At 34.8% G+C, this 72,089-nt stretch overlaps 3 protein-coding genes across 6 annotated transcripts; 1 reads left to right on the top strand and 2 right to left on the bottom strand.

Moving 5' to 3' along the window:
* The first annotated feature begins 4,139 nt into the window (after positions 1 to 4,139).
* On the top strand, positions 4,140 to 16,891 carry LOC114757242 (protein PLANT CADMIUM RESISTANCE 10). The gene is made up of 5 exons (XM_028946237.1): positions 4,140 to 4,210; positions 4,336 to 4,472; positions 5,513 to 5,700; positions 15,072 to 15,298; positions 16,580 to 16,891. Exons 3-5 carry the CDS (start codon positions 5,520 to 5,522, stop codon positions 16,742 to 16,744), a joined length of 573 nt encoding a protein of 190 aa, XP_028802070.1. The 5' UTR covers positions 4,140 to 4,210; positions 4,336 to 4,472; positions 5,513 to 5,519; the 3' UTR covers positions 16,745 to 16,891.
* A 5,316-nt stretch (positions 16,892 to 22,207) lies between these two features.
* On the bottom strand, positions 22,208 to 40,418 carry LOC114757239 (pentatricopeptide repeat-containing protein At5g42310, chloroplastic). 4 transcript variants are annotated; one of them, XM_028946231.1, is made up of 6 exons: positions 40,225 to 40,418; positions 38,133 to 39,564; positions 26,197 to 26,349; positions 26,021 to 26,092; positions 25,575 to 25,817; positions 22,208 to 22,688 (listed from the first exon to the last, which is right to left on the bottom strand). In XM_028946231.1, the coding sequence occupies exons 2-5, from the start codon at positions 39,354 to 39,356 to the stop codon at positions 25,704 to 25,706; spliced, it is 1,563 nt and encodes a 520-aa protein (XP_028802064.1). In that variant the 5' UTR covers positions 39,357 to 39,564; positions 40,225 to 40,418; the 3' UTR covers positions 22,208 to 22,688; positions 25,575 to 25,703. The 4 variants fall into 4 exon arrangements, with proteins under 4 accessions (XP_028802064.1, XP_028802065.1, XP_028802067.1 ...); XM_028946232.1 differs by having other exon boundaries at positions 39,726 to 40,418; XM_028946233.1 differs by lacking the exon at positions 22,208 to 22,688 and adding an exon at positions 25,032 to 25,095.
* On the bottom strand, positions 23,001 to 24,245 carry LOC114757241 (uncharacterized). The gene is made up of 2 exons (XM_028946235.1): positions 23,949 to 24,245; positions 23,001 to 23,920 (listed from the first exon to the last, which is right to left on the bottom strand). Exons 1-2 carry the CDS (start codon positions 24,221 to 24,223, stop codon positions 23,491 to 23,493), a joined length of 705 nt encoding a protein of 234 aa, XP_028802068.1. The 5' UTR covers positions 24,224 to 24,245; the 3' UTR covers positions 23,001 to 23,490.
* Positions 40,419 to 72,089: the final 31,671 nt, after the last annotated feature.

Genomic DNA, 72,089 nt, shown 5'->3' on the forward strand with positions numbered 1-72,089 from the left:
AAACGTACAGGAGTATAATTAAGCGCTGCCTGTGGATGCCACGATTTTAACCATAGCATAACATAGACTCCACAGTCCTTGCTGCACACAGCATGTCATGACGTGTTAACAATTTTGCCCAATAACATCCAGCCAACCAATCAATTTAAAGAACAAAAAAGTTAATCACACTCACATGTTGTTTTGTTTTGCAACATCAGGATAAATTATATCAGGCTTTGGCTTCTTCCCAATCAACTTTGGCTGAACCAATTCTATAATATCGTGAAACCGGTCCCGCTGGATAAAACAATAGCAATCAATGAAATAAAAATGGAACAGATTAATTATAAACAATAATTGGTACATACACAAATGTTGTGGAACTTTTCCATATCGTCAACAATTGTTCCCTTCTGCTTGTTCTTTTTCTTTGGCTGCCCGCTAACATATACGTTCAGTGAATCCAGCACGTAGAAGTTCATGACCTTCGGCTCCAGCACAAAGCAGAACCAGTGTTGGTCTACAAGTGCTGGTCCCAAAATCAAGTCACAATCCCCAATGTTGTAACCAACATGTTCCTCTTGTAGTTCCTTCTTGCTCACTGCAACACTCTACCCTAGACTACAAAGTTTGGACTGCAAAATATGACACTATAAGCATATTGACATAAACTATTGCTGAAATTAAGTAATATTACAGCAATCTTACCATAAAGTAGGCATCAAATATGTGTCGTCTAACTTGTCTACCCCCCTCTTTTATTTCTCCCATCAGCATGTGGCACACCATTGACATGACCTGTTTGACACATGAGAAAATTTTTAAGTTTCAGCTTGCACAGCATCTGTTATACACAATAGCTAATCAGGTGGAGATTTCATTACATGGTTACTAACTCTATGCATTCCACCCAATGACCTTAGATCATCACGAGTTACATGGAAGTCATACAACTCAACCAACCTCCTGCAGATCAAGTACTCATTTTGCTTAGACAGGCCACAAAAAGTTTCATTCACATTTATTTAATAGCAATAAAAGGCTTACTTGTCACCATCAGCTGAACTGCACATTTTGGAGACAGTGATGAAAAATTTTTCCTTGTCATCCATCTTTCGGTTTGTTCTCTTCACAACCTTTGGCACAACCCAGGGAGACTGTAGTTTTGGGGCGGGCTTCATCGGCCTTTTTGATCTTCTTACTTGTTCTGCCTTGTCCAGTACTTCCTCTTCATCCGATGCTCCTCCTTCAGCATCTGGGTGAATGATGGTGATAGGAGATAATTGCAATGATACTTGTTCAATATCTTCCTCTTCACCTTCTTCTTCCTCAATATCATGTTCAGAATCTTCATTTTCTCCATCACCATCCCTGTCCTTCTCACCATCATCTTCTGCATCACCATCCCTGTCCTTCTCACCATCATCTTCTGCATCACCATCCTTGTCCTTCTCGCCATCATCTTCTCCATCAGCTTCACCTTCAAGTTGTTCTTCCTCATGGGGCCGTACATGCCTTTTATTGTTAGATTTCGGCCTGTACTCCCTTCCCAGCTGTACCTTCATCAGCTCATTGTCAACAATAGCCACAAGTTTGTTGCTATTTTCTCTAATAATCCCCACCAACCTCTCACGCAAATCTTTCAACTCCTATAGGAAACCAAAAAAATTTTCAGTATGTATTGTTATTTCAAAAATATTTGAGAAGGTTACATAAGTTTGTAAACATGACATATTACTAAATAATATAAACAAAATCACTATTTAACAAGGTTGCCTTTACCGGGTCTAGATAAGGTACAGATTCGCTTCCTCCCTTATTATCAGGCACTCCAGCACGCCCTTCTGAATAGAGAAGTCCAATACGGCTCTTTCTTTCTTTATTACTCATTTCGTTGACCCTCTTATCCGTCCAGAATGATATGGCCTCAGTGTGGTCATGCTTTGCACTTTCAGTTATAGGAAAATACTCAAGCAAATATAGCTGTATCACCAATTAAATGACATTAACACTGTTACAGTGGCAAAACAATAACTAATAAAAAAAATGCATACCAGTAATAGGTATATGCATCTACCAACATTGCAGCTGCCATCCTGCTTCCTCACAACCCTCAAATAATCTTCCATCTCCTTCGACAGCTCTTGCACCACAAACGTAGCCCAATCATATTCCACAAATGAATCCTTTGTTGCAGCCACCACCTTTATCAGTCGCTCACTTACTCTTCCACTAGAAGTGGGGCATAACAGAGTTCCAAGTGTGTGGAGCATAAACAACATTTTAAATTCATCACCCTTCTTTTGTCCAGATGTTATCACCTTCAAAATATCTGTATAAGACTTCTGGAAATAATTAAGCCTAAGGCTTATAAATGCAGGGTCGTCCTTAGTAACTTCAGATGTCACCTCCCTTCTCCCAACATGGGGTATGCCTAAGAGCATTTGCACATCTACTGCATCCAGTTTTCTAGACATTCCCCTAATGAGAAATTGCTGCGTTGGTGGATCATATGAACGCATCATAGCAGCACAAATGTCTTGAGGGAGTCTACGAAGTCTCAACTCTAGCAACCTTGACAACCCCATTGCTTGAACCTCGTCTTTCAGATCCTTGTTGTCCTTAACATACACTGCCAAGGAAATGAACTGTCCTAGTGCACTACGACAATGAAAAGGAAGCTGGTAGTTGCTCGTTGTTGCCTTTGGTGGCCTTGTTTTCTTTGCCTCATCTTTATATCTTTGTCTCTCTGATTCAGGCAGTTCTTTCCATGCCTTTGTCACTGCTTTAGTGCATTGGGTCACATTCTTGAACTTCTTCTTACACTTATTCATAAACTCAGTTCTAAACAAAAGCAACCCGCTCCTCACAGGTTTAGATGGACCTTGTTCATCAGCTGACATATTTGTTATCCTGCAATAGCCATCAATTTTCATCAACAACCATCATCACCTAATCCGTTCAAACATTTCTATAACAAGAGAACAAACCGAACGTCTCCAGTTGTAGACATGCAGGAAACCAGTTCAATTTCAATGACGTTTGCTCCAGATACAAAAATAAATCCTTAACAATTCAAATACATGATCTACGATGACTTAATAAGGAGCAGACCCAATTAGCAATCTTTTTGCTTGAACTGATTGTTTTTACAACATGCATAGAAATAGTGGACTCTAATAATCAAGGATACATTATTTCCCTCCACCCTCACTCAGCAGCCATGCTTGACATAGAAGAATGACCTTAGATACTCTGTTCTATGGGTCTGTCTACTTCCAAAATAGTGATGCCCAAGCAAAATGATGCAATTGAACAATTATATATATTCATGTCAAACGAAATAGTTCAACCTTTAACAGAAAAAATTATACCCACAAGACAATGCAAATTAGAACTCATTCATAATGATCAAAACACTTTAAGAGTGAGTTCATCAACAATAGCCAGAAAAAGTTCGGAATCCCCACAACATCAGTTCTGCAATCTCTATATTCAAATTACTTCCTCTGTAACAACCTCGCCACCTTGCCGCTAAAAGAACTTAGTGTCATTTTCTCAGATTTTTTCAGGAACAAAATTTTTTCCAACCGAATCAACAAACGCTCGCGATAACAGTATACGCAGAAAAACAGATTAATTACAAATGAAATGAAACAATGTTATTTAAGCCGAGAAAGAAATGAATGGAGAGAACCTGAATAAATTCTTTCACAACCACTGAATGAAGGAAAGAAATGAGCGCCAATGCCCTAATTTCCCTTCTTCTTCTACCACCGGATTTGCTTCTTCTACCACATGCGACTGGCAGCCCTTTTCTCCCTTCCCGAAATCTGCCTTCTTCACAGACAAAAATCGCTTCCTCCACGGTCTCGTTGCTTCCCGCCTCTTGCTCTGTTTCTATCTTCACTCAGCCGTCGCAAATTTGTCCTTGTTTAAAATTGAAATAAGGGCAAATTTGTCCATTTGCCCTCATTATGTAAATGACAGATTGGGTCAATGACCCAATCTGTCATTTCTACGATTCCAGGACCCAAACTGGAATTGTATATATTGGAGTGGCTTTATCTGTCATTTTCCCTTATTTTTTTGTAATTAGCAAATAAATATAGCAAGTTCGATGAACAGGCTTCGTTCTCCTCCAGGTGAGAGTATAACGGGATCCATTGCCATACCCCTCTGTTCTCTTTTCTTCCTAACCTCTTCTAGACCACAGAGAACCCACCCGGTATTTTGCACTTTCGTATAATCGAGGCAGTTTTCTTACCGGGTTCTTCGATTTTTAGCTCTCATTCATATTCTGATCCTTCAAGTTTCTCTTTGCTTTTCTTCTTGAACCTGCATCTTATCCAGTGGCAGCAGAAGCTTCATGCTTTTGATCTTGTTTATCGCTTCTCATTTGTTTGAAGTTTCAAAAATCATCCGAGGGTCTCTTTCCTCTGTGATAAAAGCTTAAGTCGTCTCAATCGCTGCCCTTGAAGTTTTCGAAGGTAAATATCACCGCACTTTCGGTTCAGCCGTGCAAAAAGATGATTTTTTTGGCTTAATTTTTGGTTCATGCGTTCTCTGGCTAGGGATTATCATTATGTTAGACTAAATCTAGCTCGGAATTGTTATTATAGATGAGATTGGTTATGTGTAGGTTTCGTATTTAAGTTTGACACATTGTAAGCTTTATTTCATGCTCTTGTTTGAATGAAGCTCATATCCGTGAAATTTCTTTCTTTCTTTCTTTCATAATTTTGTGAACAGAATCTCTGTCTCAACGTTTTGGGTTTCGATTAGCTTCTTATTATGAGCACTGTTTTGTGACTTCTGGTTCTTTGAACTTTTTGCCACCTTCACAAGATTTGAGTTTATGGTGAAATTTCAACATGTATTGTTTGCCTCGATATGGCAATGATGTTTGTGCTGTCAAGTTGTGGGAGGGTTATGTTTGATTTTTCATAGATACAAGTGCTGAAGTTTCATATGGGGGTTCTATTGTTCTAATCAGTCCATGGGTCAGATGGATTGACAACTGGAACCCGATGACTTACTTGATGAAGTTCAACTTATTTTATGGTAAAATCATGTTTTATGCGAATATGGACCAGGGCACAAAGATGAAATGGAGCTAGATGGCTTTATTGATTGCAGGAGCTTATCATTTTGGATTTGTCCAACTTAGGTTTATTAAATGTTTTTACGCTGTTCATTGAATGGGTATTATCCATCCCGAATTGAACAAATACAATCACACACACACACACACAAAAAATGTTCCAAATTTGAAATTTTATATATAGGTTGAATCCTGAATGGTTCTAGTTCTGAACTCAAATTGAAGGGAATGATTAAAAAGGAAACAAGCATTTATGTTACAGTGGATTGTAATCCAATTCTATTATTTGTTTTTCTTATTATTTCTATGGTATTCAATCTAGAAATTATTCTTTCCACTATTTGTTTTTTCGGTGATAATGGAGACTGGAGTGCCATGCGGAGGAAGTAATTTGAGTGAGTTTTTTTTTTTTTTTTAAAATTGCAGAAGCAATATGACAAACCAACGTGGTTATGTGCCACCAGCTTACATTCCTTTGGGACAGTCAGATTCAGTGGATGCACTAGCTTCTCAGCATCAGCTCAATGAAGAAAATCCTAGTAAAAATGGATCAAATCAGATGCAGACTCAGTGGTCTTCTGGGATCTGTGCTTGCTGTGATGATATGCAGAGCTGTATGCTACTTCCTTACCCTGTGATCCTCATTTAGTAGAAGCGATTATTAAAAAGGTGCAACTGAAGTATGCTTAAGAAATTTTGGTCATGCGTTTGTTCTTTGTTTCTTAATGTGCATTAGGTCTTTTGTTTTCTAATTTTAACCGGTTCATTAGGAGGAGACTGTGATTCACTTGATGAAATTAGATCTTACTTATAATAAGGCTTTTATCTTCAGAAAATTTCAGTTGCTCATTATGTTGTGGGATGGTAAAACCTATCCATTACCCATCCAGCTCATTCATTGAAATAGCCCATCTTAATAATTTGTTTATATGGATGGGTTTTCCAGAAATTATCATTAATATTTATTGAATTCATCTAAATTTAACCATTAAAAAAAAAAATCAGAGCCATTGACGAAAGGGACACTGTTGTTGATTTCACAAGGCATCTGGTTCCAAATGAAGCAAATGCTCATTTAAACAGAACGGTATTTAAATCATTATTGTTGACTCAGAATCAATAGGAGAGAATTACTCTGTTACTCACTGGTGCGACTAGTGTACATATATAAGGAATTGAGGACAATCTGTAATACCAAGAAATCAGGAAAAGATAATGTGAATAATAACAAGAGAATAATTACTAAATCTGACTTATTCTAATTAGGTCTAAGCTAGGTTTACTTAAACCTATTGGGCTTAAGTAGATGGCCCAACGCGTCTTCCAACAATCATCTTACTAGCAATCATTGGTCCATTTCCCTATGTTGTTTTTTAGATGCATACAAAAATGTTTTAAATAGGCACAATATGCACTTGTTACGTGGCAAAAGGAAATAACAAGTGTAACTGATTCAAGTATAGTAGTTAGCTTTCTAACAAAGTGTGTAGGATTATAAATAACCCCACGTGTAATACTGTTGGCAGCGAATAAAGAACTAGTCTCTCTCTCTCTCTCTTCTCGCTATCCTGTACCAATTTGGTATCAGGCCATCAATTCGGCGCCATGCCGGAGACGCGATCAATGGACCAATTCTCAACTATTGAGCAGCGACTTGAGCACCTTCGATTAAATCAAAATGCAGCTAACATCATGGCTCTCAAGGGCTCCATTGCTCGAATTGAAGCTTGCATTGGGGATTTGGCGACTAAGCTCACAGGGATGGCTTTGACCGGTCACGACTAGGCTGGCAGTTCTTCGGTTACTCCCAATCGTTCCCAAACCCTCTTGTTTTCGGCACCTTTGGATCACCATCGGCATTGACATATGTTCCTCCAACAAGAAATAGCCGGATGGAATTACCTCGTTTTGATTATACGGATTTTAGGGTTGGGCATATTGCTGCCAACAATTCTTTGCCGTTGACGATACACTGATGGAGCATAGAATCCGATTGCTTAGCATCCATTTGGAGAAGAAGGCTCTGAAATGGCACTTGAACTTCATCAAGAAGAAGTCGGAGGCAAAATTATCCTGGAATGAGTATTTTCAAGAGATGGAAGCACAATTCTCGAATGTGTGTAGCATTAATGCCGTGGTCAAAATCAAGAAACTTTGTGTGACTGGATCTGCTGATGATTACATTGAAGAATTCAATGATTTGCTTGCTGAGGTAGACATTCCTGAGTCAGTGGCCATGGATTGTTTCTTGGGAGGATTGTGGTCAGATATTTAATCTTTGGTTGATGCCTTCAAGCCGACCACACTAGCAAGCATGATGCAAACGGCGTGAATTCAAGCTCGTACTTTGGAAGCTTTGTATCTCCATGCGCCTTCATCTAGTTTTGCTAATCGATGATCTTCGTTTGTCACTTCTTCGTCTTCGTTGGTCACTGGTACGTCCTCTGCCAAGAATTTTAATTCCACTTCATCCCTAAAAACTTCGTTTGCTTCTTCTACTTATTCTGGTACTTCTATCCCCAAGAAAGCAGCCATGCCTTTAAGTAAGAAGGAAATGGAAGATCGAAGAAAAAAGGGCTTGTGTTATTGGTGCAATGACAAGTATTATACGGGGCATAAGTGTAAGGAATCCCAGGTTATGATGGTCATAGTATCGGAGGATACTGAGGATGATTTTTTGGATGCTTCAGACAACTTAGACACCCTTATGGGGTTAGATAAGGTTGATGGGACCATTAACGCTGTGGAAGGTCACGAAGAGTGCTCTACCTTGAAGATTCATGGGTTCATTAAGAAACAAAATGTCATCATCCTCATTGACACAGGTAGTACTCATAATGTAGTAGATGCTACTTTGGCAAGGAGGTTACACCTTCCTATTCAAGAGCGCCCTGGCATGAGAGTTGTTGTGGCAGGGGGGGCGACGCTTAACTATCAAGCATTTTTTGTCAATCGTTAACATGGTCCATGGTTGATCATGACTTCTCTGATGAATTTTTAGTAATGGATTTGGTAGGATTTGATGTTATTCTTGGCGTTCAATGGCTTTAGAAATTAGGCTGGATTATTTTAGACTTGTACAAGGGCTATATGGCTTTCTCCTTCGATGATAAATTCTTTGAGATAACAGGAACAGCAATTACTCCTTTAAACTCAGCCTTGTCTGAGGTCTTGTTACAAGAAGCGGATGTCATTAGCTAAGCACATTTTCCTGGTGTGTAATTCTTTTGAAGCTGATGGCAAGCTAATGAGTGTTTCAGAAAATTCTAAGTTGACAGAGGAACAGAACGACTAGTTGTAGAATATTTTGGTTAAGTTTAGCAATGTTTTTGAGGAGCCGCAGTCACTTTCTCCTTCTCGCCCTTGTGATCATCAAATACACCTCCACCCTGAAGCCCCTATTAGCTGTAAACCATACCGCTACGGCCCTGTTCAGAAGGGTGAAATTGAGCGTCAAGTACAACAAATGCTCTTTAATTGGATTATCTGGCAAAGTCATAGCCTTTTTGCTGCTCCTTTTGTGTTGGTCCAAAAGAAAGATGGCTCCTGGCGGTTTTGTGTAGATTATCGCCAGTTAAATGACCATACTATTAAGAATAAATTTCCTATTCCATTAATAGAGGAACTGTTGTATGAACTACAGGGTGCTACTTATTTTTCCAAACTTGATTTGAGGGCTTGCTATCATCAAGTGCGTATGTATGATGCTGATGTTCATAAGACAACTTTTCGCACTGATGAAGGGTTATACGAGTTTTTAGTCATGCCCTTTGGACTTACTAACGCCCCAGCCATGTTTCAAGCTTTAACGAATAGTGTTTTTAAGCCCTTCCTACGAAAATTTATACTTGTATTTTTTGATGACATCTTGGTCTATAGCAGTTCTTGGGACTCTTGTCTAGACCATCTTTCTTAGACTCTGCAGCTTCTTAGCGATAATAAATTATTTGTTAAGGCCAGTAAATGCACCTTTGCTGCTGCCCAGGTGGAATATTTGGGCCATTTAATCTCAGTCAAGGGAGTTTCAGTTGATCCTAAAAAGATTACAGCAGTATCATCCTGGCCTACCCCTACAAATGTGCGAGCTGTTAGAGGATTTTTGGGTCTTATTGGTTACTATAGACGTTTTGTGAAGAATTATGGTAACATATATCAACCTTTGACTGCCTTACTCAAAAAAGGTGAACCTTTTCTATGGTCTGCTGAAGCTAATGAAGCTTTTCTTACTTTGAAAAATGCTCTTGTTTCTGCCCCAGTTTTGGCACTTCCTAATTTCCAAGAGAGATTCATTGTTAAGGTTGATGCCTCTAATACAGGAATGGGGGCAGTGCTATCACAGAAGAACCACCTGATTGCCTTTGCTAGCAAACCATTAAGTAAGAGGAAGCAAGTTCTGTTAGCATATGAACGAGGAACTTATGGCGATCATCTTTGCAGTTAAACAATGGTGTTCATATTTAGTGGGTCAGCCTTTCACTATTAAGATTGACCATTTGCCATTGAAAGTTGGAGCAGAAATCGATTTCCCCAGATCAACTGAAATGGCTTAACAAACTTTGGGGTCTTACCTATGAGATTATCTATACTAAGGGCAAAGATAACCTAGCAGCTGATGCATTATTTGGGAAGTTTGAAGGTTCTTTGTCAGCCATTACACGTTGCTATTGACTTGCATGAAAAAGTCCAACAATCATGGCTTATAGATGATCAACTATAGCAACTCATTGAGGATCTCAAAAAAGATCCTTTATCTCATTCTAAATTTACCTGGCAACATGATTTGCTCAAGCACTGTGGCCGATTGGTAGTAGGTGCCAATAGAAGATTAAGGGATGAACTTCTGCAATTCTTTCATTTAGTCTTGTTAGTGGCCATTTTGGAGTGACACCTACTTACAAAAGGCTCTCTTCTGTTTTTTATTGGAAGGGTATGGAACTTGATGTCAGGGAATTTATTAGAGCCTGTACAATATGTCAGAGGTTTAAATCTGAAACTATTGCTTCCCCTGGATTGTTGCAGCCTTTACCTATCCCAAAACATATTGGGACTGATTTATCCATGGATTTTATGAGTGGGTTACCTAAGTCCTATTCTAACTCAACTATCTTAGTTGTTGTCGACAGATTTAGCAAGGCTGCTCACTTTATGGCATTGAAACATCCTTATACTGCTCTGATGTAGCTCTTCTCTTTATGGATAATGTGGTGAAATTACATGGCTTCCCTAAATCTGTAGTAACTGATCGTGATCCCATTTTCTGTGGGAAGTTTTGGAAGGAACTTTTTCGCTTATATGGCGTTAATCTAAAGTATTCTTCTGCCTATCACCCTCAGTCAGATTGCCAAACCGAGGTGCTTAATCGATGCTTGGAGTGCTATCTTCGTTGTATGACAGGAGACTTCCCTAAGTAATGGGGAAAATGGCTTTCTTTAGCAGAATTATGGTACAGTACCAACTACCATTCTGCAATAGGTATGACACCTTTTGAAGCAGTATACGGTATCCCTCCTCCCACTCATTTGCCTTACATTGCTGGAGATTCTAATAATGAGCTTGTGGACCGAAGTTGTCTTTCGAGAGAGCTCACTATTCAGCTACTTAAGAGTCACCTTCATAAAGCCCAACATAGAATGCTGCAGCAAGCAAATAAACACAGATATGAGAGGGTTTTTAATGTTGGTGATCTAGTGTACCTCAAGCTTCATCCCTTTAGGAGGAACTTATTGACCAACTCGGCTCTACACAAACTAGTTGCACGTTACTTTGGACCCTTTAAGGTGCTCAAAGGAGTGGGTCAAGTGGCTTATGAACTTCAATTGCTGGCTTCCACTCGCATGCATCCGGTATTGCATGTATCTCTCTAAAAAAAATATGTTGGCAAAGACGCTCGTGACTACTAGCTTGCCTTTGCAAGACGATGAAGGGCAGTTTATCTTAGAACCTCAAGCTATTTTGGGACGAAGAATTGTGAAGCGATCCAATTTACTTGTTACCCAGGTTCTCATTCAGTGGAAGCATGCTACTCCTGAAGGTGCTACCTGGGAAGACCTTACCTTTATAACAGCAGCATTTTCCTGATTTTTCTACAGTCACGTCTCCAACCAATACAATCCTTGTGGATAATGATAATTCTTTTTTTGGGGGGGGGGGTATTGTTACGTGGCAAAAGGAAATAACAAGTGTAACTGATTCAAGTATAGTAGTTAGCTTCCTAACAAAGTGTGGAGGATTATAAATAACCCCACGTGTAATACTGTTGGCGGTGAATAAAGAACCAGTCTCTTCTCTCTCTCTCTCTCTCTTCTTGCTATTCCCGTACCAGCACTTACCTTTATCCTTTTGGTAAGGTTGTTGGATTTTATTAATAACTTTCTATTTAATTTGTGTGAAAATTAATCATTTTTTATGCTCATAATCAGGGTTGAGAACATTCAAGTGATCCAATTCCAATTAAAGTGAATTTATTCAATATGACCACAACTGACTTTAAGATTGGGATTAATTAGAGTAGGTTTAGCGATAACCAATTAAATTGGTTCTATTTCTGAATGTCTCTGTCAGGAATCCAATACTCACTGAACTAACTGATTAAAAATGAAGTGGTATTTAAATTTTGTATGTTTCCTATTAAATATAACGTATCTTCATTAAAAGATAAAAATAACAAATATCTAAATGTCTAAAAGAACAATATCTTGTAACTTTGAAAGATCCATATCTAATATGTAATATAATGTTTTTGAATTTTGATGAAGAAATTTTAAGGCTGAATTTTTGAAATATTAGATGACTTTTTTGCCTACTCAAAATTAACTAATCTAATCTAATCCAAGTATTAAAACTAACTATGCCAAAGAAGTGTTCTATTTACATTGAGTGTATCCATTTTTCTCCGATTATTTTATTTTGGCTCTTCACTATTGATAATAAAGAAGGTAAATGGCCAGAAGCCCTTTAGAAGAACGAAAACTGAGAGTTTTCCAACCGGAAATTTTAAAGAGAACCAAAAAGGAGATGATTTATCTCAAGGATTTTTTAATAACAAACTAGAGAGGCCATCTTAGCATTGGGAGTTGAAGAAAAGTTCATTCTGAGATGAAGAGTGAATAGGGAAGCTAGAAGGTTGATATCTGTGTGGTAAAATCTATCTAATGAGCGGAAGGACAAAACTGGAGAGAGAGAGAGAGAGATGAATAAACTTTCTTTTGCATTTGGACATCTGGAAGATTAGATTAATATATTACTCTTTCCCCTTTCATCTCTACCATTAAATTTATTGATAAAGGAGACGTAGAATTCAAACTTTTGTTGTTAGATTTCTTCTTTTATGTGGTATTCTTTATCCAATTTCTGGAAAAAAAAAAAAAAAAAAGAATTTAAAGCTTTGGCGTTTGCCTTCCCCCCCCCTTCGCTCATTAGGTGAATTGAGATACTTTATTTATGAAACCTTTTTTTATAATTGCTATGATTTTTCTTGATTTGAATTTTATATTCTAGCCATTTATTTACAACTCTTGATATGTATGCACTTCTATTCTTGACGATAAGATGATTATTTACTTTGTGATGATCAATATGAAGCAATTCTACGTGGTTATCTTCCTTCTGTTGTGCATTTTATACGTGTTTCTGAATATGCCTAGAGGCATGGTTGCTTTTGTGCATCATATTTTAGCCATTCTTTGAGTCCTTGGGTTTTATTGTTGCTTTAGCTTCTACCAATGCTGGTGCTCTGGCTGGTGGATGAAGGAGGAAATGTCATTGTCTGATTTTATCACATTTAACTATTGCATCTTGAGCAAATTTATTGTCATAATTTATAATATGATTTTCACCAGAGACAAGACGATAAGCAAGCAAGCTAAATGGTTGTCACTATTGAGCTCCTTAATTAGCTAAGTAACTTTTTCAGTGTTAAGCTTTTTGTTTCCAACATTATTCATGAGTGCACCGATTGTTTTAAAGTAGTAAAGGGACCTAGTAGGATGTGGTATCTTCTCTTGAGCTTAATGTGAGCTCTATTAGTTGCCAAGTTAAGGTGAATTCTCCACTGACAATGTGTAGCTTGATTCTTATGGTGGTAACACTCAATCAATTTGTTATACTGCTCTAGCTGTAATCTCTCTCGTCAACTTAAGTTGAAGAAACCCTAAAATGTGTCAATAATAAGAGATTCTTAAGGCTTATTAAGTTAAAGCGTCTCAGTAGATGCATTTAATCAACCTAGGTTGCATTTTGTCAAGCACCTAGTGGTTGATTGACTCAATGGTCTCTATTACATCTTTAATTATTCTAATGTAAAACCGCTAAATCTACTGTTTAAATTTTATGATTTGGGTGCATCTTGCCTTAATTTCACCAGGAACTAATTGAAATTAAAGTTTCCTATTGGATATGACTTCAATCAAAGATAATCACAAAAGCAATGAACTCTTAACATGGACTTCATGAGTTACAGGAAAAATAAAACATCCTACTGTTGCATGAGATTTATGTTGCTCACTTAGACATGAAAATCAAGAATGGTTGACCAAGCTAGGAAAGAAATGTTCAGCACCATGGCTCCAAACTTGCGGGAGTTAGTACGGTTGCTCTGATGCACCATCACTGTGACTCCAGACTTAGATGTCCATGGCTTGGAATTTCGGCAATGTAGCTCTTGACCTGCTGCAAAGATATATGATGCAGTCTTTGACTTCAAGCTCTGGAAACTCGTTGATTGGGCTCCTAATGATCCTATCTCAATTTTTTCTCTTCCCTTCTTTCTCGTTTGCCTTCGTTTAAAACTCATTCTTGGGGACTTAATCTCCTTGCATGTTCCAACCTCCAAAAAACTCAAGACCTGATTTTTCTCATTTTGGTTTGGGGAGGAGGTTTATACAATAACTTGAAGCTATCTATTTATTTAACTCAACTTCAATAGCAATTTAATTTCAAAATAGGTTTAAGTTGAGTGATGTTAACTCAAAATAGATGATAAGGCCTTAGAAATATATTTGAAAATATAAATACAAATTGGATCTTTCAACTAATAATATATCCAATTCAAGGAAAGAAAAAAAAAAAACTAATAATATATTTGAAAATATAAATACAAATTGGTCTTGGATAGAGCTCAATGGTATCATCCATGTAACTGATCCCACTTAGTAGAATAAGGCTTTGATGTTGTTATAGAAGTGTAGATTGGACTTATCAAATTCTGATAATTTGTACATTGATGTTGTAATGTGTTTATCTTCTTGTGGAATAAATTGTTTGAGATCTTCGGAGAATTGGGCATGTCTGCAGGATTAGATCAATTTAATCTTGTATGTTTCAAGTGTTTCGGCCCTAAAAAACAATGGTGGAACTTGGCGGCAATATGTGGTTTATGCAGTAATTAGGTGTGGGCCATGTGCATTGTATGGAGTCTGACAAGTCCCAATGTTCATGACTTATAATGATGTGGAATGGATGACTATAGTGGAATGCCCGCATTTTAGTCGTGTTTAGTTGTCTCTAGATGTCAGAGAAGGATTTTGTTAACGGCAACCTTGGGTTCAGCTCAAGGATTTTTAAGGAAGTGTCTCTTGGATATGTAGATGGCCTAACTAGCATGCTGCATGTCTTATCTTCTCTTCCCTTGTATTATCTGCTTTATTTTTATTTGCTATTGCTTCTTGGAGAAAACATAATCCTCCTCTCGTATCTTTGTCTATATTGATAAAATCTCTTTAATATTTAAAAAAATTACTGTGTAAATGAGGGAATATATGTTAATATATTATACCTTTCCCATGGTTATATAAAGCTCATATTTTGCTGTTATTCCCCATAGAACAGCAGCATTTGCCTGGTCTTCAATTCATGGAGTACTGCTGACTGGGGATTCTATTCCCCTCCTCTCCTGCTTCAAACCTTGGAAAAAGAGAACTTTTTGTTCTATGGAAGATCTAGTTTATCAACTGCAAATGTTGACTGCCAACTTCTGTTATCATTGCAGGTTGTGTAGGTCTCTTTTGTCCCTGTATTCTCTTTGGAAAGAATGCAGAATTTCTGGGGTCTGGAACTTTCATGGGGTCATGTCTAACCCATTTTATATTGTGGGCTTTTGTTAATACCACCTGCTGCTTATTAACCGATGGCTTGGTTTTGGGATTACCTGGATGCCTTGTTGCCTCATATGCTTGTGGCTACCGCAGGACTTTAAGGTCAAAGTATAATTTGCCGGTATATGTTCTCCATATATAATCTCATTACTTGATATTTTGCTCTATTTGACATTCTTTTAGGAGTCCATACTTCTTCATTTAGGTTTCTAATCTAAAAGCATTTGATTTTAGTAATATTTGGTTCTTTTTATGAGACTAACTGCTAAGATTTGAATAGTGAAAAATATTGGTCAGTAAATGCTGCATGCTGTTCCCTGATTGTGAATTTGATTTTGATCCGATAAAGTTCTTAGCTGGGGCCTTATGGCTAAACTCTTCTGAAAATGTTGATTGAATCCACCACTTGGACAACAAATGTAAGAGACCTTTTGAGAATTTGAATGCCATGTCTCCTTGCACCAAAGTTCCATGACTGTTGGACCTTGGTGATATGTCCTTGTGTGCCCAGAGTCTTATTGCATGTTCTGCTTTCGTACCATCTCAAGTTTTTCATATTTCAAACTTTTCCCTGCAACCTTGAAGCATTCTATCAATCTCCCAGAACTCCTTAAGCATTTTATCAATCTCCCAGAAACCCTTAAGCTTGGCTGCATCTAATTACTGAGAGCTTTGTCTTTTGAACTCTCAATATTTGAGGCACACTCTTACAAAGGAACTTAAGTCAGAAATAAGTGAGATTTGAGGAAATTTTACAAAAGAAGTTAAGATTGAGTCGGAATTAAGTCTTCCTGTGTTGCTTAGTGGTTTGCCTTAGCGCCCCAATGACTGTATCTTTCAATTGCTTTTTACCTCCAGTTTGTATCCCTCATATAACTCAGTTGAAGGGGCTATATGCGTACCAAAAACAAAGTTTAAAGGAATATAAAATTGATAGTTTGACGTTATTTACATAGACTAAACAGTTTAGGGCTTTATTATTAAGCTCTAAAAGTTGAGGAGGCTGTGTGCATGGTTCTAAGTTCAGGGGAATCTTATACTCCTCCGGTCCTTAATAAAAGACCTATTTAACTAATTTGATTAAATTAAGAAAGTTAAATAAGTTAGTTAATTATAAAAAATGATAGGTTTTTTCTAAAACACCATAATCATCTTCCTTAATATCTCATTTCCTTCTTCTACTTGTTATGGTTGAGGGAGTATCCATAAGGGTAATTTAGGAAAAATTGATAAATATGAGAAATAGATCTTATATTTAGAATCAAAATCAACTCAACAATTAGATTTTATATTAAGGACCGGAGGAATATAATTGAAACTTTTTAAAATTAGCTTGACTACTAAAGTTCGATTGTGATGTTTCAATGCTATACTAATGTTTCTTGTTTCCACTTTTCCAAAGGAGGCACCCTGTGGAGATTTTGTTACCCATTTTTTCTGCCACATGTGTGCCGTTTGTCAAGAGTACAGAGAGATTTGTGAGAAATCTGGCGATTCTGAAGCCATGAAGCTGACTGTAGTCACAGCTCCTCCAATCCAGGCAATGCAGTCAGATTCAACGCAGTAATGTTACTCCCTACTCTGTATCCTTCTATCCACTCTTTACAATCTATGCATTATAATTTATCTGACATAAGAACTTTACTGGGTTCTGTAATTACAAAATAATTAACCATTACTAATTTACTATAATGTTGCTGACATTGTTTTCTCAGTTTTTTCTTTCCCTTTATTTGACAAAATTTGGAAACTTTATATAATAATTTTCCTAGTTATGTAAAAATGTCAAGTTAGGGGAAGTACCTAGATGCGAAAGTATGTCTAATACATAAAATGAAAAGAAAGAAAAATAAAATGAAAATGTAAATATAAATATTCTGTATCTGATATATTGATTGATACTAAGAGACATAATGCTGGCCCCAAAAAGAAAAAAAAACAAAAAGATAATAATAGACATAATAAATATTAATTCATATGTCACTATTTATGTGTTGTCTTCTAGAAATTTGTTTCTACTTGTGTCTTTTTGTAAAATTTACAAAGCAATTAGTATTGTTTTATAATGTCTTTGGTGTGGATGTTATTATTATGGTGGAGATATGAGTATCCATGATACCTGTACGCAACAAAAAAAGTTATATTTGATTGCATTGAAATGAAAGTATCTTCAAAACCGTAAGATAAGTTTTAAAAGTATTACCATTCTAAATGTACGAGCTAGTTGTAAGGTTTATTTTGGTTTTAAATATAAAATATTAATGTATCATGTCTCTCGAATTTATAATTTTTTAAAATTATTTTTACTAATTGTGTGTGTATTAAAAGGTAGTGTTGATGCAAATAAGTGGAAAGGGTATTTTCAGAAAATCAATATACTCCTCTGGTATTTAATATAGGACCTAATTATTGAGTTGGTTTTGGTCTTAAATATAAGATTAATTTTTCATATTTATTAATTTTTTCTAAATTACCACTATAAATATTCCCTCAACCATAATCAAGTAGGAGAGGAAGATAGGATATTAAGAAAGATGATTATGGTGTTTCAGCAAAACATGTCACATTTTTTATAATTAACTACCTTACCTAACTTTCTTAATCTAATTAAATTAGTTAAATGGGTTTTATATTAAGGGCCGGAAGAGTAATATTTTTTACAAATAACTATTCTGATTATTTTTTTAATCACTGTGAATTGGTTAATTCCTATATTTGTTTGAACAAAAAGTTAGTTTCTGAAGAAAGTAGCTTATTTTAACGTGTGAATTAGTTGAAAATAATAGAATTGATCGTTTTGTTCATATATTTAGGATTGAAGGAAGTAGCTGATTTTAATGTGTGAATTAGTTGAAAATAATAGAATTGAACGTTGGGGGGAAAATGGTATTTGATGTATCTATATGTTTTTTTTTTTAATTTTTAATTTGGTACCTTTGTGTATTTTCCTCTCAATTAACTCGTTTAATTTTATCTTTTTAGTAACATTAGCTCTTGTGATTTTGTTCTATTAGTATTTTTAAAGGGTTAACAATATTAATACAGCAAAATTAAAGATTTAATTAAGAGAATATATATATAAGTACCAAATTAAATATTGAAAAAAATTTTAAACCTCCAAAATAGTTCACTTTTTGTCATCGAAAACCAAATGGTTGTATAGGATTAAGACAGTAACAATGCCTTTTTCATGTCTGATATTTCTTTCATAAGAACGTGATCAAGTGCATTTTGACGCAGCTTAATGCCAAATTAATTGGAAGTCACGAGTACCAATTTTTTTTTTTTTTTTTCATATGCTGGTTGTATATTGGTAATGTCCCAGCCTCCTACTATCTAGAGCCGATACAAGTCGGTCTTAAAAGAAGAACTGTCTGTTGGTCAGTTGACATTCAACCAACCAGAGCTTGTCAGGAGTGGGTTGACAACTTGGCCTAGCTAACCCTATTTATTTTTTATAAAAATCTTTTTATACTTTTTACATGTATATTTTTAAATTTTCAAATGCAATTACAAACCTTTATACTTATTTACATATTTTTATGTAATAATATAATTAAACTAACCTCAACTTGCAAACATAAGCATATAATTTATTTTTAATAGTTTTTTATTAATATATAAATAATAAAAAATGAGAAATTAAATTTAGAATCAAAGTGTCTTACAAAATACAAAGCTAAAATAAAAACTATATATATATATATATATATATATATAAAGCGAGCTAGCTCGTAGTGGGTTGCAGGTTTAAAAGACCTACCTCTAAATGAGCTCACATTTTGCCAACTCAGCTGGCTATTTTTTGATGGGTCAAACCCATAGGCTTAACTCATATTACTAACTCTAAGTAAACTAGGCTCAAAATATAGAATATTTCAATAAAAAAAGGAATAGTAAAATACATCAACTTTCCTTCTATTTAACATAAATTATAGAAACCTTCCTTTAAGTTTGAAAATCTATGTGGATCTTTCTTAAAATTGAAATATATCTTGTACAAACCTTCTTTTTAGTTTTGAGATTTAGCTTTCATTTAGTTGACTGTTAAACCATAGTGTTGACCTATTATTTTAACCAAAATAGCCCTGCTTAACACAAATATTACTTAATAATTACTCTTTCAGTCATTAATATAAAATCTATTTAACTAATTTGATTATATTAAAAAAGTTAGGTAAGTTAGTTAATTATACAAAATATGACATGTTTTTCCTAAAACACCATAATCATCCTTCGTAATATCCTCCTTCCTTCTTCTATCTGATCATAGTTGAGGGAATATCCATAAGAGTAATTTAAGAAAAATTGATAAATATAAAAAATAAGTTTTATATTTAGGATCAAAATCAACTCAACAATTAGGTCTTATATTAAGAACCGAAGGAGTATTATTTAATCACATATGACACATCTGTATATGAAATTAAAAATATTTTAAATAAATATGTTAAGATCTTTTGTTATAATGTTAAATCAATATAAATTATTATTTTTCAATAAATTTAAATATTTAAACTCCTTTAGTTATTAACATTTGCTTATGATGTAATTTTTTAAATATATGCGTTGGTTGAAATTTTTAAAAAATAATATATATGTATTTTCAATTAAATTATAAAATTATAAAATGATATAATTTTGAGATTCTTACATTAATATGTTACAATTGAAAAAATTTAAATGTGTTTCATAAAAAACATTTTTTAAAAAAAAATTTCTCAAATTTTTTATAAATCCGTTAATGTGTAAGTTATTTAAATTTGTCTAAATTTAGTAAAAATATTAAATAGATGGTTACAAAAAATTAATGTTAAAGATAAATAAGAGATTTGGTATAAGGGGTAAATTAGTAAACAAGATTTATTCTAATATGATTTTTAATAAAAAAAATATTTTCAAAATATTCTTTAACAATGCTAATGATTTGAATTAAAATGTATATTTTTAAAATAGAAAAAAGCCTGCATAATTAAAGCAAAACAGATTGGTTTTACTCAAAAAGAAATTGTCTTTCCTCTAAGCCTATTGTTCCTTTTTAAGTATATATGCGAAGGAGAAGGATCACATTATTGGGTTGTGGGTTGGCCTGACATGAATTGCGGGTTTGGTCCACCTTTTAGCGCTTCCAACCTAACCTGCTATATATGGATTGACAGACTTCTCAGGGGAGAAAAATATTTTTAATTTTTTTGTATTTTTAAAGTAAAATTTTATAAAATAAATTCAAGTTGTTTTTATATTTTTATAAAGTTATATGGTTAAATCAATCCCAAAACTTGTAAACATAAGCATGTAATACATTTTACATAATTATTTTATTAATATAAAAAAAATGATAATTTAGTAAGAAATAAGAAATCAAATATGGAACCAAATTCCTAATATAAAACAAAGCAAGGAACAAAAAATCGAATTGAATACAAACTGATTGAGATAGTAGTTCAATGGTCAATGAGTCAGACTAGGATCAACTCGAAGTAAAACCAGCCATATTAAAATAATATAGTTTAATTAAAAATAACAAAATATAACAACATTAATAATCAATAACAACAAAATATAAAGAGATACAATAATAGTTTGATTGTAACAATAATAAACCACAATAACATTGAGAATTTTAATATTTACAATTCCTCAATAAATTATTGATATTAAAATTATCATTAAAATTCATTCAAATCTACAGTAATTGAGATATTAAGAGCTGAATGAGAAAAATAAGACCAATAGCAACATAATTATCTAAACTGGTTTATAACCGATTCACACTGATTTTTGCTGGTTTTCACCGGTTCAGCTGGTTTAGCACTTGAACTAAATTGGATCACTAGCTAATTCACTAGTTTTCCAGTTGAACTCGCCAGTTTGATCTAGTTTTTTCTTCTATGAAACAAAGGTTATACTTAAGAATACTTACGTCAAGCTTCTTATATCCATTGTGTCAAGTTTTTCAATCATACATAACCATATATCCTATTTTTTAAAAAGTTAATATAATTTTTGCTCTCTCAAATTTAATCTCATTTTGATTTTAGTCCTTCAAGTTTTATTTCATTTAAAATATCAATCCCTATAATCTAATAAAAATTTAAATCATTTTGCCCCTTGAGGGATTAAAATCTATGGTTTAAAATTTGAAGAACCAAAACAAAAATAAAAGCAAACCTGAGAAACTATAAATTGTATTTGCTTTTTTTTTTTAAATATTAGCATTTAATAATATTTAATTATAAATCTATATAAAACAAAAAAAAAGACACATGACCATGTGTAATTTAAAAACTTAACCTAATGAATATGAGCAACTTTACTTGTTTCTTTCCTATACTTACCTGAAAGCTAGTTGACTCATTTAAAGAGAGTAAGAAAAAAAATTAAATTAATTATTTGTAATAAATAAATATTATCTTTTTTAAATTATCCTTATTAATCAACCATATTGACTAGAACTACTATTGTTAGAAGAATGACCTTGAAAAAAAATACATAAATATGAGAAACAAAATAAATTAGAATCCTATATTTAGAACCAAAATAAAAATCGAATAAAATCCTATATTAAAGACCAATATTAACATTTTCATTCATGGTGATTAAAATAAAAAAATAAAGTGTAATAGTGATATGGATTGAACCTCGCACAACGAAGCTTGTTTGGCAAACACCCATAATCTTTGAAAAATCTATTTTATGTTTTATTATACAGACTTCTCTAACATGTTTAGCCTAGATCTAATCAGCCTATTCAATAAAATTGCAAATAAGAGATTTTGGTTTAGTTGTCCCAAAAATTTAACCCCTTTTCCCTTTCAATAATTAAAGGCAGCACAAAATGAAAGAAATTAAATCCGTACTGCACCTGTATTCATGAATTTGTAAACAGTTTGGTTTAGTTGCAAATAAGAGATTTAACCCATTTTCCCCTTCAATCATTAAAGGCATAATTTATAAACAATTTAGCTTACCTCGAATTTCACGCAATATGTAGGACCCACATCTAATAAATATAATAATGTTACAGATAAAAAAAATCATCTTCGCAAAAATTAATTGCACAAAATTAATGGATATTATACATAGAGGGTGAAAGGTTCTTCATCCTTACAACCAAAAAGCCTCCTCTACATCCTGATAGCTGCAAGCTTCCACTTCTGTGTGCAATGCCACATTAATTCACATGGGAATTCCAACACAGCCACGGGTAAAGGAAGAACTATATTGAATCATTCGCAATCAATAAATTTTCTACTAAACCCAAGTCTTAAAATTAGGATCGATCAACTAAGATACTCAGCCATGAGAAGAACCTTCTAAAAGATGTATAACGGCGGGGGAAAAATGCCAACCATTGTTAACCGTTCCCCATCAACTTTCTACCTTCAAGTTGACTGCGCCATGAACACGTGATACAAAACCCTGGTCAAGCTTCTAGAAATGATTTAAGTGGAAGGCCGGGATGCACTTTCGGTCCCCTCTAGATTTACCGAAATTTCAGTTTCGTCCAACTGGTTTAGAAGCAAACAATTTACACATCATCAATGCAAAAATATAGACCCTATAATAAGTCACACTATTCATAAAACGTGAATAATACAACAGACCCCTCTGCAAAGCATGAAAACTAGTGTCTAATTTATTGTCAAAACTATGAAATGATCCAACTTTGTCCTCATGTCACATATCCCAGAAAAAAAAAAAAAAAAGAGTTCAATGCCAAACATAAGAATCTTCTAACTTGGGTGCCAAGTTTCAGTTAATGGTGCTGACAAAATAAATAACATCTGTTAGAGGTAAATAGAGAGAGAAGGAAAATAGAGTAAACAGTAAAAATGTATTCACTAGACACTTGTTACAAACCCCAAGACTCCTATACATAGACTTAATATGACCCAAATTACCCTTTTACCCCTAATTCCCATGTATCAATATACTCCCCCCCAACAAGAGATCCATGTTCTCGAGGATCAGTACAAAAGCAGAAAATAAAACATAGATTTAGAATAAGACTTTTTTCTTTTTATAAATTAGTGGACATCCAAACATGCTGTAGTCTTCTTCAGTCCAAAAGCCCCATCATTCAGTTCCATGTAAGCCCATATGACCTCCATTGTAGAAGCTTTATGAACTGGATGCCCTACACCCCTCCAAAAGATCTTAGACCCATATACGTTAGAGGCCCAAACCTCATCCAGATAAATGGCAATCACAACACCCTTGTTAAGCCCACATTTTATAGAGTCCTTCTTGTTGTCACGCAGAACGAACATTAGCCACCCCAGAAGCCAATCTTCTTGAACACAAACACCTTCATGCATAGTACCATCCAACCTGGAAGCAAATGCAGAGGCTAATAAGAGCAGGAATACGACTAAAACCATAGCTACAATAGCCATGGTCATGCACCAACCCACAAACACACCTTCCCTGATTTTGATAGAAACAGAGTCCCTTTCCTTCAATCGCCATAACTTTTGCCTCGACCTTAATCCAAAGCTCTAACAGACCCAATTCTATACCCTCTATCAGTCTAACAAAATTCAGTATTTTGTGAACCTCTTTAATAGATGCGTCTAACCTCATTTCAACAACAGCCCTACCTACCCTAGATGCAAGACCATCTCCGTTTTTGATAAACTGATCTCGATCGTCAGTAATCAACATTTCGTTTTTAGTCTTGTGATCGCAACCCCTCGAGTTGTAGAATAATGTGAACATCTTCGGTGAATGCATTAGAGTTCGTGTGAGCTCGTTAGTGAATAGTTCAGCCTGTGTTTGCCAGTCCTCTAATGAAAAACTTTGCATCAGCAGTAGTGTTGGACAATAATACATTCAACCTTTGTGCTCTCTTCCTCTCTTCGATGAATGAAATTGACTTTGTGGGCTTCATAAGATACAAAGAAGACGTAGGCAGAAGAGTATTTGTAGAGAACGTAGACGATGAAATATTGGATGCCTTGGACATAGTTGGGCTCTGCAATGTGGTCTGTTCTAGGGTTGGCTGACCTTCTGCAGTTAGGTTGAGTTTAGGGCCCAATATCATCAATGCCCTAAACGACTCAATCACCAATCTGACAAACAACTAGCCAAGTTGATTTGCGATCTCGACCAAGAGCAAGCTCGCGTTCTTGGCTAGGCCGCTAGTACAACAGCTGTTTTGCTAGGAAAAGTTGTTGATGAAGATAGAGGATCCCATGACGGTGGAATCCATCATCACTCGAGTGACTAAGCAGAGGCACTGGTTCTTTCAATTGTTGATCCGTTCCTATCTTCTTATCATTCGCACAAACTACTTTAGTTGCTTCAACCTCATCGATTTAAGTCTTGACATTCATGACTGTAGCTACTTGTCATGTTGAGATGAGTCTTTTATAGCTTTGTCCAATGTCTCGTTGTTGAGATTGATCAACTTGTCATCAGTAGGCAGTGTGAGTTTTGAAATCACACCAGTGTCTTCAACTCTTTCAACTTTCTTGTTAGCCTTTGACTCCAACATTGTTTCTCCATCAGCTTCCATGTTCTGTTTCTCATGTGTCATGCTGTCCATATGATCATTGTCAATTATTTTATTTTCAGTTGAAATGATTTCATGTAGATTCGAAACGTTCTTAGCTTCATCTCCATTTTTATCATATAATTTGATGAGCAGAATAGAGGTAAATCCCCCATCGCTTGAATTAGTGGCCGGATCCGATGAGAGAGATGAGATTTGAGCAATAAGAACTTGGAGATATTCATCCACCCTGGTTGCCGATAATTTCAAATCATTGATAGCTCGAGTGTGTTGGTCCAAGTGTGAGTGAACAGCATCAAGGGAGGCTTGCTGGAGCTCAAGTCGATGCTCCAATTCATCAATGCGTGCAGAAGATCGAATGTCCGGTAGTAGCACCATTAACCAGACAAAGGCTCTAATACCTTTGTTAGAGGTAAACAGAGAGAGAAGAAGGAAAATAGAGTAAACAGCAAAACTGTATTCACTAGACACTTGTTACAAACCTCAAGACTCCTATATATAGACTTAATATGACCCAAATTACCCCTTTTACCCCTGATTCTCATGTATCAACATCAAAGTTAATGTTAAAATCAGCAGATATAATGTGATGATACATGAGGGAAAATTTTGATCATTCAAAAAACTTGAAGGGTTACACTGCCTACTTTTGAGCTAAGGGGGTCTTTGAACATCCTTTGAAATCAGAGGGTTCAAAAGTATATTTAAGCTAAATGGTAAGCAATGCACTTTCAACATGCTAGAAGCATCGATCCCATTCTGCAAACACAAGATTGAAGGCCCGGACATTGCAGAAAAGCATACACTTTAATTTGTCATTCTATGTTTCCAGATAATCCAGCGCATGCCAAATACAATGATTAAAAAGGAGAAAGCTTACCTTCACTTGAGCAATACTGGTTCAAACTCCAGAATGATCATGAAACGGTCAATGGATGCCACTATACTTCCATATGGACCCTTAACCGACCCATCTAACAACTCATTAATCTCAACCCGAGAGGTTTTATTAGTCACCCGTGGGTCTTCCTTCAAGCACCATTAATGCGCTTTGTAACATCTGTCTAGCCTTTCTGTCTAGAGTACATCCGTCAAACTCCATTTCCTCGTAAATTTTTAGAACCTGGTCAGAATATTTCCAGCATGAACATATAAAAATGGAAGTGTCAATAGGATCAAATGGCCTTCTTGTAGTATGATTTTTTGTTTCTTGTTTCCCAGAGAATAACCAATTCAAATTTTACTAGAAATCAATTGAATCACAAACAGCTTTGCCTCTTAGGGGGAAAAAGATGCAAATGAAAATGAGTTCAGAATTAGGAGCACCTCATCAAACTTCTTTGCCCTCATAAATGCTTTCATAAGTGTAGTGTATGTAACCACATCAGGACTCACACCCTTCATAAAAATAGAAGCATTACCATCAGGATTTAAAAACCTAGTAAATTGCCAAAATATAATGTACCCAACCAAATATTTCCGCAATTGATAAGTGACCATACACTTTCTTTTATGTGATGATATATGGACAATGCTTCCATATATCGCCCAGCATTACCAAATGCATTGATTAACATATTGAGCATGACAATATTTGGTTCTATTCCCTCTGCTTCCATGATCTGCAGCACCTTAACTGCCTGTTCACATAAGCCCTGCAAGAAATTTATATATAAAAACGAAAAAGGAGTTACACCTATATATGTGTTGCTACCATTCTCAAAGATGCACACATGCATTTATTCATGGATAAGTATCGGTGGGAGTACAATATTCTTTTGATTTATGATGGTAGAAATTTAATGATTACAACATAGGAAAAAAAAAAAATGACTCTTAATAAATGATTAGAACAAATTTAAATCTTCACAAATTGCTTAATTATCAATATTAGCATTAGTAGTCTTTTTTTTTTGGGAAGGGCATTGTTAGTCATTTAGTCATGAACTACTGAAATCTCAAAGAATATGTACTAATATTGTTTGCGGGTGTATGATATACAGCCATAGCCACTGCAGCTCTAGTTACGGCAATGAGGATCAGTAGTAGCCAAAGAAAAATGAAAATCGGGCATGCAAGAACTTTGCCTTCAGTTGTTAGCTTCTTCACTAAAAAGAACCCAAAGCTTATAAAAGAGTAATTTAAATTGTTTAGTGAAATTCATTCTGCATCAAAAGTGAATAACAACTCGAAGCACACTATAATGTCTCTATTGATTCTGTGATAGGAACAAGTGTCCAGTCTTGGTTTATGCCACGAAGAAAAATGGGATCAAGGGGTAGTTTTCTTATTAGTTAATGTTGTCTTAAGCAGCAAGTGCAAGCAGTTATTACTTTTCCTGTCTTTCATGTTTATCCAAGTGTTAGAAGTTATTTGTCAGTTATTATGGGCTATGTGTTTGGCTATATAAGCCTATTATGTAAGGACTATCAGTATGAATAAAATATTATTCAGTAAACACTCTCTCTTTTTTTCCTTCACTAGAATTTCAGATCCTGGTTCTAGTTCCTCATCTTTTCTTCTTTCCTTTCTCTAAATTTCCTTTCCTATCTTGTTTCTATCATTTTGGTATCAGAGCTTTATAATTCTTGGGCTGTGGTGGTAAAATGGTGAATACTCACAAGAATGACTCTAATTTCCCTCCCATGCTTCCTACCCTGACTTCAGAAGACAATCAGGAAATCCCATTGAATGAACGACAGGCAACTTCAAATCAAGAACAACTTTCTTAGCAATTATCGATCATTGTAGCTAAACTTAATCAGATGGATGTTGAGATGTCTGAACTAAGGAAACAAAAAGAATCTGTAACCCCCAGACCTCAAGGAAATATACATTATGTAGAGAATGCAGATTATGAAGCAGAAAACCCGTGGTGGAGCAAGAATCCTAGTAAAAGACCTCATACTAAGGTAGAATTTCCTAAGTATGATGGTGGGGATCCTCAAGGATGGGCTATGAAGGCAGAAAAGTATTTCAGGTATTATCAAACTCTGGAAGAATTAAAGATTTAAGTTGCAGCGATGAATCTGGAGGGAGATGCTCTTGATGTTTTTACATGGGTTGCATCAGGGAGAACGATTAACTATTGGGACGATCTAATACAAGTGTTTCAGGAGCACTTTGGCCCTGCAGAATTCCAAAATCCTGACATATACTTGTGTATAAAACAAGTGGGTACTGTTCAAGAATATAGGCAAGAATTCATTCGAAGAGCTTCTAGAGTTCATGGGTGGCCTGAATATTGTCTTCTAGGTGTGTTCATAAATGGGCTGAAAGAAGAACTACAATACGATGTTAAAATTCAAAAACCCAAAACAATGTACAAAGCTGCAAGTTCGGCATTGAAGTTTGAAACCAAACTACTTTCTCAGGGTTATAGTCGTTCTAGTCAGCATACTTCATGGACACGTGGCACTAAGAATAAAAATAATTTTAGCGCAAGGCAATTACCGAATGTAGGCCTACCTACTTCTTTGGCAGTTATCTCATCCTTTGGGATGCAAAAACCAACTTCTCTAGCAATTACCACTACTCCACAAAATTCGGACTATGAAAGGCAGTTACGCAGGGATAAAGGTCTCTGTTTTAAATATGGGGACAAATTTTCTCCCGGCTACTGTTGCAGAGCATCTTCTTTCAAACTTACGGAGATCACTAAAGAAAATAAAGTTACATAAATTAAGAGTGAGGAGCCAGTTAATATGAGTGAAGTTAGTGTGGCGGAAATCTCCCTCCATGCCATTCTTGGTGGCACGACAGCAACTACCATGAAAGTCCCAGGAATTATTACTAGGAAGTTGATTTCATTGACAGTGGTTCAACTCACAACTTCATTTCTGATCAGATTGTTACTGAATTAAATCTTCCAACAGAACATGTTCCTCCATTTGGAGTGTAGATTGGTAATGGAAATTTAATCACTTGCAGATCCATCTGAGATGACTTTTTGCCATTTGCGCTTGGAGCAGTTGATATGGTGTTAGGAATTAAATGGCTTGCTTCTCTCAACACAGTAGAGGCTAACTGGCAGAAGATGTACATGATTTTTTGAATTAATGGCAGAAAATACAAATTACAAGGAAATTTGCCTCAGTCTAACAACACGGCTACTCTGAACAGTTTTAGTTGCGTGGATTCTACTACATGGAATGCACAATGTCTGCAACAGATATTGCAACACCACTCCAAAGTTTTTGAAGATCCCAGAAAGATACCTCCAGTCCACAATCACTGCCATGCCATTCCTTTATTGCCAGGTTCTGTCCCTCCAAACATCCGACCATATAGATACCCTCACTATCAGAAAGATGAGATGGAGTTACAGGTAGCAGACTTATTGAGTAGAGGGTTTATTCAACCATGTGTGAGTCCATATGCTAGTCCAATACTGTTAGTTCCGAAAAAAGATTCTTCATGGAGGTTTTGTGTGGATTACAAGGAGTTAAACAAAATCACAGTTCCAGATAAGTATCCCATACCAAACATTGATGAATTAATTGATGAACTGTATGGTGCCACATTCTTTTCAAAAATTGACCTCCGTTCTAGCCACCACCAAATTAGAATTCTGGAAAATGATATTCCTAAAACTGCTTTTAGAACACACTCTGGGCATTATGAATTCATAGTTATGCCGTTTGGCTTAACTAATGCACCGTCTACATTCCAAGCTATCATGAATGACTGATTCAGACCTTATCTCAGAAAATTCATCTTGGTCTTCTTTGATGATATTTTGATGTACAGTAACAATTTTACTGACCACATGGCTCATCTGAGAATTGTCTTGCACACGCTCCAGCAACATGAATTCTTTCCCAATCCCAAGAAATGCCATTTTGCTCAACCTGAATTGCTTTTCTTGGGCACAAAATATCTCGTGAAGGTGTGGTGGTGGATCTTGAAAAGGTTGCTACTATGGTAAATTGGCCTCTGCCAAATAATATTTCTGAGCTAAGAGGATTTCCGGGACTCACAGGTTATTACAAGCGTTTTGTGCGTCAGTATGGTCAAATTGCTAAACCCCTCACTGATATGACAAGAAAGGATGCTTTTATCTGGACTAAAACTTCCAAAAACGCATTTGAAGCACTCAAACAAGCTCTTGTCAGTGTTCCTGTTTTGCACCTACCTGATTTTACTAAGGTGTTTGTGGTGGAATGTGATGCTTCATCTATTGGATTAGGGGCTGTTTTACAACAACAAGGACACCTTATTGCTTTTTATAGCAAGGGACTATCCTCTTCGAAGCGTCACAAATCTGCATACTATTGGGAATTGCTTGCTTTGGTGTCAGCTTTGGAGAAACAGAAGCAGTATCTATTGGGGAAGAAATTTGAAGTTCATACTGATCATTTCAGCCTCAAATATTTATTGGAGCAGAGGTTATCTACCCTTGACCAACAGCGCCTTATACTAAAGTTACTCCCATTTGATTTTAAAATTGTGCATAAAGCTAGCACTTCTAATCACAGAGCAGATGCACTATCAAGATGCCCTCAATTTTGATGCCCTCAATCAGCTAATTTCTTTGCTGTTTCCATTGCACATGCCTCAGACTTTGACGATCTTCCTCAGTTATTGCAGCAGAACAGTTACACGGCCTCTATTTTGCAGTCCTTGCAACATGACTCTAAGTCTGTACCTTGCTTTAGTCTAGTTGCCAGGAGACTATATTACAAGGATAAAGTTGCTATACTAGCTCCTTCAGCATTAAGCACCAAACTATTGGCAAAAGCTCATTCTTCTCCTATTGATGGTCATGGTGGCCATGTGAAAACTCTGAAGCACTTGCAGCAACACTTCTAATGGAAGAATATGAAGGATGATGTGAAGATTTTTGTGCAGAATTGTCAGACTTGCCAGAAATAGAAATAGTTAGGACTAAAAGATTTTTATATTCCTCGGCAGTCAATGCTTTCTGAAGCCTCGGGATAGCTTTAGCACTAAAAGATTGAGTCTTGGGGATGGCCGTGGTGTTTCTTTCTCTGTTCTGGGCTTCATTTATCGTTAGGACCTCCTTATTCAGTGTAGTGGTGTAACGGTTCAGAGGTGCCACTGCATTGACAGGTGTTGCATACTGAAGCCCCTCATCTGGCCCTTTCTTGGTGTTCTGTCTATCTGTTGTGAGTTCTTGCATGCGTGAAAGGCTCTTTGCTTCACACATGGTTCTGGGCTTAAACATGCGGACTGGGCCCGCCAATTCTTCCCTTATTAAATTCAGATATGCATCAACTAGCTGTTCTTCAGAGAACCCAACCTTCGCTAACACGAGATCAAACTCCTCATTGAAGTCAGCAGGTGAACCTAGGTGACGAAGTCACAAAAGGTCGCCTATAGGTTACTCATAGGCCGGTCCGAAGCAGTCCTTAAGAATGTCAACGTACTCCTCCCACGTCAGTGGATTCGCACCCCACAATTTCTCATTCGCCAAATGCGATTGAAATGCGCGGTCATCAAGGTGCAGACTTGCGATCTTGACTTTGGCTTCCGCTGGCGTCTCATCGAGTTCGAAAAACCATTCGCATTTGAGTATCCATGCCAAGTCGTCATTGCGCGCGAATTTGGGAAACTCCATTTTTGTAAACTGGGTTGCACGCTGATGCCCATGTCCATTTCCATTTGGCTGATGCCCATTGCGCGTCTGTTCTAAGTCGCAAGGGCCGTATTTACCTCGTCAATGTTTCGCACCATAGTTTGAACCTGTGTCGACAGATGAAAGACAGATTCTTGAAGCGTGGCAACGGTGCCTATCTGGTTTTTGACAACTTGGAGCCTCTCATCCATTACTGGGTCGCTTGCTCTTGATCAGGTGGTGACCATAAAGATTCAAGTACGCAACGTAGGTCTGAGTAACAGTGGCTCTGATGCCACTTCATACGTTTCTGTAATCAGAAATGCAGAAAGAGGGAGAAAGAGAGAATTGAGAAGAATAGGGGAGAGTAGAAGAACAAGAGAGAACAGAGAGGTAGGAGAAAACAAGGAACAAAGAGAGATGGGGATAATCCTTACTTCATTAACAATGCATATTACAACTGATTTAGCCCAGGGAGTATCTTTTTATAGAAGGAAAACAGAAAAAGAAATGTAACTAACTAACTAACTAATGCTGCTGTACAGAAACTAAAATCCTAATCTGATCCTAAAGACTCATCTACCCTTAAGTTATACAGATTATGATTACATAACACATTCAATGTAATTATAAGAGTATAGTAATATGCATTCAACAAAGCTCATCCATTGAATAGGTTAACTTCTTGAGGATAAATATTAAGATAATCATTTCACCTTCCTTTTATTTCAAAAGAATTGGTTTCCACCAAAATGTGAAAATTGTATTGATGAATATCATAAGTGAATAAATTTTATGTAGGTTATTTTCTTTCTCCTTCCCTACATTCATTCCCCATCAAAGAGCCACTATTGCTTCCAATTTCATAATATTTACCTATTTAGAATGTAAACGAGGGGTTAATTATCTTAAAAATCTAAGCAAACCCCTCGCTAGGACCCAAAGAAAGCTTGAAACTGATGGAACTAACAAGGTAAAAACTAAAATTTTTCCACCATTTAAAATTCCCCTGAACAAATTTGAAATTTGATGTAAAACTCAATTTCAGAAGTATCAGCTATCTGCATATATGATCAAAAAGATGATAAAGGAGTAATAATTAAGAATGCATAAAGAAAATAGTAAGGTGATGAATTGAGAATAATCTAAAACCTTAGACCCAAAAGATTATTTATCAGTATACCTATGTGAAACTTTTTATCAAAAGGGAATCTTGATATATTTTATACAGAAAGGGATACTCCAACTTGGAGGATATTAAAAGAACTATGTTAAAAGGACTCTGTGACCTCCTTAAAGATGCGTCAATTGAAAAATAGATGGATATTTGATAGACGAGGTTTAGTGAAACAGGAAAATAGAAATCCCTTTTAGTTCAGTTTGATCTCTGTCAAAACAGAAAAAGATAATAAATGGGTAAATCAATATATTTGTAGAGATATGATATGGTTTGATATGTAAATATTATGTAATTATGATTAGGATTTGATAGGATATGATATTATCATAATGAGCCATTAATACAAAGGCTCCCCTCACTTGTATATATATGTGTATATTCTGATCAATGAAAGATGAGAGAATTATTTTCCATATTCCTTTTACTACATGGTATCAAAGCGTACGACCCTTTTTTCTTCTTCTCTGGCTGTTTATTTTCGGTTGCTACAGTACCGAAAATAAACGTGTGAGTGTGTGACCCTTCCACGGAGCCGTTTTGAGTGACACCGCCCTGACCAAACGTCTCCCCTCCTCCAGATCGGCCAAACCCCAACGTCCGACGACCATCTGACCAGCGCGTGATCGTCACGCGCCACTTGCAGATTCACCGGAGATTCACGCGCCGACGCGTGAGGGCGTGTGGCACGTCCGTTTCACCGACGACTTCAACGACTGACGGTGACTCCTGTTTTCCGGCGAGATTGTGGTATCACCTTAGTGTGGGTACGGCGGTGACGCACTGTTCATTGATTTTCCGGTGATCTGCACTGTTTATCCGCGTTTTGCACTGTTCATTGGCCTTTCGGCACTCTGTTTGTGTCATTTGGCTCTGTTTGCAGCTCCCTATGTAGCTGTTGGCCTGTTTCACTTCTTTGGTATTCGTTAGGTGATCCAGGTATCGTGCTTTGTGTCCCTGTGTGACAATCCATCGCATTTCTTTTGTTAGTGCACTTCATCTATGGCTGAAACTAAATCTGTCTCGGAGCTTGTCCCAACTGTTACTAAAATTACTAATCACAAGTTGACTTAGGTAAACTATTTGGATTGGAGTAAAACCATTCATTTCTATTTGAGGAGTATTGAGAAGGAAGACCATCTGACTGATGATCCCCCAACAACTGATTCAAAGAAGGCCTGGTTGAGGGATGATGCGCGGCTATTTTTCCAGATCCGTAACTCTATTGACAGTGAGATTATTCCTTCTATTAATCACTGTGAATTGGTTAAGGAACTAATGGATTATTTAGATTTTTTGTATTCAGGAAAAGGAAATATCTCTCGTGTTTACGAGGTTTGCAAAGCTTTCTATCGTTCTGAGAAACAGGATCACCCTCTCAAAGCCTACTTTATGGACTTTAAGAGGATGTATGAAGAGCTGAATGTATTGATGCCTCTCACTGCTGATTTGAAGGTTCAGCATAAGCAACAAGAGCAAATGGCTATTATGAGCTTTCTTACTGGTCTCCCACCTGAGTACGACACAGTTCGCTCTCAAATCTTATCTGGATCTGAGATTTCTGACCTTCAAGATGTGTTCTCCAGAGTAATGAGAGCTGAGAATCTCTTGCCACCAGCTGCTAGTGCTCCTATAAGTGCCTTGCTCAGTAAGGGCACCTATGAGACTCGTAATCCTAATGATAACCATGGGGGTTCTACCCGTGGTAGTTCGAAGTAAGGGGGAGCCCCTTCTGACTCCAACAGGATAGTGTGTTATTACTGCAAAGAACCGGGGCATACAAAACGCACATGTCGTAAACTTCAGAATAAACAGCAACGAAATAACTCTACCCACGTGGCTACACAAGCCAGTGACACAGTCACGATTTCTGCCGCTGAGTATGCCCAGTTAAAATCTGCTACGCCATCTGTGAGTGCCACGACTACAACAGGTAATAATGCTATTGCCCTTGCTTCTTCTTCCTCAAAGTGGATCATAGATTTCGGGGCTACTGATCATATGACAGGTAACCGCCATCTCTTCTTTTATAATGCTTTTGCTAATCCGTCAAGTGTTTCTATCGCTGATGGTTCCCAGTCTCAAGTTCTCGATTCTGGCACTGTTAATCCCACACCCTCTATCCGTTTGTCATCTGTGCTAAATGTCCCTAAACTTGCTTTTAATCTCCTATCTCCCAGTAAACTCACTCGTCAACTAAACTGTTGGGTCTCACTTTTTCCTTCTCATTGCTTGATACAGGATCTTTTGACGAGGCGGACTATTGGTAGAGGTTATGAATCTGGCGGGCACTATATACTGGATGATCGGGTGTCTCATGCGGTAGCTTGCACTAGCAGTCATACTCCCTTTGAAGTTCATTGTCGATTGGATCATTTGTCTTTATCTTCTCTTAAGAGAGTTTATCCTCAATTTCAGCATTTGTCGTCTTTAAATTGTGAGTCATGTCAGTTTGCCAAGCATCATCGTCTTCCCTTAGTGTCTCGTGTCAATAAACGAGTTTCATCCCCTTTTGAGTTAGTCCATTCTGATGTTTGGGGTCCTTGTCCTATAGAGTCCAAAGCAGGTTTTAAATACTGTTACATTTGTTGATGATTATTCCCGAACAACTTGGTTATATTTAATGAAACATCGTTCTGAATTGTTTTCCCATTTTTGTGCCTTTTGTGCTGAGATTAAAACTCAATTTAATGTTTCTATTCGCATCTTACGAAGTGATAATGCTAAGGAATATCTCTCTACTTCGTTCCAATCTTACATGCTTCAAAATGGTATACTTCATCAGTCGTCTTGTGTTGATACACCAGCTCAAAATGGTGTTGCAGAAAGAAAAAATCACCACCTCCTTGAAGTAGCACGTGCACTTTTATTTCAAATGCAGGTTCCTAAACCATTTTGGGCTGACGCGATCTCCATTGCATGCTTTCTTATTAATCGAATGCCTTCCTCTGTTCTTGATGGTAACTCTTCTTTTTCTACCCTCTTTCCTTCTAAGCCTTTGTTCCCTATTGATCCTAAGATATTTGGGTGTGTTTGTTTTATGTGGGATGTACGTCCATCTATTTCAAAGTTAGACCCCAAGTCTCTTAAATGTGTCTTCTTTGGATACTCCCGGGTCCAAAAAGGTTACCGTTGTTTCTCACCTACTCTCAATCGTTATTTAGTATCTGCAGATGTCACCTTTCAGGAGTCCACACCATATTTCTCATGCCCTTCCCCACCTGCTCCACCTGCGGAGGAGGATGATATTTTGATATACTCTGTCACTTCACCATCACCATCGTCGCAAGCACCCGCTCCCGCACCCGTTCAACCATTTGATCGTGTGTATACACGACGGTCACAAGAGATTACTACCGCCACACCAGCTTCTATTCCTCCCTTGTCCACTTCGCCATCAGATCTTGTGTTGAGCAACACTGAACCTCATTCTGACCCTAATCCTAAGACACCTCCTGTTCCAGACCCAGATGCCTCTCTTGATCTACCCATTGCCCTTCGCAAAGGTAAACGTACTTGTGCCCATCCTATTTCCTCTTTTGTTTCCTATGACCACTTGTCTCCTGTGTCCAGTTCCTTTGTTGCCTCCCTCGATACCATCTCTGTGCCCAGAACTATTCGTGAAGCCTTGGCCCACTCAGGTTGGCGTGCTGCAATGGAAGAGGAGATGGCAGCCCTTGATTGGGCTGGTACATGGACCCTGGTCGATTTACCGGCAGGCAAAAAGGCCATTGGTTGTAAATGGGTGTTAACTCCGAAAACTAAGGCTGACGGCACACTTGACCGCCTTAAGGCTCGCCTTGTGGCTAAAGGTTATGCACAAACCTATGGCATTGACTATTCCGAGACCTTTTCTCCTGTTGCTAAACTCTCATCTATTCATCTATTCATCTCTCTGGCTGCTACTTATGATTGGGATCTACATCAGTTAGACATTAAAAATGCCTTCTTGCATGGTGATCTCCATGAAGAGGTCTATATGGAGCAACCACCTGGGTTCGTTGCTCAGGGGGAGCGTGGGAAAGTATGTCGCCTTAAGAGGTCCTTGTATGGTTTGAAGCAAAGTCCTCGTGCATGGTTTGACCGGTTCAGTACTGTTGTACAGAAATTTGGCATGAGCCAAAGCAAGTGCGATCATTCTGTGTTTTATCAAAGAACAATGGCTGGCATGATTCTCTTGGTGGTGTATGTAGATGACATTGTGATCACAGGCAGTAATGGTTCAGGCATCTCGTCTCTCAAGTCCTTTCTTAATTCCCACTTTCAGATCAAGGATCTGGGCTCTCTAACATACTTTCTAGGTATTGAAGTTATGAGAAGCAAGAAGGGCATATTACTGACACAGCGCAAATATGTTCTTGACCTACTGAAGGAAACTGGAAAGTTGGGAGCAGCACCAACTAATTTTCCTATGGTTCACAACCCACTCCTTGACGCTGATGGGAGCATACCGCTCGATGACTCTCTTGATGCTGAGAAACGGATGCTTGAGGCTCAAAAGAGCAAACCATTTAAGAATCCTGAGAGGTACAGGAGAATGATTGGCAAGTTAAACTATCTCACTGTAACTCGTCCGGATATTACTTATCCAGTCAGTGTACTGAGCCAGTTCATGGCATCCCCGACTGTCAGACAGTGGGAAGCCTTGGAGCACGTGTTACATTATTTGAAGGGATGTCCAGGTCGTGGGATATTATACAAAAATCATGGCCATACAGACATTGAGTGCTTCTGTGATGCGGATCATGGTGGATCAAAGGCCACGAGACGGTCTACTACAGGATATTGTGTCTTTGTGGGCGGGAATCTGGTATCCTAGAAAAGCAAGAAGCAAAATGTGGTGTCCAGATCAAGTGCAGAGGTAGAATACCGGGCTATGACACAGTCTGTATGTGAGATAATCTGGATATATCAGCTATTAAAGGAAGTTGGCCTCAAAACCACTTTGCCAGCAAAGTTGTGGTGAGACAATGAGGCTGCCCTACATATAGCCTCTAATTCTGTGTTCCATGAACGTACCAAACATATTGAGATTGATTGTCACTTTATCAGAGATAAGCTTAAAGAGAACTTCATCTCCACTGGATATGTGCGTTCTAGTGATCAATTAGGTGACCTTTTGACTAAAGCTCTGAATGGGACTCGTGTTGACTATTTGTGTGACAAGTTGGGCATGATTAACATTTATGCTCCAACTTGAGGGGGAGTGTAGAGATATGATATGATTTGATATGTAAATATTATGTAATTATGATTAGGATTTGATAGGATATGATATTATCATAATGAGCCATTAATGCAGAGGCTCCCCTCACTTGTATATATATATGTATATTCTGATCAATGAAAGACAAGAGAATTATTTTTCATATTCCTTTTACTACAATATTCATAGAACTTTAATTACTTAATGAACAGTTTATATATATTCCACTTGATAGGGAGAAAAAATTGAGAGTATAAGCCATCAAATCATATTCAAGCCATGGGTAATCAGCACAACTCCCTAGAACTTCATATATTTATACATGTGCATCAGTTCATCCAAATCAAGCACCATTTCCAAAATAAAAATAGATAAACCAAAAAAAGGTGTGATCAGCATATCCAAGCATAAATTATCTTATGAATATATCGAAGTAAAAGGCAGAAAAGCAATGAACAAGTAAAAGGAAGTAGCTTACTTGCTGAGCATAAGCATTTGCCAACACACAAAAAATGCTTGATGAAACTAGAAGACCTTCGGATTTCAGTGCCTGTATACACTCCTCAGCATTCTGAAATTTCCCATACTGCCCATAAATGTCAGCCAAAACAGCATAAACTGCCCCATATATGTTATTTTCCCTGCATCTCATGCTTTCAAAAATTTTCTTTATCGTATCCCATTTTCCCTGCTCCCCCAAGCAGCTAATAATGGTAATGAAGATTTTTGGATCAGGATATAATCCTTGATGTTGCATATCCATAAACAAATGAAGGGCTTCTGTGAGATCACCAGCTTTGCAGTGCCACTTAATCAAAGAATTCCATGTTATTATATCAGGCCTTACACCTTCATTTTGCATTTTCTCAAACAATTCTAAAGCTTCATCTAATTCACCATATTTCCCAAATGTATCAATAATACTGTTATAAATATGCCTGTCTAAAGAAACACCCCTGCCTCTGATTTCTTCCACAACGCCTATAGCTTTCTTCCACATTCCATTGTCTCGATAGAGGCCAACAACCTTGCTATAGACAAATGAACTTAGTTGAAATCCATTTTGCTTCATCTCATTGATCGTTGCCCAAGTATCTTCTAACCGTCCAGCATTAACATAGTAATCTAAAAAGTATTCATAAGTTTCCTGATTTGGCCTCAAGCCCATATCATCCATTCCCTGTAAAAGCCGTAGTGCAAGTCCCAACAGACCTTTCTTCAAAAACCCTTTAAGCAAAACATTGTATAAATTCAATCTTGGTTTAAAGCCAGAATAGATTATTTCCTGGAAAACCATTTCAGCCTCTAAAGTCCTCCCAACATTTCCAAGGGCTTTGATCAGATAGCTATAAGAAAGAGAATTGAGTTGATACCCCATAGCCTCCATCTGAGCCAGGAGAGGCATGGCCCCATTAAGTTCACCTCCTTTACAACATTCGACAATTAACTGGTTGTACAAGTCACAAGAAATCTCCTCTCCATGGCTATGACCATCAAAACTCCTAAACAACCTAATTTTGCAATCACATTCTGGATCCACTTCTTTAAAACCTTTGTTCTTAATCAAATCCATGGAGAAATTAAAAGTGTTAGATCTTTTCTTGCATTTAACACTTGTTTGAAGAGACCAACAGAAAAGGGAACCACCATGATTGGATGCTAACCAAATTGAGTTACAACAGAAAACAGTATGCATACCCATGCGTTATACAGCACCTTCTTTTGCTCAGCTGCCAAAATTAGAAAAGCATCAAATTTAAGACTTTTGTTTCACCTTCACCAAGATTTATCATTGTCTTCAACCGTGACTATGACACAGGGGCATCTTATTGGCTAATGAGAACAGAGGAGGGAAGGAGAACACAGTTTCAATCACTGCCGTTATCTTATTCTTGGAAGAACCAAATTCCCTGTTCATTAAAAAGAAATTAAAACCAGACAGCCGGTTGGGCCAACCAAGAGCACAAGCGATTGGCTGTGTAAGAAGAATACTTCTTTAGACAGAAAGAAGAAGTTCAAGATTGAGGATGCAGAGAGATGGTAAAAAGCTCAAGATGGAGGAAGTCAAAACCTGTATTACACTGCCCCCACTAAAATCCTTGAAATATGCATAGTTGATATAACACCCTTTAAATTTTTGTTCCAGATGCTTTGACACAACTCAAGCCGAGTCGTGTACAATATCGTACATCACAAATACCTTGAGAATTTTCTAACTTGATGATAACATGAAAAGATTAATAAACAGAATGCCAATACTCAACAAATCCAACATTTCAAAACAACACAATCCAAAGCATGCAAGCGCTAGTAATCAACATGAAGAGGGCAGAAGAAGTATCATAGCCAATTACAACATTCAAGCAAACACTAGTTAAAACAATTAAACTCAATCAGTAAATATTCCCAAATTCAAAAGCGTCAATATTCAAACGATTAAATAACCAGATTCAAAGCCAAATTAAAATGAGAAATTTAAAACAAAGCAATAACAATCACGCAGGCAACAGATGACGTAGGGAATAACTTCAAATCTATATCCAAAGGCAGACTGAACAAATCAATCTCACCGGATTCTAGAGTAGAAAAAGGTATAGGATTCGAACTTTCTTCACCACCTGCCCGAGAACAACCACGCAGGGCTGACAACGGCAGGGAAACGGCTTCTCTCCTCTATCTTCCCGTCCGTTGCCTGTCCGCCGCCTTCAACGCTTCCGTTTTGCTGGGTAACGGAGGGATGATGGAGGCTGATGACCCGCTGACACTGACACTGGCGTTGGCGTAAATGGAAAGCTGAAACCTCGTCTGCTTAATACGACCTTTTAATCATGTGACTAATTTGAAGAGATTAAAGAAGTAAGTTATGTTAGTTATTTGTCCTAAATAGGTGTTGTCTTTCTTAAAATATCTTTGCTAATCAAGTGTATTGACTAGAACTATTATTATTAAAAGGATTACTTTGGAAAAAATGTATAAATATGAAAAACAAAGTGGATTGAGGTCTTATATTTAGGATCAAAATAAAAGTCAAACAAGGTCTTATATTAAGAACCGGAGGTAGTAATTTGCTACCGATTATATTTATAATATTTATAATACTACTTTCGATCCTCCCGTCTTATAAAGTTGATTAATTTGAATAGATTAAAAAAAAGTTAAGTTAGTTATTTATAGTAAATAGGTATTTTTTTTTTCTAAAAACATCCTAGCTAATCAAATGTATTGGCTAAAATTATCATTATTACAAAAACTATCTTGAAAAAATATATATAAATATGAGAGACAAAGTAAATTGGAGTAACATATTTAGGACCAAAATAAAAGTCAAATGAAACCTTATATTAAGAACCGGAGGTAGTAGCTCGTTTACATACTGTAAACGAAATCTTATAATTAGAACCGGAAGTAGTAATAATATAAGGGTTAATGAAATAATTTAAATAAATTAAAAAATTAATTATTTATAATAAATAAATGTTCTCTTTTTTAAAATATATTCCTAATCAAGTATACGCTTAGAACAAAAAAGGTTTTTATCTCTCCTAAAAAGTGTGCTTATAGGGAGTGAGGCCACTTGCTACTTAACCGAAAGTTTATTGGTATCCATAAATTATTTTAATCTCATTTCACAATAATCAAATTAATTATATTTTTAATTAGAAAATAATTAAATCTTAAAAATATTTATTTACCAATCATTATGGTTCTATTCAATTTTTCACCAGTTCCTTATATTTTTTTTTAGCAGATTCCTATAATTTTTCAACTTTTCAGTTCTAGCCATTGGCCTATATACTCATAATCTATTAAATGGGGGATTATTTTGAATGAAGGTCATCATGTGTATTTGGATTAATTTTTTCAAAGTGATTTTATGATATTTGAGATAAATATATGAGATAAATTTTATCTTGACTTGCATAAAAATATTACTTTTAAGTGCTTTTAATGGTTTCCAAGCTCCACGACGATATTTCCCTACAAAATTCTCTCTTTATCCTCAATTTAAGAGCTATTCAATTGATGATTAAAAAGAAAAAGCTATAAGAATTTAATTAGAAAATTAAAAGGACGTGATGAACTATAATGATTGATGAATAAATTTTTTTAAGATTTAATTGTGTTTTAATTGCAAATAGATTATTATAAAATGGGAGTAGAATAATTTACGGATGATAAATAGATAGTTTGTAATTGAAAAACTAAATTTTCTTTTTCTTTTTGCCCACTGAAAAACTAAGTTTTCATCTTTCCATTTATGCGAGTGTCAGCAGGTCATCAGCTTCCATCATTCCTCCGTTATCCAGCAAAATGGCAGCATTGAAGGTAGCGGGCGGGAAGGTAGAGGAGAGAAGCCCTTCCCCAATAGCAGAAGGCGTCCAACGGAGTGTGGAATGCTTCATTCATTGAGGAAGAACTAATCCGTTACTTACGTGATTGTTTTCTTGGAGTTATAATTAATTTTCAGGAAGAATGTGGCACTGGGACTAAGGATTTGAAACCCGAAGATCGGCCTGGCCGTCACCCAGACACTCTACCGGCCTGGTTGGTGGCTTTAGGCAGTCTAAGTTAGGCCGTTTCGATCCGTTAATAATTTAATATATATACCCAATCCTTATCTAAATTCAATACATATAGGAAACAATCTAAATGCAATCTCTCTTAGATATTTTGACAAATACCTTGTATGCGTTAATTTTCTAACATGTATTAATAAGGCTTGAAATCTTTGAATTTGCTACCCAATCAATGTATACAAATTTAAAACTATTTAAAAACAATTCTTTAATAAAAATTTAAACAACAACCTTACAAACCAATTCAAGATTCCTCAACTTACACAAACCCACAACACATTAAACTAACTTATACGTATAAAAGAACTAAAAGAGGAACATTGCTCTTGAACTTACCTTCACTGTAGAGACTCTTCCGGCTTACCTTTAAGTTAGAGTATCACGCCTGGAGAGAGGAGGAGGATGGCGAGCTTGCTGTTGCATGTAAACTGTGTTGTTGTCTTCACAGTGTAGAGCTAAGTTCACTGCATCAAGCCTCTCTGTTCACAGCATGCAGAATGACAGTGAGAACCTTCATTCACCATGTGAAGGGAGAGCTGCAGAACGACAGCTTTGAGAGCTACAACGAAAACGAGAGGGAGAGTTTCAAAGATTTGCAGTAGGTAGAAGACGAAAATGAGAGGGAGAGCTTTAGAGTTCCCGCGTGCCTGGTGGTTCGTATAAGAGTTTTGTGGTAGCTGGTACGGCAAATTTTTTTTTCAAAACAGAGCCACCTTCACGTCCGTTTCTACTAAAACAAACCAGAAGGTGGCTACCTTCTTGTCTATTTAAGCCAAACATATGAGAAGATGACAGCTTCTCGTTTGTTTGGCTTAAACAGACGAGAAGTTCTCCTCTATTTTCCGTAAACAGACAATAATTTCTCATGTATTTTAATTAAACAAACGAGAAATTCTTGTCTGTTTTGCCTGAACAGATGAGAAGCTTATATCTTCTCGTCTGTTTCAAAGAAATAGACAAGAAGGCTATTGTATTCTCCTCTGTCTTTCAAAACAAAGGAGAATATGTAGGTTCTTCTCTTCTGTTTTTAAGAACAGACATGAACGAGGGAAGTAAATAACACATTTTGTTGTAGTGCTCATACGCTAATCACCTTATATAGAAAATATTTTATCATCTTGTTGTGCCGTATCTACTCATCATTAATTCTTTATTCAATATCATATAGTTCTTATTCCTCTTGGTTTACCATCCCTGAGGAGTTTTTACCTCTTATTCAGGGATTTAAGCAAACCTTAAACATTTTATTTTATTATCTTGCCTCTATCGAGGTCACGTTGATTACTAGAGGTTTAAGTTGTCACTTTGGTTCCCTACTAGGGGATAGACTCCTTCTTCTATTGGGCCTACTATACTCCCAGCCATTTTATTAGGAGTCATGCGGCGAGCAGCCTTTGAAAATTAGACCAATTTTGGGCATCCCCTCAAGCATAAATTCTGCTTCCCTCTTTTTTTTTTTCCCCGATGGAAGTTCATTAATCTTTTTTGGGAATTTCTCTGAACGTCTCCTTATCATTGGCATTTCCTCTATTTCCTCTTCTATCTCTGCCTACATCGAAAAGTTACCATGTATCCTTGGCAATCCTACCTCAACATTTCTCTATTTGGGCCTCACTAATAAAATTCAATTTTAGGCCAATTATCAAATCAATATCACAAAATGACATACATATTAGATCAAGAACAGTATAGTAATTATGCATACCAGACAATATAGTTCAAATACACACCAGAGGTTACTACTCCAATGCCAATAGGAGTAAAAATACACAAATCACATGGCAATGTATCAACAGTAAAACCTAATCGCCTAGCATAATCATGTAATATAAATGGATAGCTTGTGCCCGAATCAAACATTGTATCCCATACAATTACTTATATTGATCATACCTCAGCTCACCTCGAGCAACTTATGAGCCTACTTCTGCATTAGGGCTAACTCGGCCTTGAGTCTGCAGCCAAGAACTGTCAATATCTTGTGGACACTCCCTCGCAAAATGTCCGGTTTTTTCATATTGAAAACTTAAATTTTGGCCTGCTTAAAAGTGTTTTGTCCTCCTCGACATATGCTCTTTTTGGGCTTTTGTTAAAATCGAGTTTTCTCTTCCTATTAGTGTAGGAAGCTTCCTCAGTCATTGTCCTCACCTAAGGTTTATTAGCTCTTGTAGTTGCCTTGGTATGGCAATAATAGCTCTGACTATTCTAGGTGATTCAACAAGCTTCCACCATTTTATTAAAATTTTTCAACCGGCCTCAAGGTTAACTTTTTCCTTCAGATCCATTCTTAGGCCCCTAATCATTTTCTTTGTGAATCACCATTGATCATTCATGTGCTACAGATAGGTGGAGTATTGAGATAACTTAATGTATCTCGCCAAATATTCATCAAAATATTCGTTCTCCGCTTACATTGCAATGAGGAACTTCACTTCTTTCTCATTTGTTCCTGATCTTGGAAAATACTTCTGGAAGAATTGATTCTTAAATAATTCCCAAGAGATCAGGGCCTCATGCACTTGGAGAATTGTCTCCGTGTTCTTCCACCATCTATCCGCTTCTTCTTCTAACTTATAGATTACCATCTATATTTTGGTCTTAGATGAGCAATTCATCATTCTAAAGATCTTCTTTAGTTGGGTAATCCAGTCCTTGGCTATTTGCACATCTAGTGTGCCCTCAACATTAGTGGCTTATGCTTGTAAAAGCACGTAATCCACTGTTGCAATTTGTCCCATTCTTCCTGCAGGCGTTGCTTGCTCTATTACTTATTCCTAGGATTGGGGTTGGACTGGTTGGCCTATCCCGGTTATTCCTTGCCCAAGTTGTTGTAACTATGCTATGGCTACTATGTTACTGATATTGCAACCTCCCTTTCTTGTTCCTGACGAGTTTGGATTGCTCGTAACTCTTGCATTGTTTTTTTGTTGTTCTTCTAATTGGTTCATTATTATTTAAATTAGGTCAACAAGGGGCCTATTCTGTTCTTCCCCTACTTGTACGTTACGTCTTGCCCTTACTTATTATTTCTTCTCAACTACAAAAGGAACAACATCATGATATAACCTTTAATTTTTATATATAACTTTTGTACACATAAAACAGTAGCATAGTTTAACCAATCACAACCAGTCATGTCAAAATTCACATGGTTAGTACAACTCTTTAAAATTTTCCTCAAAAAGGAAAAGCAAAAATAACAAAGTTCTCCAAAATATCTATCAAATGCTCAAAAGTACAACCATCCATGCTCACACAAATAACCAGTATAGTATCCTGCCAGATCCAGGTGTCTGAAAAGGAAGCTAACAGTACTCTGGCCCAAACATCAATGCTCAGGGTGTGTCCCTCCTTACTAACTGCCGTGTATAACAACTAAACCTAACATAGGGAATCAAGATAAACAGTGGTAGACTAATTCTCATTCCTGTTGATATGTTTGCTTGGAAATATAAATTCCTTATCTAGGTCCTCCATTATTTTAAACTCCTTAGGTACTGTCAAAAATTCCTTCTTTGAAGGTAATATTCTACTGTAGCCTCCCTCATCATCCTTATTCCCTTATCTAAGTACTGGCCGAGATGTAGTATAGGCTATGTTTGGTGCTGGCTGTGTACTAGACCTTGTCTCATCCTCCTATAGCTCTATAATCTTGTTGGAGTTTACTTCTAAATGCATTTCTTCGATCTCCCTAAGCAGTTGATAGTATCCTGGTGGAGGAGCAGGATCGTCGAGGTCTTCTACCATAAGGTGATATCAATCTTGGTACGGTTCCCTAGGCATCCTTTGGTTAACGGTTTCTGCAGAGAGATCACTCTCACAGCAAGCCATACTTTCTAACTTCTGCTCTTTCCTCAAAACATAGAAAACCAAACAAACAATATAATTCAAAGCAACACAATGCAACATAATACTATACAGTACCACATAGTGCACTGCTAGCATAGTATTCATCAAACAGCAATCAAAATCTTTATCCATAATAATCTTAACACATAATCAGGGCACCCTACACATTTGCCAGAACCTTTGCCTTGATACCAAAATGTCACACCTTACTTTGGCACCTCATTTTATCTCATTTGGAACTATTTGGAATCATTTTTATGGCATTAAGTTGGAAAAATTTAAACGTTAAATTTTCTTAAATTCGGGTTACTATTCATTGTAACCCTAATAAGCGCCAAATTTTGAAAATTTATAAATAATTCTAGAAAAATTAAAATGAGATGGTTTCAAGTTCTATGGAAAGCTCTTGACATGATCTTTAAACAAAAAATACTCTTTGGCATCCAAAACTCATCCATTAATCACAGATTTTGTTCAAAGTGATACTATTCATATGATCATTTTTTAATTTTTCAGAATTTATGCCTAATTTTGGAGGGGGTATAATTTTTTATACAAAACTCCGATTTAATGAAATACCACTTGTTTTAAAGATAAAAATATGATCTAAAAGTGTGCCAAATTTTAGCTCAAGACTCATCCAATTGAACAAAATTTCATATGTCAAACTTCATCCCTTAAAAAGTCAACTTTTATCCTTTTGTACACAATTCTTGCTTTTTCTTTTCTTTTCCTTCTATATAACCTTTCCAATCATATAACAAATATTTGAACATAATTCCTTCATCAAATGCTCACATGTAAAGCATCCTTAACCATTAATACAATATTCCAACATAGTTCACAATAATACATAACAATTCATCATAATTACAAAACATAATTTTAAGGGCATTAAACTCAATCTTCTTCCAAGTTGATGTTCTTTCCTTTCTCTTTGCTTGATCCAACCCCTAATTGGTGAATATTTGAACATAAAGGAATGAGATTTCATAGAAATCTCAGTAACAGAAATTGCAATAATAATATAAAACATACAAGTTAGGTTATATATAGATTCATGAACATTTTATGCCATGCAAGTATCATCACAATTCACTCATAAATAATATATTGATGCATGTTGCCAATACAATGCAATCAATTAACATATCATATTCATCAAACAATCTCAAACATAACATAGCATATATTCAAGTAATCATATTATGCAACAACCAAGCAATTTAACATTATAAATTGTAAATTCCATGCTACCTCTTTTAATGCATAATTTCGGCCTCCTTGACTTCTTTGGGTTCCTTCTTGTTCTCTTGCATAATGCCTATCAATTCATGTATAAACACATTCTAAATTACCAAAAATCCAAGTATAAACATTAATGTTCAACCTTGAATTCAATTAAACCCTTTTTTTTCATTCACACTCCTTCCCTTTCAATTCACTTTGGTCAAATAGGGTAGTATAATTTTCAAAATTTTTATTTTTAATTTCAATGATTTTAAACCTTTTTTCTTAGTGTTTCCCTACACAAAAATACCTTTAAATTCATTGGAATCATCAAATCACATTGAAACAAACTCCTACCCCAAGAAACCATATGGTTGAATAAGGCTATATAAACCCTAACTTGGTTTTCTTCCAAAAATCAATCCAAACACTATTTAAACATAATAACTCCAACTTATTTTCAAGGATTCTATCCTTCTCTAAACCATATTCAATATAACCGAAAATGGGCAGCATAATGACCTCAAGTTACAACTTGAATTTCCAATCAAAACGAACTTTATACTTAACCAAAATCATACTCAAATTTACTTTGATCAATCCTTGATCAAAGCTTGATGTTTCTTCCTTTAATTACAAGGTTAAAGGCTCTTTCTTAAGGTCAAGAATTCAGTTTGCCAATACCTCTCCCAAGCTCTCTAATTTTGGCCAAATTATTCAAACTAAGGGGGTATTTATAGAAAATTTTGGGCTGGCCTCTCCTCTGTAATTATGGCAAAAAATTGGCCAACAAAATGGCCATGTGGTTGCCATCAAATGCTCCAATTTTCCTGATTTGTCTAAGTGTCCTTTTGCTTGATTTTTCCTAGTGATATTTTTACTTTTTTTTTTGTTGCCCACCCAGTTCATCGGAACTTTGCTCCGACTACATCTGGATCCTACCTGCGTCGCGCACCTGGGTGTGGTGGGTGAGTCTCCCAATGGGGATTTCTGCATATGTTGAGGCTTGAACTCGAGACCTTGCTTAAGCGATACCAAGCCGCTTATCACTTGGACCAACCCTATTAGTTGATTTTGACTTAATTTGGGCTTAAGACTCCTTAATTGTTGGGCTATCATTTGTAAGAAAATTTTAGGCCCTCTTGGCCCAATATAAAGCCCAAATCTGATTTAAAGAGGAAGAAAAAGTAACGTACTCATAAATATCAATTTTTGACTAAAATCTAAATTTGTTTACTATTTTCAAAAATAGTTTTGGGCCTCTAAAAATTTATTTCTCTCCATCAAAAAATCTTTTCTAATATAGGAAAGCCCCCTGAGAAATTTTGAAATTTATCTCAACCTCTAGCGATTTATTTTGAATTTTCTCCAAAATCAAGCTTTACCGATAAGATTTCATAAATAAATATTCTAAAATTAATTCTTTCACCTCAAAGGCATGGAAACAATTTTATAAATTTAAATAAATATTAAATAATTTTTTCATATTTTTTCTGAAATTATTGAGGCTTCTATATATTTAAAATAATTGTTTCGGGCTAATTTTTTATAGTTTCTTCCCAAAAACCTTTGTTTACCAAAAATTCTGTAATAATTTATTTTTATACCATTTTCTCTTCTAGGGCCTCATGTAGGATTCTAAAACCTTTAATTTATCTTTTTACCATTTTTTAGGAATTTTTTAGATTTTTCTCTAATTTTCCTATTTTGCCCTTTTTGTGTTGAAAATTTTAAAAATATCAATTTGGACAAGGGTTAGAGCTTAACTCAAAAGTTATTCCACCTCTGAGTCTACTTTACTATTTGACTATCTATCCAATTTATTATTTATATTCTCAGGATCAAATTTAATGGGATATGACAGGACACATGGTCCCTTAGGTGGCAGAAAATGGCGCCTTTTTGGAGGGCTTATAGTTAGATCTTGAACTTTATAAATACCCCATAATTACACATAGTTAGGCCAAAATGGAGAAAAAGAGGAGAAATTCTGTCCAACCAAAATCTTACCCTTAAACAACACCTAAAACCTTTCAAATAAAAGGAAAATCATCAAGTTTCAAGCAAGGATCCATTAAGGTATGTCTAAGCTTGATTTAAGTTAGATTTAAGAGTTATTTTGGTTGAAATTTCATGACAAAATCTAAGCCCCTATGCTATGAATTTTTTGTCACCATGAGAATGGATTAGGGAATGATAGAAACCACGAATATGAGCTTGAAGTAACATATTTAATTGATATTTGGATTGAATTTTGGAAGAAAACCAAAGTTAGGGTTTTAAGCACCCTATTCGGTCACCGTGAGTTCTTGGGGTTAGAAGTTGTTTCAATGTGATTTGATGATTCCAATGGGTTTAAAAGGTATTTTTGCGTACGGAAACACCAAGGAACAATGTTTAAAATCATTGGAATCAAAAATGAAAAATTTGAACCCTAAACCTACCTATTCGGCCAAATCAGTTTGAAGGGGATGGAGTGTGTTTTTGTTAAATCTGATTTGATATTTGGATTCTATATGAAAATTATGTTGGAATGGCCCAAGAGATTGATTGAAACAAAGAGTAAATAATTATGTCAAAAATCAAGAAAAAAAGGGGTTTAATTGAGTTTAATATTGAACATTAGTGTTTATGCTTGGATTATTGGTAATTTAAAATGTGTTTATGTTTGGATTGATAGGCATTATGCGAGAAACCAAAGAGGGACACTAATTTCCCAAAGGCCAAATTGATTAATTAATCAACAGATAGCATTGAACTCATAATTTGAATGCTTTCTTACTTATTTAAATGAGTATGTGTTATTTAATTTATGTTGCCATGATGTGATTGAGCAAAGCATGTGATTATGTGTGGAATTTTATGTTAAATATGCCTTGACATTATGTTATGTAGAATGATTTATGACTTGATATGTGTCACACCTTACTTTTAGACCTCATTTTATCTCAATTAGAATAATTCAGAATTACTTCTTATGGCTTTAAGTGGGAAAAATTTGAACCTTAAAATTTCTTAAATTAGGGTTACTATTCATTATAACACTTACAAAGACTAAACCTTGAAAATTCATGACTAATTCTAGAAAAATTGAAATGAGGTGATTCCAAGTTCTACTTAAAGCTCTTAACATCATCTTTAGAGAAACATCATCTTTAGAGAAAAAAGATACTTACTAGTATGCAAAACTCACTAATTAATCCCAGAATTCACGCAAAGTGGTATAAACCTATGGTCATTTTTTAATTTTTCAGAATTTATGCCTAACTTTGAATAGGCATAATTTTTTGTTCAAAACTCCAAATTTAGTGAAATACTACTTATTTTAAAGCTAAAAATATGATTTATAAGTTGTCAAAGTTTAGCTCAAAGCTCATCTAATTGCACATAATTTCATTGGTCAAACTTGCCTTTAAAAAGTCAACATTTATCTCCTTTTATGCCATTCTTGCCTTTTCTTTTCTTTTCTTTTCTTTTTCTTCCATATAATTGTCCCAATCGCATATCACATGCTTAAATATGATTCTTTAATCAAATGCTCACATATAAAGCATAATAATTACAAAACAATTCACAATAATACATAACAATTCATAATAATTACAAAATATAATTTCAAGGGGCATTAAACTCAATCATCTTCCAAGGTGAATTCCTTTCTTTTCTTCTTGCTTGATCCAGCCCCTAGTTGGTGAATATTTGAACATAAAAGAATGAGATTTCATAGAAATTTCAGTAGCAAAGGAATTAAAATAATAATGTCAAACGTGCAACGTAGATTACAAATAGATTCATGAACACTCATTTATTGCTATGCCATGGAAGCATCATCACAATCCACTCATAAACAACATGTTAATGCATGTTGCTAAGGCATATGATGCAATCAACTAACATGTCATTTTCATCAAATACTCTCAAATACAACATGGCATATATTCAAGTAATCATATTATGTAACAACCAACCAAGTTAACATTAAAAATTATAAAGTCCATGCTACCTCTTTTTAATCCACAATTTCGACCTCTCTCAAGACTTGGTGCCCCTCTTTATTTTCTTGCACAATGCCTATCAATTCAAGTATAAACACTTTCCAAATTATCAATAATCCAAGCAATAACACTTTTGGTCAACATTGAACTCAACAAAACCCATTTTCCCTTGATATTTGACATAATTATGTCCTCTTTGTTTCTATCAAACTCTTGGTCTATCCCTACACAATTTTTCATTTAGAATCCAAATATCAAATCATATTTTACAAAATCACATGCCTTCCCTTCCATTTTGACTTGGTCGAATAGGGTAGTATAATTTCCAAAATCACACTCCTTCCCCTTCAAATTGATTTGGCCAAATAGTAGGGTATTAAGTTCCAAAATTTTTATTTTTGATTCCATGATTTTAAACACTTTTTCTTGGTGTTTCCCTACACAGAACACCTTTTAAACTCATTGAAATCATCAAATCATTGAAACAATCTCTAACCTTAAGAATCAGAGGTGGCTGAATAGAGTGATTAATACCCTAACTTTGATTTTCTTCCAAAAATCAATCCAAATATCAAGTAAACATGAAATTTCAAACTCATATTCATCACTTCTATCCTTCCCTAATCCATTCTCATTGTGACCGAAAAATCACAGCATATAGACTTAGGATTTTTTCATGAAATTTCAACCAAAACAACCTTTAAACCTAACCAAAATCAAGCTTGATGAATCCTTGCTTGAAACTTGATAATTTCCCTTCCTTTTACATGGTTTTTGGGGCTGTTTTAGGTGAGGTTTTAGTTGAGCAGAACCTCCCCTTGGTTTCACTAATTTTGACAGAATTTTGCATCATTGAGGATGGTATTTATAGAGAAATTTTTGGTCACCATTTGCCTCCAATTGTCCCTTAAAAATTTGGAGAAAGAGGCCATGTGCACACCTTAAAATACTGCAGAAATTTAGAAGTGTACAAGTGTCCAGAGTGTAATAATGTTTAGAATAAAACCATATGATATTTTGCATTATTTTATTCCATAATCATATGCACCACTTGGGCCATAAAATTATTGTTTATTCTTGGCCCAAAATCAAGTCTAATGGGATATAGAAAGAAGGAAGTAGTATCATCTTGCATCTCAAAATATTTTTACATCTGATTTCGCTGTATTGGCTAGAATTTCTTTATAATTTTTAAACATATTTTGGGCCTCCAAAAATTCATTTCTACCCATGAAAAAACATATTTTAATATATGAAGATCACCTAAAAAAATTTCAGAATTTATCTTAATCTCTAACTATTTATCTTGAATTTTCTCTGAAATCGTGCTTTATCGATAAGATTTCGATAATAAATATTTTAAAGTTAATCCTTCCATCTGCAGGGCTTAGAAAAAATTTTATAAATTCAAATAAATCATCAAATAATTTTCTCATATTTTTTCCAGAATTATTGAGACCTCTACATATTTAAAATAATTGTTTCATTTTAATTTTTCAATGTTTTTCCTTAAAAACTTCTGTTTGCAGAAAATTCTGTAATAATTTATTGTTTATTCCATTTCCACCTCTAGGGTCTCAAATAGGATTCCAAAACCTCTAATTTACCTTTTTACTATTTTTTAGAAATTTTTTAAAATTTTTCTCAAATTTTCCCATTTTACCCTTCCTGGACTGATAATTTTAAAAATATTAGTCTGGACAAGAGTCGGATCTTAACTCGAAAGTGATTTCAACTCTGAGTTTATTTTACTACTTGACCCTCTGTCGAATTTATCATTCACATTCCCAGGGTCAAATTTAGCAAGATGTGACAATATGTAAGTAGCCACCAAAATTTTAAAAGGTTAATTTTGGAAATCTAAAAACATGGTTTATGAAAACTAGATAGGGTTCGGGAGTTGATTGTGTGTAGGGAAGGTGTTAGGCACTCCACCACACCTGTTCAAGAGAATGGTTACCCTAAGTCGACTACTCAAAATTAATATGGCCTTTTTAATTATATTTTAATTACCCTAAAGAAAAAGATAGAACCAAAGAAAAAGTTTTTTTTATTTACAAAACAAAAAAAATATTTATAAAGTTGGACTTGACCTAGGATAAAAACCTAGGGCCTACATACCCTTTAGAAGGATCCAAACCCATGTAGTTCGAGGGTAGAAATGCGTGTCATTTGGTTGATATCTCTTAAAAAAATATTTATTTGATTATTTAAAAAGGATTTTTTGTGGGTTGTCATTTTTTAACTTTTGAAAACAATTTTTGTATTTCTATTTAAAAATATTTATTTTTTTAGAAAAATTTTGGATTACACTTCCTGCGGAGATTCCCATAATCTCATGTGGAAAAATAATCATTCGAATATGCGGAGGTTCTGAAAACCTCACATGGCTCTAGAAAATATTTTATTTTAAAATATTTCATTTTTGAGAAAAAAAAATTGATGTTACACTTCCTATGGAGACTCCAATATTCTCACACAAAAGAGCAATCGTTCGAGCTTGCGGAGGTTCTAAAAACCTCACACAGCTCTAGAAAACACTTTTATATATTAATTTTGATGAACCTAATTTTTTTAGTTCAATTAGTAAAACAATGTTTACATCAAAGTTTAAGAAAAATGGGTGAAAGCAAGAGATGATCAACACACATTGCTCATGAATTGAGAGCCTCTACATTCACAATAAAACAAGAAAAAGATGGCAAGAAGCATATGTGTGTGGAGATAATGTGCATAGTGAGGCAATAGGTACATTTGAAATTTAAAGGGGAAATCAAACAATTAAAACAAGATAAATCATGTGTCATTAGAAGAAAATGAGAATAGGTGAAGGCATGTACCCTTAAGGCTTGTCACACAAAAAGAATGAAGAACAAAGCCTTTTCTCTTGCCTCTCTTTTGCTCCAGAATTATCCTTTTTCCTTCCCCTAACCCTTGCTCCTATTTATAGGCTCTACCCACGGTTTTTCAATTTTTCTCTAATTTTCGTTTTTTAATTTGTCTCAATTATGTCCCATAATGTAACTTCCTATTTAAGCACCAAATTATCATCAAATTGTGATTTTTTATTTTAATTTTCGTTTTTAAAACATTTTCACAATTATGACCCTAAAATATGTTTCTAAATTGAAGTGCCAATCAACTTAAGTAAGGGATTTTTATTTTTATTTTCTGATTTTTCTCTTTAATGTGTTCACCTCACATTTCCCAAATCAGAGACCAATTAGCATTTAATTTCAATATTTTTCTTTATTACCATTTATTGCGAGAAAGATGTTCTTGTTTGATTTTTCTGTTTTTGGCAGATTTTCAAACTTGGTCTCTAAGAAAAAATCAAGGAGGATATCAATATTTTATTATTCTTTTTTTCCTTTTCTTTAATTTCATTTACATTTAATATTTTTTATGGGACTCGGACAAAATTGGGTGTTCACAAGCATGACAATTATGATTTATTGCTACTGAGATTTGAAACATCCTACCTTTGAGACACTCAACTTAGTCCCACATATCATCATAGAAATTGATATGGCAATAATAAAAGCAGCAAACCAACATGATTGTAAAAAGAATCATAATCATCTTATAGGCATAATTATACCCTGATCACTATTCCTAAAAAGGGCCTCAAGCCACTACCTTAAAGAGAAATTCCACTTATTTAAATGAACTTGTTCACCTTCTTGTGCATCCACTAATAAACAAAATAAAAAGAAGCAAATCCAACGATTCTGAACCTACTAATCAAGTGCAGTCCAATTCAGCAGTAATAAGATCATAATAAATGCAATATTTCCCAAATTAACTAAATGAATGGAAACTAGTCTAACTGTCCTGGGTGGCAATTAACAGTAAATCAAGCATAACAATTATGGAAGGCTGGCTACTCCCCAAAGTAGCCTCACGCCTCCGATGTTTTCCCTGCTGTATCTCCTCTGCTGCTCTCACATGAAAAGTGATAAAAGTAATGGGGTGAGACAAAACGTCTTAGTAACTCAATTCCTATCTACCTTACCCAGCAACACTACCCGTGAGATGCCAGATGGAACTCATAATTTAAGCAGATAACCAGGTGATTAAATCAACAGTTCAAGCATATCATAAAGGTGTTTATGACAACAATAGAGCTATAACTATAACAATTAAAAGTATAGCAAGACAATAAAGTATACAACACATGGAAGCTTGCATTCTATTTTATTACTAGTTCCAACCTTATCTCCTCCTTATTCCCGCTGATGTGAACCCATGGGCTAATTACTACCCATTTGTGTGATGCGGACTGGCCAAAGTCGGCAGAGCACACAGGGGCCATAGGTTCCTCTAGTAGGGGATGCTGTCCTCAGGGATGCTGCCTGGGTATGAACCACTAGAGTGTCGCAAGCCTGGGGGATGCTGCCCCGGCATAGGAAGTGGCCAACCACCGAGCGCCATGTGGTGGCCGTGCCACGTGGTCACAAATATCATGTCTCCATCACGACCTCCTCCTTTAATAACAATTAATCAGTCCATCTTAATTACCATTTGGTTAGTCTTAACAACTGCTTCTCAGCATGATGGATCTCACACAAATCATAGAACAAACGGTTCAGATACTCAAGGCTAAATAACTTAGTTTCTTTCATCCAGTATCTTGAAGAAATAACTGTTCCACCGAGCAGTTTCATAAAAGCAAAAAGTCCAATATATTAGCCAATAACTAAGTTTTCATTCTGAGATTTTTATAAAGCTCACTGATAGTCTCGATAAGTGAGGTAAATAAGAAGAGAGTTACATGGTGCTCTAGCAAAAGTCACTCTAAAATCCTTAATCGCAGTCTACAAAATCACAACACAATATTTATTACTATACCACTCGGAACCACTCTAAAGCTACTCTAAGACTTGAGGATACTCTAAGGAACCTAAGTAAATATTGTCAAATTCTCATATTTGGAATTCAATACTTCTCATTTTCTTTCTAAACAGATGTTGTGAAAAGTTTGTCATCATATAAATAAAAATGAAAACATTTAGACTTAACTTGGTATCACTGTTTTCGATAACTAAAAAAAATCTCCTTCATGATAATTTATATCCATTACTTGAATGGTGGAGTTACGTAGAAAAAAATATATTAATTTTCTGAAGCAAAAATTAATATATATATATATATATATAAACGAAACAATTGTTTTTGCTAGCCGAATATATATATCTATATATATGTGTCTCATTATGAAGGTACGGTACTATTTTTACGATAAATGAATAAAGTATACACACACCATACAGATTTGATGGAAAAATTTGGGAACTTGGCAAGGAAGATTTTTTTTCCCCTTTTGAAACTAGGATTAAAATACTGTCATATTTGTGATAGACGGATTTTGCTCTTTAGGAATAAAAGAACATAACAGAGAGGAAAGCTCATAAAAAGGTAAGGAAGGTTAATCCTTCTGATTCACGTCCCACACCAGTATCTATATGTAAATAGATTTAACATAATACCTCTCAACAATAAATATATATATAGTCTCTCACTGCGTCAAAGCTAGTTATAATGAGCAGAGCAAGTTATGTACAAAGGAGGAGGAAGAGGAGAAAAATACAAAGAAAGAGAGAGAAGAGGCAGAGGAAGGGACAATCATTGTAGAGGAGGAAAAAAAAAGAAAGTGAAGAGGGAAGACTCAGGTACCTGACGGCAGCTCTAGAAGAAAAATACTGAATGAAAGCAAAGGTTGGAGCCTAGGTTTAGGTTACTAATATAACTTTTTAAAATTCAAACTAACATATATATATATATATATAAAACTTACTAAGATAAATTTTTAAAATTCAAACTAACGCATCTTACCTTATCTTTTTATTATTTTTATTTTATTTTATAAACAAAAATTGTAGATGAATTTTATGATAACAAGAGTCAAGATATCTCAAAAATTTTATATGGACTTTTCTAAATGTTATATACATACATATTTTATACTTCAATATCTGTTAATTTATTTCTAGATATTTGGATGTGTGTATATTTTGCATTATCTTTTCTTGATTATATAGTCATTTGTGATTCCCGTTATCTACTAAATTAATTTTTATATATTTTTATATTTGAAGAAAAAAAGAGTACTTTAATTTCCTGTCATTCCCTGGCCCTTCTAGGAATTTGGACTTACTAATTACGCACCTATTCTTCTTAAAGGCCCAAATTTCACTCTAACCCCAAAAAGAATCAGGATGTTACAAGATTTCTATGAAATCTCATTCCTTTATGTTCAAATATCCACCAACTAGGGGTTGGACTAAGCAAGAACAAAGGAAAGGAGATCATCTTGGAAGATAATTGATTAATATCCCTTTTGGAACAATGTTTTGTAATTATTATGAATTGTTATGAATTATGTTGGATATTTGTATTAATGACCAAAGAGTGGTATGCATGTGAATATTTGATAAAGAAATCATGTATAAACATGTGATATATGGCTAAATCATGTCGGAATGGTCACGGCTTTAATTGGATAAGTTACACTTGAATTTTCTCAGACCATAACTCGGCCTGTAGATATTTCTTTTTGAATTTTTCATAAAATGCCCTTAAATGGCATAACTGGCTTTTAAAGTCATTCTGTTGGCCTTCTAGGGATGAGACTAATTTTATAGTTAGGTCTCTACTTGGGTTTAGCCTTTGGAATCATCTCACTGAGGTTCCCTACACAACCTTTGGCCTTTAATCATCTCTAATTCCCATACTCAAGCTCTTAAGACTTCATCGAATTCTCTAACTTGTCTATCTCATGCTTCCAAAAAACTCTTACTTTGGAATTTGGTCTCTAGGAATCTTCTCATCCTTCCGGAGAACTTCTAGAACTCCTACCAAAAGGGGTCTAGCAGTTTACCCATTTCATGCTAATTCTGGTACTTTTAGACCCAAAATCTAGGATGTTACAGGCGAGTTGTAGCCTACAATCTGAATTGAGTACGGGTTTTTAGAGTTAGCTCACCCTCATAGGATCGTGATCCTTTGTCCCAGCCATTATATCACGTGTGTCGCCCAGGGCATAAGGGGCATGATGACTTGACGTTACTCTTGGAGATAATTATAATTATTTTGATTTATTTAAAACTTACATTCTTCCTTTAAGGAGGTTCAAGACTAGTGTTTGTTTTGAAGCTACTTACAAGACCTTTAAAGAATAGGGTAGCTAGACAAAAGCATGAAAGAGCTTTAAAGACTAATGCAAAAAACTCCCATTTTTAGGTGCATTCGTTACGGGTTCGGCCACGGCAAATTCTACGATGAATGGAAGGAAAATGAAATTTGAGAGGAGTGAAATTTATGGCTATTTGTCATTAGTTTGCCATGTCTATTCATTGTTAGTTTGCTACAACCAACTCATATCAAATGAAGAAAATTTGCTACTATATGTTTCAATTACTGACATGCTATTAAGGTTAAAAGAAGGGAGAAACGAGATGGTAGAGCATTATGGACTAGAAGAAAGACGATTTCACACTGCTAGGGTTTGGGATAAAGAGGTTTGGAAGAGTATTAGAGCATTGGAGTAGATTCTTGAAGAGATTCCTAGGATTCTCGCTTGGTTTTTTTACTTTGCTTCTCTTTTCTACTTTAAATTTGATATGGCTGAAATGTATTTGTATAGTTTTGGTTCCTTTTGGACTTTAAGCAACTAAACTCTTTGTTTTTGGTTTGCTTTGAACTATTGTATGAATTGAATATGGTTTATTCCTCTCTTTTAGTGGTTGATGAAGTTATGTGTTGATTTTACCTTGCACTTATTGCTTCTAATGTTTGATCACCACTTATGTTGTTTAGTTCAGTTGAATGGAACTTGAGAGAGTCCATTTAATTATAAAACCTATGTACAGCTGTGTTAGACTTGAAGTTTTTAAGTAAATCGATATTTGTTAGTAGGACCTAACATTGCTAAAACCAGACTGGGGTTTATTTTGAACTTCTCTAATTAACATCAAACAAAAGGTTGTACTTGTTGATTAGAACTACTAAAAATTTTGTTTTGACTTGAGAAAGCTTGGGGGTGTTGGGAACGGTGGTAGGAAAAGTAGCTTTTATTTCATCTAGCTATTGCAAAAATAATTTAGGATAAAAGTTAATTAGTGTAATGGGATTTATGTTCGAATTGGCTTTTATAAAGAAGTTCATTTGAGAAGTTGAAACTTATTTAGATAATTAATAGGAAGTAAGTTTATATGTAAAATGACTAAAAAGGATATGAGTTTTATATAATATATATTGTATAATTTGATAATTTTTTAAAAAAGTATCAAAATTTAAATTACAAAAAGAAATAGAAATAAAGTACTATTAGAAAAAAATTTAACTGCTAAAAATTATTTGTTTTTTTAACTTAAGAGGAAATTATAAAATAAATAATTTCTACTAGTAAAACTTAATAACTTATTTTTCTAAAAATATATAAAAAAAATAATATAACAAAATAAACAATGTAATTATAAATGACATAAAAAAATGGAAATATTAAAATCTGAGAAGTAAGGACAAAAGTCATTACAAGGTAAAGGAAGGTCTGACAAAAATTAAGAATGAGGATAAAAAATGTTAGGTGTAAAGTTTCTTACTAAAACTAACGATTTGCTTACTCTAAAGTCATTTAAGACTATACTATGGCAGAAAAGGAAAGCGGTTACATAAAGGTACCATAGTAGAAAGGTTCCAACTCATCCTTCGAAAGCATCTTGAATAAAATGATTTCAAGTAATTAGAACAAGCAAAACCATGTTAAAAAAGAATCAATCCCACTAACATAGTTATAGGAAAATAAGCCCCCTGATCAGCACAATTATCAAGTATCAAACATAATGGGCTAGGCCTCTAAGCATCAAGCTCAGGAATAAAAACAACACCAAGCCCACAATACCAAACTGATTACTGAATAATAAGTATTAAGTATCATAAATAATAGATATGGATCCACAAAAGTCGTATGTATCACCCTAAGGCCTCTAACCTACTACCAGTATTCAACCACAATTTGATAATCCAAATACAAGTTAACTAAACGAGTCTTTAATCATTAGAGAGTATGCAAAAGAAAAGGGTCCTAGGTGGCAATATACAATTTATCATCAGATACAAAAAGTACGAAAGCAGTACAAAAAGCTATAAAAGCTTAGGCCTTGGATTCTTCCCTACTAACCATAGGGTGAGCTATAAGCCTTAGTAACCAATAGTCTAGCCCATCATACATACCAATACGTGCTCATGGGGTGTCAAGTCGAACAATTATGAAAGAGTATATGAGCATATAAATATCTTAGGTAACAATAGTTTTCAAACTCAGTTCATAAATCAATGCCATTATGCATATGCAATCCCTATAATGGTCTTCTCTCATTATAGGAAAAGTTAAAGCCCAGAAGGTCAATCTCTTACTTTAAGAGAAGGAACCAAAAGGCAATCCCTCACTATGGGAGATATAAAGAAACCTTGAGGCCTATCCCTCACTCTGGGGGATTAAGCCAAAAGGTCATTCTTTCACTTTGGGAGAATGTAATGAGCTAAGCATCATGTATTAATAGAAGCACTCAACACGTGACAGTAACACACACAGATCACTCACCAATTTTCATCATATGCATCATACTCAAGAATGCATTCTATCAATTCCAAATCACATAATTGATTTTCAAATCAAAACCCATAGTAATAACATGTATTATGAACTCAAGGGATTACATTAATTTTCAAAACCCAGCTCCACAAGACTTAATTAATTCCATTATATCAACGTAACATCAAGTATATGTTAACGTATCTTTCAAAGTAACAAAACCACTCACAAACAACATATTAGCATATATAATAAGTGAAAAGTGGTTACCACTCATCTAAACAAGGATCAATTACCACAATCAAGATGCTCCATGGACAAAAACACCAATCACAAATAATCTACACAAACACATAATTACCATAAATTAGTTGACAAACTAATCAAGTAGTTAACAACAACACTTGGAGACTTAAATCCCTACCTTATCCCAAACCTCAACTTTAAATAGACAATCCCAAACTTAAAACATTAGCCTAAAAAGTTAAACAACTCAAAAGAATTCTTAATTGACATCTAAATTCCACTAATTAATTGAAAGTCCGAAATTCATAATCTAGGGTTCATCATCAAAAATACCTAAAATTTGAAATTCCACTCAAATTAATATTCTAAACTCATTAAACATCCATTCCAACTCATACTAACATAATCTAATCATCAAAACTCATTTTCAAAGTGCTCATTATCATCTATAATAAACAAACCTCCAAGAATCATAAACCTTAGCTCCAAAACTTCAAAACTCTAAATCTAAGAAAACTAAACTGATTAAACATTTAACCTAGTTCCAATAACTCATTTAAACTAAAAATAATTAGTCAAAATCTCAACACATTTGAACTCATTGAGAAACCCTAAAAATCTAAAAATCTAAGAGATAAAGGTAGAAATCAAGTTATAATCACTTGCTTGGAAGTTTGGAAGCTCAAAAATACTCCTAGATATGAAAAATATTAAACCCTAGTAGAGCCAAGATGTAACATCCTAGGTTTTTAATCTCATCCTGGTTTGGGTATTTAAGCTAGTTAATCTTTTGGTCTTGAGGTTTATTAAGGCATAGAAATATAAAAGATGATAATTAAGAGTAATATCTCTATACCTTTTTTAGTATTCTTGGGAATTGGGCATTTTCAAGGGGTCAAATAACCTTGCTTTTGATTAATTTTTTTTGTATTTGAAACTAGACATCTCAAACTTTAATAAAATATCAAGAAAAAAAATAAGAAGCATCTAGTTAATCAACTCAAAGGAAAAAAAAACTTATCTTTCTTAATTAAAAAGCACGCTACAAAACCTTGTCATCTTCCTATATGGAAATCATGTTTTGTGTATTCATTAAAAACGTTGAGAAACCTAGGTTAGTGGATGAGAAATTTTAGAAAGTTTTAAACTGCAATACAAAAATGAAAGTTATGTGGCCAGCATCTTAGAATACAAACAATACAATAGGCATGAGAACAATGACCAAAAGCAAGAGATTGAATGACTGAGACACGCATATAATGAAGTTATACTTTCTTGAAGTTCCAATATATATATGGTAGCTTTTCACCCCTGACCATTTTACATATTATATGCCAAGGATTCTGAAACAAAACCAGAATCATAAGCAGGTTAAAGAAAAAGATTTTGTTGTAGTCTCTATATTTCAGCATTCACACTCAAAATCAAAGAAAATCTAAATCATTTGCTAAATAAAATAAAATCAACATCCAAATATTAGGATTAATGGGATTTTGCACTACTACAAAATAAGAAATATTTGACAGTTATTTTTGTTTATAGTTGATGGTTTAGAACCGTCAAATAAGAAGGCGTCAAATATTCCCAAAACGAATATTTGACAGTTATGAACCGTCAATATTCTTAGGAATACTTGACGGTTCTTTGTTAACAACTGTTAAATATTCTTCGAATATTTGATGGTTTTTTGTTAACAACTATCAAATAATGTAACCTTATTTGACAGTTCCTCGCTAACAACTGTCAAATAAGGTGTCCTTATTTGACCCTTCTTTGACGGTTCTTCATAAAGAACAGTCAAATAAGGTAAAGTATTAAAAAAAATATTTTTATTTAATTTTATATAATTATTTATTTCTTTTCATTTTTTTACTATTAATGTTTATTATGATGTACAATATAATCATTCAATAATAACAAGAGAATAATATTAAATAAACAAATATATTTATAGAATTTAAAATCTAATACATTAGATGTAAACATCATAAAATTTGAAAATAATCAATCACTGAGCACTCCCTATACAAAAGAACATTCTCTTATAAATCTTTTGAATTCTAAAATAAAATTCTATTAATAAAAAATTTCTAAAAATTGGTTCTTGATCAAACACCATAGTACAAACTCTACTCTTTGCTTATGCACCCATAGCTGCAATATTCAATATAAAAGCAGTGAATGTGATGCCCAAAGAAATCTGACTTCTGTTGCCTCAAGCTGCCTGAAAAAGGTAAATTGGATGTATGAGAAAAGTATAATACTTGAAAAATAAGTTCTGTTGTACTAGATTTAAATTGGTCTTTTTCTAAACTATGCAATACTCTTAATATTTGTCCAAATCTCTTACAATAAAAAGAGGATATAACCTAGGAAAAAAAGAAGATGAAGAGAGCCAAGAAGAAAAATTTAATGAATGACTAAAAAAATGCAACCCAAATTACCTTTCCAATTAATTCAATTCCTGACAATTTAGGTTTATTGGTTAAGGTAAACATCCTTTCTACATTGCCATCATCTCCAATAAATGAGAGACGAAGATAGCAGTATAAGACTCAAGTCCCCCCTGTAAGCAGTTCAAGAAAGAACAATACCATATTAGTGAACTTGACAGCAGTATGGTATAAGACTCGAGTTCCCCCGATAAATTCACATTGAATATAGCCTCTGATGTAAACTAGTAAAACTGCAATAAACATTAGCAAAACAGAATTTTTCGCCGTCAAGTTATTCAAGTGCAAAATATGGTCCAAAACATGAAAGAAATATTTCTAGCCAAAGTTATGATTATGGATAAGTTTGATTGGGAAGATATACTTCAATAAAAGGTGTTTACAAAGAAAGAAGTTAAGAATGAAGGAGCACTATGTGCGACAGGGCTCCTGAAGTGTTTTCCCCCCTCATCAATGCAAGAGATTTGCATGATATGAATATCATATTTGGGTTAAAAGACATGAAAGAAGCTTGTCAAAAGTTAAGAGAAGATTATCAAACACTTTGTTTGTCAACATTCAGCAAAGCAAGAAGGCTATATGCTCCGTTTGGATAGCCTATAAAGCAACTTTAATAAAAGGCAAAAATCTAAATAGGAACCACATTAATTGTTCAATAGGTTGAAAGAAAATGTCTTCAAGAGAGAGAACTCTAGTACGAATAATAAATCTAATATCAAGGACATCAATAATAATAAATTCCATACAGAAGAAGGAAACACACCACAGGCTTCCTTAGCATAAGTTAGATTTGCGAGCATCATCTAAGAAAACTTTTACATAGAAAGAGTTCACTATTGCTCTTCTTCTTCAATCAATTATTTGCCATTTATTTCCATTTTATCTCCTTTTTTTCCAATATTCTTCAACCCTGCTAAATCACTACAATGTGAAGATTTTGATAAGGCAAATTATTGTTTTGTAATGGGACTTCCTATGTGTGCTTATTTCCTCAAATCTCGCATTTGCTGTAATTGTTCCAATTTACACGCTGAAAAGATAGAAGGAAACCAAAACCATTCCAAATCTTCAGAAAGTAAACCCGTAACTAAATTCTGTTAAAACTAAATATCAAAACGAACTATCTTAGCAAGAAATGCTAGCATCTAACTGCCCCTCGATCACTAGCCGGAAGACATATATCTATCTATATATCATATTTTTCTCAAAAAGAAAGGACAATTGAATCCAAAGTCAAGCAAATCAAAGAAAGGACATCAACACTCAGCTCGAATGCCTATAACAAAAGAACGCTACTAAGAAACAACACTCAGCTCGAATGCCTATAACAAAAGAACGCTACTAAGAAACAACCGACAGTTAGTAAAGAGCTCACAAACAGCAAAACCATGAAGAATCGAAGCAGAATTATCATGTATTATTGGGAAATACAGAGTAACAAAAACAAGAAGCCAAAAAGCATAGATAATTGAAGCAGAGATAGCAATGATGAAGAACAAAGGGCAGCAGCAAGTAGTTGAGGACCGAAATCTAGCATACCGGGTGAAAATTTCTGAGGAAAATGCAGAAAAGTGAAAAGGAGAGACATTGAGGAACGAGAATAAGAAGTAGTCAAGTCTTCAGGCCATCATTCTCATCATACGAGGGACATATTAGTCCTGGTATCCTATATCGGTGATTTAACGCAATAAAAATTTGTTCATCAAATCTGGAGTACTGCAACACAAGATGGAGAGAGTAAGAAACCAAGCGAGTAGCAGAAGAAACATTATGTGACCTAGCACAAAACTTTCCTTTCTCAAATTCTTTGAAGAACATAATATATGAGAACAAAATCAACCAATCGCTTGTATAATCCACAGCGAGAGCAACGGCCAACGTAGGTTCGATTTCGACCTCTCTTCATCGCGTTTTCAGGTTCTTGAAGGAAAGGATGAAAAGAAGGATAAGGACAAGAGAGGGCTTTAGCATCAATAGAGGGATAGAGGGTGAGGAGTTTGAATTTGGCTTCTCTCCTCCATGAAGCGGTGTTAGACTCTTGAAGGAAATGGGAAGGGAAGATGGATGAGAGGGCGCAGCAGAGAGCTTCGACGTGTGAAAACAAACTTTAACGAGGGTGACCTAAAATCCCAACGAGTAAATTTGACAGTTATTTAATTTAACAGTCAAATAACTATTTTAAATTTAGTAAACTTGAGGTTTTAAAAAGAACCGTCACATATTTGATGAATACTTGACCGTTCTTTTTAGAACAGTCAAGTATTCTCAAAAAAAAATTCACGGTTTTTTTTAAAATTGTCAATTTTTCTTCTGGTGAATTCCGCCTCACTTTATTTGACAGTTTTTATTATAATCGTCAAGTATGTATAATTCTGTAGTAGTGTTGATTCTCCCTGAGCTATATATGACTGATGTAAAATAAGGAGTAAAATTTGACATATAAATAGTAAGATAGAGATGAAGGCAGCATTGCCGAAAAAGTGGTAGGGAGTTGAAATCTAAAACATAAATATTTGCAGACCAAGAGAGCAAAAATCATGATTCGGTGAAGCATTATCAAAAGAAATATAGTCAGAGTCAATGCCAAACATTATGCACAATTATGCCCTGCTTTACTAATTTACATTCACATATTTCAACTAGAAAGTAGGAAAAGAATTGGTAATTAGAAAATTACTTCAATCAATTCATTTTTCTTGAATTACTTAGGCAAAGTCGCAAGTTACCGGAAAAGTTTCCTCATTTTTCTTGGACTGTATCTCCTTGCCTTCTTCATTATGGGTACAAATCTAGAACACAAAAATAAAATAAAAATAAGAAGAGATATCAAGCCATGAAGAAAAGCTATAATGAAAATAGAGAAAGTACCAATATCAGAAACTTCACAATGCCCGCAGATGCTTTATTGTCTTTTATTGCCTCATTACAACCGTAACCTTTCTCATATTAGTGTGCTTCAGAAACTTCACAATGTCTCTCTTTTCATTGATTCCCATCTACTTCTTCTTGGTTGTCATGGTCGCCTAGAGAGGATGAGTAGAAAGAAGCAACCGGCAAGAATAAGGGAATAAATCATTTTCAATGATTTTTTAAAAACGGGAAGGCATAAGAAAGAAATTTAGTAGTTTATTTTAAATAGTATTATTTTTATATTGTATTGGTTGGTTAATAAACTGAATGAATAGAAAAATATGAAATCGTACACTCAAATAAATAGGGCTGAATCAGGGAAGTTATATCATTTTCATATATTTTTAATTTAAAGTTTAAAATATTTATTCAAGATCTTTATTTTAAGAACAAACAATAAAACCAAAATAATTTAAACAGGAATAATGCAATGTGAGAATAACTGACAAGAAAGAGTAAAATTGAAGATTAAAAAGTCTATAAAAATTGAAATTTAAATATTAATGGAATTTATTCAAAAAATTTCATATAAAGAATTGATTTTTAGGAAAATCCTGTAAAAAGACACTTAAATAACATAAATTCTTATTTAGGTCATGAAATTTGTGATATATAAAACTTTAAATATTAATTTTCATAAACTATAACCCACGCACGGTTAGAATTTTGAATTAACTTGCCAAGCGACCACCAAATAATCATAAGATAGACCATGATCGAATTACATGCCACAGTTGTCAAGTACAGAGCAGTCATGTATAGTTATTATTTTAAATTAACTGGCCAAGCAGCCACCAAATAATTGTGAGATACATCATGTTTTAAATTTTATGAGTAGCATTTTTCTTGCAAATAATTTGAAACAAAAAAGGAAAATACATGAATAGGGAAACATGAGTAAAAATGAGGCTTTTACAAGCATTAAAAAATAAAGACCATTTATCTACACATTGGTGACCCCACGTGTTGGCTTGCTGGCAACTCCTGCTTTGTATTCTACTTTTATGTATTAACTAGTTCAATGCCCGTGTAGTACACGGGGTATGTTTGAGGCAAATAAAAAGCTTTATAATGGACCAAAAAAAAAAGTTTGGTTTTACACAATAAGTTTTTCAATTTCATAGATTATTAAAAAAAATTTCCTTGTAGACAACATTAGAAGCTTTTCCTATAGGATACCCCTTACCATTAAGGACCAAGATCTTCAACCCTTCTTTGTGCCGCACATGCGATATGTCCACATATAGCTCCATGAATAAAAACTGACCGGAACAAATGCAATCCAATATTCATCATGCTCTAACCTTAACTCTTGTTAATAGTCACAACAAAACATAGCATCACTGGTATTGTCTTATGCATAGAGTGATCGGCAATAATGTATCAAATGGTGTAATGGCCAAACGTGAAATCAATACATGCAAGCCAATATGTGTCCCCGCTACTAAAAAATTACAAATATTTGATGCATCATACTTGATGGTTATAACAAAAACTGTCAAATAAGATGACGCAAAATTTGCCAAAAGAAAACTTGACATTTTTAAAAGGAACTGTCAAATATTAGTTAGGAATACTTGACAGTTCTAAAAAGAACATAATACTTGACAGTTTTTGTGAAAACCGTCAAGTTTAATAATACTTGACAGTTTTTCAGTGAAACTGTCAAATATTTGTGAAGAATATTTGTCGGTTATATTGAAAAACTGTCAAGCATTTGATTTTAAAACCCCAAATCTGTTCATTTCACTCGACCTCGTTTTGAAATTCCAAGCGCCCTTTTTCTTCCCAAGCTCTGCCCAGACCTCGCAGACCTATAATCTGCCATCTCCACCTCATTTTCAGTGTTTCCCTCTAGCTTTTGTGGTTCTTTGAGCATCATCGTCACACGGTTGTTCATCCTTCATCATCGTCATCGCCCGAGCTTGTTCTTTAGGGTTTATAGCTTCAGGTTAGCTTCTTCCGTTAAATCCCTAATCTATTGTTGTTGTTGTTCCTTTCAAATGGTTTTAGTTGAATGTGAATGATAGGATGAATTATAGAATGATAGACTCCAATCCATTATTTTTGGTCCATTATCGCTTCTGTGTACTGTTCGGCTAAGGAATATGGTTTTTTTTTTTTTGTATTTGAATCAAACAGCCCCAAGACTGTGTTTTGGGTAATGGAAGAAATGACATCACTACAATGAGAAGCCTCTTCTTCTTCTTCTTGTTATTTTTTTTGAATGTTTGATTGAGTTTTTTTGCCTTTATTTTAGATAAAATCAGAACCCCATAAAACTTGGTTGCTGTGTTAAGTGTTGGGGGTAGAAGAAGCTGATTAGTGGAATGGAGGGAAGTGGAGAGAATTGCTCAATAGGGAGGTTCCTGGCCGATGTATTTGAAGCATGTTTATCAATTTAAGCATCTTAATTGAGTTTTGTAATATTGAGTTATTAAGTATGTCTAAGTGTTTGATGTTGGTAAATTTTATTTAAGATGGAAGTTAATAGCTTTTTTCATGCTCTTTTAGCATAACTTCTGTTTTTGTTATTAAAATTGACTTGATGCCCTATATTTTATGTAATTATAAATTATTAAATGTTAATTAAGTTGTATGTTGTAAATTGCCTTATGGTTTGCTGCTAAATGCTTTATTTGAAGTAAAATGGAGGGCATAAAGCCCAGGAAATGCTAAGTTATAAGTCGTTATGCTGTCAAATTTTTTTCAAATGGAATAGCACATTAGTAGTGGTGGAATATTTTTCAAAGAAGATGAATTAGTTTTATTTGGGTTAGAATATATTCTCACAATATCTTTGAGTCACTAATCACATTTTCCTCTAAATGATTCATCTTAGTTGGGGACTATGGGCAAGAAATGGATGTCCGCCAATCGTCTATCAAAGGAATATTAGGATAGGGTAGAAGATTTTATTAAGTTTGTGATTGAGCACACCGATGATTGCAATAGGATTGTTTGCCCCTGGCTTAAGTGTTGCCTTTTGAAGTGGGTTTCACCATCTGATTGTGAGAGCAACTTAATTATCAATGGAATCGATCAAAGTTACAAGTGTTGGACATAGCACATAGAGACAAGAGATGTGAGTAATAGTAGTTGAGGGCATAGTAAAAGCTGTGGATCATCTAATTTTGACATGAGCACATGTGAAGCTGACCATCTTGAGGAGATGACCAATGCGATTGAACGAGAACTTGAAGATTGTCCTGAAATGTTTGACAGATTGCAGTGTGATGCTGAGACACCTCTATATAAAGGTTGTACCAATATTTTGTTTGCAGTGTTGAAACTGTATGATTTGAAGGCAAGAAATGGGTGAGGTGACAAAAGCTTCACAGAACTGCTTTTGCTTATTAAACAAATACTACCGAAAGAAAATGAGCTTCCAAGCAAAACGCATGATGCAAAGCAAGTGTTGCGCTCTATCAGCCTCAGCTATGAGAAGATACATGTTTGCCCCAATGATTGCATTTTGTTTAGGAAGAAATATAAGTCACTAACTGAGTGTCATAAGTGTAATGCATCGTGTTACCAAGAGAATGGGAAGAGCCCGAAGAAGGTATTATGATATTTTCCCATTGTGCCAAGATTCAGATGTTTGTATAGTAATGTAGAAGATGTGAGAAATTTAAGGTGGCATGCGGATGAAAGGATTAAAGAGGGCATGCTTCGGCATCCTGCTGATTCTCCAGAATGGAATAAGTTTGATATTGAGTATTCTGAATTTAGGGAAGAAGATAGAAATCTACGCCTTGCATTAGCCACCGACAGGATGAACCCATATTGGATGCAAAGCAACACCTATAGCACAGGGCTAGTGATTTTGTTTATATATAACCTTCCTCCATGGCTATGCATGAAACACAAATATTCGATGATGTCTATGATAATCTCTGGGCCAAAGCAACCAAGAAATGACATAGATATATATCTAGCTCCATTAATTGAAGACTTGAAAGTATTGTGGGAGAATGGGGTTGATGTATATGATGCATATAAGGAAGAAACATTCAAGTTAAGAGCTATGTTGTTTGGCACAATTAATGACTTCCCTGCGTATGATGATCTCTCAGGGTATAGCATTAAAGGGCAACTTGGTTGTCCTATTTGTGAATAGAGCACAGATTCCATAAGGTTAAAGCATGGAATGAAAAATTTATATATGGGACATCATAGATGGTTGCATCGTGATCATCCTTACTGGCGATTTTAAAAATATTTCAATGGGAATTCAGAAGAAGGTAAGGCACCTACACTGTTGACTGGGAAGGATATATTTCAAAAGGTGAAAGATATAGATTGTGAATTTGAAATACCTTTCACGAGATATATAGACAATCATATAAACTAGGTCTAGAATCTAAAACAAATTCAAATAACTCAATTAATAAATTCAAATTGAAATCATTGATCATAAATATATAAGTTACGATCTTCCACCAATTTCAAATGTTAAATTCAAAAATTCATAACTCTTAAAAAAAATGTTCACATGGGAGGCAAAATAGGAATAATGGGAAGTTAAAATAATGCAAAATATTAAAGCAGCAATAATCTCAAATATAAAATCTTAAAACAAATTCTTAGCAAATTGAAAATTTATATTTTTTTAATTTTATAACTTTCATGAAAAATGCAACATAGGAGGCAAAAATTGGAAAGCTTCATAATTTCTTTGACCTTAAATAAACATGTAGACATGACAAAATGTGTATGTAGTAATAGATAGATTCAGTATAACTGCTTTACCAGGATGAATGGACAAGACAGAGCAAGCATCACCCAAATCCATATGTCACACGGGATGTTTATTTTTTGAAGAAAAAGTGGGTTTCGGAGTTAAATGATCAACCCTGAACCCTAAAACTCTAATTCTTAAGTTGAATAAAAGTAAAACAGCATGGTTGCTATTTTAAAACACTTGTACAATTTGTTGGCAAAAAAAAAAAAAAACACTTGTACAATTTATATTGTCACATAGAGCAGTTATTATCTATATGACATCATGAGTTTTATTTTTAAAGCAAGTGTTTAAAAATTGTACAAGTTTTGGCTAATAATTAAAACAATCCGGGAATTTAACTGCTTACAAAATTGGCAAAGCAGTGAGCTCTAGAAAACATATACTATCTTCATTCTTAATTATAAGATCTCGTTTGTAGAGTAAGCTAATTTGGATACAGATTTAAACAATAACACTAAAAAGACGTACCTGATGTTGATCATGGAGAAGAGGTTGAGTTTAGGAATCAAAAGAGTCAGAGATACAATGGTAGCGGAGTGGCTTTAGACAAAACATGTCTTGGCAGCTCAGTGATAGACCGCTTCCCATTAGGCAGCAGATTTAGAAATATGACAGTTTTTATGAAATTTTAATTTTAATTTTAATTTAAAATTTAAAATATTTATTAAATGTAATTTAAAATATGAAATATTAATTTGAAATATGAAAGACTAACCATCCTCAAAATATTCCACCCAAAAGCATAACAACTTGAGCACATAAGTCTATTCAATTTTTTTTTTTAATTTTATAAATATATTTGTGAATTCATACTTTTCAAAATATATAAATTT

The sequence above is a fragment of the Neltuma alba genome, unplaced genomic scaffold (genome assembly GCF_004799145.2).
Source record: "Neltuma alba isolate B1F8T4 unplaced genomic scaffold, ASM479914v2 tig00010583_pilon, whole genome shotgun sequence".
Classification (NCBI taxonomy): Eukaryota; Viridiplantae; Streptophyta; class Magnoliopsida; order Fabales; family Fabaceae; genus Neltuma; species Neltuma alba.

Excerpts from the sequence above, each read along its gene's own strand:
- LOC114757241 (XM_028946235.1), bottom strand. The coding sequence starts at position 24,223 with ATGATATTGGGCCCTAAACTCAACCTAACTGCAGAAGGTCAGCCAACC. Across the intron at positions 23,921-23,948 it reads AGAGGACTGGCAAACACAGG|AACTCTAATGCATTCACCGA; the intron begins CTGAACTATTCA and ends CGAGCTCACACG.
- LOC114757242 (XM_028946237.1), top strand. The coding sequence starts at position 5,520 with ATGACAAACCAACGTGGTTATGTGCCACCAGCTTACATTCCTTTGGGA. Across the intron at positions 5,701-15,071 it reads CTGTGATGATATGCAGAGCT|GTTGTGTAGGTCTCTTTTGT; the intron begins GTATGCTACTTC and ends TTATCATTGCAG. Across the intron at positions 15,299-16,579 it reads GGTCAAAGTATAATTTGCCG|GAGGCACCCTGTGGAGATTT; the intron begins GTATATGTTCTC and ends ACTTTTCCAAAG.
- LOC114757239 (XM_028946231.1), bottom strand. The coding sequence starts at position 39,356 with ATGGGTATGCATACTGTTTTCTGTTGTAACTCAATTTGGTTAGCATCC. Across the intron at positions 26,350-38,132 it reads CAAATGCTTATGCTCAGCAA|GGCTTATGTGAACAGGCAGT; the intron begins GTAAGCTACTTC and ends AATTTCTTGCAG. Across the intron at positions 25,818-26,020 it reads GGGCAAAGAAGTTTGATGAG|GTTCTAAAAATTTACGAGGA; the intron begins GTGCTCCTAATT and ends TATTCTGACCAG.